At 39.9% G+C, this 72089-nt stretch overlaps 1 protein-coding gene across 2 annotated transcripts; it reads right to left on the reverse strand.

Moving 5' to 3' along the window:
- Positions 1-7912: 7912 nt before the first annotated feature.
- On the reverse strand, positions 7913-48607 carry ankrd50 (ankyrin repeat domain 50). 2 transcript variants are annotated; one of them, XM_084352258.1, is made up of 5 exons: positions 48361-48607; positions 45731-46850; positions 29330-29562; positions 9968-13512; positions 7913-9673 (listed from the first exon to the last, which is right to left on the reverse strand). In XM_084352258.1, exons 2-4 carry the CDS (start codon positions 46234-46236, stop codon positions 9971-9973), a joined length of 4281 nt encoding a protein of 1426 aa, XP_084208384.1. In that variant the 5' UTR covers positions 46237-46850; positions 48361-48607; the 3' UTR covers positions 7913-9673; positions 9968-9970. The 2 variants fall into 2 exon arrangements, with proteins under 2 accessions (XP_084208384.1, XP_084208383.1); XM_084352257.1 differs by having other exon boundaries at positions 7913-13512.
- Positions 48608-72089: the final 23482 nt, after the last annotated feature.

The raw sequence follows: 72089 nt of genomic DNA on the forward strand, positions 1-72089 counted from the left end.
GTAAAACTGTGAAGATAGTCCACAATGATCATTCCAGCTTAGATAAAAATGAACATTGTGGTACATTTTTTATTGATCTGTCTGGGTGTTTGATCCTGAAGGACACAACATGTTGTCCAAATGCTTTACAGAATCTGGCTTTGATAACTCAACCTGTAGGTGGCTCAGAAATGACCTGTAGAACAGGTTTCAGTAAATTGTGGATGAAGTTGTTAGCTCTGAGTTTTTAAACATCATTAGAGGAGTTCATCAGGATTCTTACCTTGTCCTTTGCAGAATTTACATTAGTAATTATGGCTAATAAAGTTCTATGCAGATGACACTTTTCATTTTAAATGCTTACACAGATCAATGTAAAAAGGATTGATACTTCACAGGGCTCTCTATTTATAGTGGTGGTTTTACATTTGAAGTCTCTGAGGAAAAATGTCTTAAAATGAAGAAGCTTTTGTCAGATTAATGAAATGACGAAAATATTTTTACTCTGAACTTATATAAAAATGGAGGAGAACGTGGAAAAACAGGTGCTCCAGTTTACACTTTTCATTTATACTCACACTTTGGTTGGTAGAGCATGCGCCCCATGTAGAGAGGCTGTTTCCTGTTTCTTGTTACAGCGGCTCAGGGTTTTTAAATCTATCTGGTGGCACTTTGCTGCATGTCATCCCCCCTCTCATATTTTTAAAATGGATTGAGCTTTTATCCTGACAAAAAACTTTTTTTCACCAGTTCTCAAGTCATAAACACAGGACTCAGACATAGAAAATGGATCACCAGAAAAATATTTTTTTTTACTTCCTCGCTTGCCCCTCAGGGCCTCGGTAGCTCCATTATATGTGAGTTGACAAAAATGTTGTTTTACCTCACTGAAAGAAGGTGGTTGAGGTCTAAATTGTTCCTCTGTTCCTCTGCTCTCACTACATGATCTAAGGAAAGAGGTGTCATCCACAGCTCTGCATTGTTGTGAGTTTTTAGATTCACATTCTCTGACCTATGTCTACTTTTGAGTGCTCGAATCAACCAATTTAATCAAACTCCTCTTAAAATGTAACCTTGCCCTCATATTCTCTTTCACTAAGAAATATGTGACATTATTGAAGCTAAAGAAGAAATATAAAGACATAAAGACATCTCTCTTTCATTGGTGCAAGTAACACTGCTAACCTTTAAAGAAAAGCAACATTGCCAGACTCCTTCAGTTCTAAATTGAATTGTGACTCACCCTGCTCTGCACATTTAGATCCTAGGATTAAGACAAACCTTGGACAATCAGCTTTTAGTAAGTTTGTACTTTAGCATCAGAATAACAATTAGAATACTATTGGACCTGACATGCTTTGTTACTCACAATTTTCCTGTCATTGAAAGCTGAGTGTGACTTAATTTGTAGTTCTCTGCTTCACTTTTCACTTTTTATACTGCGTACAGTATTTTGCTTGCAATGTTGTTTTCTATCTCGTAACTGTTTCTTGTTTTACAGATCATTATTTTGTACAACCTAGTAAACAGGACACAGCTTGCTCTCTGAGCTTCCCTTGTGGATATTTAAAGCTTTCAATTCCCAGCTGCTTCTTCCAGATTCCACTTTCCCACATATCATCACTGTTGGTTGCAAACCTCGTAACTCCAGTAGGGGTGAATTAGAGGATTACATGCTCCATGGGTTGGGAGTGTTCTCTCACCTATTGAGGTTATAGAACCTTTACAAAAACACTAATTGGCTTCAAAACTGGACAAAGCTGTTTCTCAAAAGCTGACATTTTGGAGATACGAGGTTTGCATCTGAACTTGACAGTGATAGAAATACTGATATCTCAGCCTGTGGAGCCCTTTCATCGCGTAGAGCTCCACTCCATTCATTGTCTTTGGCTTCAGCTGTGATGATTAATGATGCGTAGTATGACGCTGCACTACAGCCAACTCCCCCACGCTCAAAGAGCGATGTTTCAGCGATTTGTCTCCCCAGGGACCCACATTTTGACTTACTGTCAGGTGTTTCACTCGTCCTGTTCAGTGAAAGTGGAACACCTGTGTGCATGTTGGACCGCTGTGTTGAGCTTCAAAGAAGAAAACAGGCTTTCCACAGAGAGTTGATGAAAGCTTTTCATCCACACTCCTTGATGAGAGACTGTAGGGATTATGTAAACAGGCAACAAAGAGGAATACAGTATGCTTAATCTCTCATTCTCCAGCTTTGTTGGCCATGAGTTGCTTCATTGTTGTGGAGCGGATGGCTGCTTTCATAGCTGGCTCTTTTTAAGCACAGGCTTTTTTTTTCTCCACCAAATTTTGAATTCAACTTCTGCAGCACTGCAAAATAGAAGAGGAGGGAGGGTAGAGTTTGAAAAAAGAATAATATCCCTTTTGTCAAATTTGTATTCATAAAAGTGTATTCAGCCCTTTTGATAGATCTGAGAGCTGTTTATGAAAGCAGATGAGCTCAAGCAGGTCTCTGAGGCCGTGTTTTAAATGCTCGGTTCCTGAAGGCCTCATGTCCCCACCTGCTGCACTCCACTGACACACATCCAGACGAGAACAGCCTCGTTCAAGTCAAACACTCTGTGTTACTGTTGCCAGTAAAGAGCATAAAATTCACCCGGCTGGCTATCACAACAGCACCTCAAACCAACTTTGTGATTACTGCTTGTTGGCATTGTGAGAGTCCAAAAGTTTATAGGAGCAATAACTAAGATTTATACCGCCCCACAGCCCAAAGTGATCATAATGTATCTGCAGTGGGATGATGGGTTTTTTGATCAATACCAATGACTACTTCAGAGATTTCTGGCTTTAAACTTACTTTGGAGGTTGTTGGAACTAAAGCAAAAGTTACAAAGGCAACTGTGGTTCTCTGAATTATAGCTGATGTCAAGATCATCATCGATTGTTTATGGGAGGAAGGGGAAAACAGGCTTACACAGCCTCTCGAGGACAGAAAATTAAGGCACAAAGGGTTACAAGGCTAACAACCTTAAAGACATAAAATCATATCATGTAATACGATTATTACATGCTATGATTTTATGTCTTTATCTTAATGCAATACTCGTTGATAGCATAATTGGTCGCTGCAGTCATTTCTACTATCCATACTCCACCTTCATAAAGTTACTAAGGGTAAGAAATGGGGGGCAAAGACAACAGATCTCATCCCGTGCAAAAACGTTCAGCTGAGGCTATGCTGAGGCTCATTTAGCCGCCTGAGTTAGCCAAACCTAGTGGGTATTTTCCAAAGCTACATTCTTTAGGCAGAAAATGTGTGTATTTCTGGACTGTGCTTCCTCACCTGCAGGCTTGTCTCAGAGACAAAATGTGGACAATCAACCAACAACTGCCAGAACAAAGACACATACTAATTTTGGCTAACTCAGATACAAACTCTTAGTTTGACAACCTGGGAATTAAACTCAACAATCACCTACGATAATAAGGTACAGACAAGTAATTAAGTCAGTGAGCAGACTCAAGTTAAACAAGTTGAACACTTTTGTACAGTATGACTTAAGCCCCCAGTAGAGAGCAAGGTTTTGAAGCCAACTTTTGAAGTGGTCAGACCCCAAAAATACTTTTTCCCATAAGCTTACATTGGGAAAGAAGTGGCTGTAAAACAATGGATACATTATATTGAGTGTCACAACTGCTGTCAAATGACTAGCTTTTCTTTAACATAATTTGAGCCATTTGGTCTGATAGCATTTGGAAATTCCAGAGGAGCCACAGGATTAAATAATTTCGCTCCCATTAATGTTGGTCAGGCGCTAAAACCAAAGGTAGCTGGCTAGGTCAGCGGAAGTCTCTAGTGCACACGGTTTTCGGCTGGTAATCGTATACACGGGAAGTGGAGCTTTTTTGGCTTCATGCGTCATTGAGAAGCTTTCATAGAAATGAACAGGGCTCCTCCTCTGAAGCTGTATCCAGAATTTGAATTGTTAGATTGATGGTATGTCTAGCTGAAGTTTGCTAATGTTAGCTAAAATTAACCATCATAAGTTAAATTAGACCAATATTATTATTGCAGCATAGTGCAGAGTGTAATGAACTGAGAAAGAGTGTTATATTCAACTCCTTTGTTCTAAGAGAATCAATGTGCTATTCATTTCTTCAGAAGTTACATCAGCTCACTTCAAGAGCAGCTGCTGGGAACATATTGTGGAAGTGTAAAGCAGTGCTTTGCTGAGAACAAGAAACAGGTCAAAGTCATTCTTGGATATATTAAAATTGAAAAGAGCATGTTATCAATAAAGAGGAGAAACAACATAACATCCAGTCAATGTCGCTGTGAGTGTATTTAAAACCGCTCTCAAGGTCAGTGGACCTCCAACTACAACATGAAGTTCCATTCAAAATACCTAAATTGCAGTCATTTCCTCTTTTGAATTGTCAAGTAATTACTGTAAGTTTGGGAAGAAAATCACCTTCTTCAGCTCACAGTTTGAACAACACTCCCACGCTGGCAAATGCAGTCAATCTAATTTGAAACCCGGATGATGAAGGGCTCTGCATGGCTGCACTTGTGTCATTATAAAAATGGATGGACAGATTTAAATACCCCTTTGTAAAACTTCTCCATGAGTCTGACACTTGGCTGCCTCCTCACCAAATCACTGCTGGCATTGATCGCAGAAGTCGACTATTTATGCTTGTACGGATGCCAGTTTCCCAGAACAGCAATTAACATTTGGGGAATAAAAATGGTCTGACAAGATGTACTCTTAAACTGTCTCAATCATGCACTTACTGTATGTGGGAGCAGAAGAATAACAGTTTTGCATATGCATGCGTATATTCTACTGTTGCATCCACAGTTGATAGTTATGTCAAAAAACCTGCCAGATGTGTTCATCTAACCTAACTGATTAATACGCTACATGAAATTGAATGTGGTGATGTTGCCAGTGTGCAATTACTGTGCATAATCAGGGATATAATCAGAAAAGGAAAATGAGGAACAGTAATCTCTCCACAGAAACATGATTTATGGACAACATATGCTCTATCCAGCCCGCTCTCAGCCTTGAGGGGCAAGTGAAGATTTTTCTTCAGGTGATCCATTTTTTAAGTCTGATTTAAATGGTTTATGACTTGGGAACTGGTGGATTTTTTTTTCATTTGTGAAACCACATGAAAAAAAAGTTCTCAGGAGAATCTTTCTTTTTTAATGTGTGAATAAAAAGGTTTTCAGGAGAATTTTTTTTTCATGTGTGAAACTGAGTGAAAAAAAGTTTTCAGGAGACATTTTTTTGTGTGTGAACCCGGGAGAAGGAAAAGAATCAGAATTTTTTTTCATGTTTGAAACTGAATGGAAAAAAATGTCTCAGGAGAATTTTTTGGGATAGAAAGGGATGGACCAGATTTTTTTAAAAAAGTTTTTAAAATAGTTTTTTCATGTGTAGAAAAAAAGGTTTTTAGGTTTCAGGGTTTTTTTTTGCTTTTGTTTTTTTTTTTTTTAAAGGATTTTCAGAAGAATCTTTATCTTTCTTCATGTGTGAAACTGAATGAAAAAAAGGGATTTTCTTTCGAAAAAAACAAAATAAAGTTCTCGTGATTTTTTTTTTCATGTGTGAACTGAATGAAAAGAGGATTTCGAGAGGTTAAAAAAATAAATATAAATTCTCAGGAGAATCTTTTTCTTCATGTGTGAAACTGGGTGAAAAAAAAATTCATGGAATTTTTTTCAGGTTTTTCATTTACGAGTGAAAAAAAGGTTTCAAAAAAGAATTTCATTTGTGAAATTGAATGAAAAACAGTTCTTTTTTTTCAAAAATAAAAAGGTTCTCAGGCGATTTTTTTCATGCATGAAATCAGATAAAAATCGGATCAACCTTTTTTTCATTTTTGAAAAAAAAACTGTGAAACAGGGTGAAGAAAGAAAGTGAAAGAAAAAAAAAGTTTTCGGGAGATTTTTTATTTTTTTAAAAAAAAAAAGTTTTTAGGATATTTTTTTTCATGCATGAAACTGGATAAAAAAGTTCTCAGGAGAATGTTTTTTTTTCCATGTGTGAAACCAGGTGAAAAACCAGCTGTAGTTTTCACAGCCCTTGTCAGAGAGGCTATTGTATTACTGTCTTGTGACATCTGTGCTCTGTGATGATGAGCTGCAACATATGTGATCACAGAGAGAGTTGGAAACAAGACTCCAGACACACAGCCCTGCCAAACTGCGAAGATATCTTTTCAATGATTGCATTCTTGTAAAGTTCTTGGGAAAAATTTCCACACAAGGACACAAGAATCAGCAGCATGTTTGGATTTCATGATTACCTTGAGCCAGTTCGGAGCCACGTGTGTGCATGTTTTCAGCACAGCCAGACAAGAGCAGCTGATTTCACTTCAAAAAGTGCTAATCAGAAAAGTCCTTTGCTGAAGTGTTTTGCAGGAATGAAAACCTGCACACATATGGCTTTTGATGGCACATACATGAAGGCCAGTGGGATTAAAGTTGAGTCTGGAACGAGTCGGCCACAACTGTCGCCATGTTGTGTATATTGCGTAGGAGCTTGTTAGCACTGTATCCAAAACAAGGGCATGGGTGGAGAAGAACCAGATGTGGCCACTGGCAGATGGTTCACGAAGACATCCTCCAAGCTTGGACAGTGCATACTACATGACATCAGTACCAGATGGTTTACTCATTAACACCCACCCTCTGAAAACACTCTGAAAAGGCCGTGGTGAAAGTCCAAAAATCTTAAAACCACTTGAGCTGCTCTGGCACATTTTTTCATGAAATGTTGGGTGATGGTTATTAAATGTAATTAGTCAGAGTAACAACCTCGTCCAATCGTCAGTCTTTGGGCCAAAAGCTAAAATGCCCCTCATTCAGTTAAACGCGTTTGCAACACAGCTGAAATTACTTTCTGAAATGCTCTGCATCTATTTTGAATTTAAATGACACAAAATCAGATTTATGACAACTGAGGAATCCAGTTACAGTGGCTAATATATATAAAGAACATCATTTTGAGATTTTGTGAAATGTGTATTGAAACTAAACAAATGTTCAGACCATTCAGCCATCTCTGTATTTGATCTCTCTCGCAGCTCCTGTTTGTCTGACATGAACTGAGTGAACTGGAAAGGAGGACGGAGGGGGGGGGGGGGGGGGGACTTGGCACACTTATCTGTTCCACTTCAGCTTGATCCATGTGTTGTGATGCCTGCAGTGTCCTGGTTTGGCCCTCCACCATTAAATGACCAACAGTGAGGTAGGTATCAACAACATAGCCTGTGGTTTTGCAGCCCCAATTCCACTTGGGTGGATAAAAAAATGCCTCCGGATACAAAGGAAATAAACATTAACTGAGACAGAAATGGATATGTTTGGAAAAAATAGTCACTGCAGATTCGTCTATTCAAGGTTGTTGCCATTCCCTTCTACAGATCTTGCTTTTTGCTGTCTTTTATTAACTAGTCAATGTAACATCAGTGCTAACACAAGCTTTTTCTGCCCCAGGCATATCAACCAGTCAGCCTTGAATTTAGGAGTATTTGGCACATCGACTAGGAAGACAAAGCAGTGAAAAATTGCCTTCAGTATAACTTCAGACACCAGACATATTTATTTAAACGTCCTCCATAATGAAAAGTAGAGCCTGACCAATACTCAAGTTTTTTGGGCCAATTCCAATACCGATATTTGGAGGTAAAAAATACGTATCGATATATCGGCTGATAGACACGTTTTAAGCAATGATCCCTCAAATGTGGTTATCAAACACTAATGATAAAGATATGTAAAAGAAAATGTTCATATCAGCACATATTGGGCAATGTATAGGCCAATAATGATATATCTGTGATAGACCAATATCGGCCAACTGACCTCATGAAAACCCTTCCAGAACATTAATGTTCTGCACTCCTCATTTCTGTGCATTTTGTTGAAATTGTGTGAAAAAATGTGCAACAGATGTGTTTTTCAGCAGTAAAGCAAATATGTTTATTAAGCACTTTAATATACATCAGAAAATTCCACTTCATATAATACAGGAATTCTTTTTAAATGAAAGTTGAATGTACATGGGAAGCTATTTACAATCCAATCACTGACGGTCAAATCAAAGATGACAGACAAAACACAGTCAAGACAAACAAGATAACTGCTTAATAAGACTATACAGTATATTTTCCAACACTGCTTCTAGACCCGATCCTGCCTTGAATCCTTCTATTGACCCTTCATGGCATACCTTTGAGCTACTGTAGTACTGGAGAGTTGAGAGCTTTCACTAGGGCTTATAAGTGTTTGTGCATGCGATAGGTTTCTACTCCCCCCGATCCTGGTTGTTGGCGAAAAATAGCTCACTGTTGACAATATGAAAAGCCTGCAAAAATATGACACAGTCTGTAAACGCTAACGCAGCTCCATACAGTTCATGAGAAACAGATGTTTCAGTTCCCTCAGCGTCACAGTCGAGCACCTCCTCCCCTCCATCTCCTGCAGGGTTAAGTCCTGTTAAACTGATTTCAGCTTCTCACAGGAGAAGGCGGGACAGAGTTATGTTGTTTCAACTTTGGCTTTACAACTCTGCATTTCAAACAATATCATTCACAGCTATGAGTTGTCTTAATGGCTGAACCCTTTTGAGCCATTTTTTTGTGTCATGCCCCTGAAAAATCCAGCAAGAATAACTGGAAATTAACCACATGACAGGAAGGAAACAAAGCTTGGATTTTGTTTCTTGCATTGCAGTAGGTTATACATGTCACTCTGCAGACAAATGCATTTCTCTAAATCGCTGCTTTCACTTGAAATTGCTGCATTTAGCACCAAACTTCTGCTGACGGTACACACTGGGTTGTTTAAATATTTTTTACGCACACACAAAATAATAACACGCAAGCAACTGAAAAATCCCATAGGGACAAAATGATTTTTTTTTTTTTACATTTTCAATGAACCTCCCTCTTTCTCAGATATTTGTAGTAATACACAGACGCACAAAACCAACAAAACTGGGAGTCCAAAATAACTGCAGGCAACTTCTGAACACAGCACCATGGTAGAGCGTAATGCAACACAAAATGCAGCAAAAGTGGCTTTTTTCCAAAAATAAATATGCTTGTATATACTCATGAAGTAAATTGCCATAGCTATTAACATATTACACACAACAGAGGTTTAGCACACTGATCAAGGTTAACACAGATTATTTGGGGTCTCTAGAAAGGCAGACTATCAATGCGCTTAAATTCATACCATGGCATCAGTTACTGTTATGTCCTGTGATTTGTGACAATGTACTCAGTGGCACATTGCTGTCAGTGTGAAAAGGTAGACAGAACAAACATAATATAAAATAATAAAAAAGCATTGGTATGTTTCTCTCAAACAATTACTTTGATAAAACATGGATGGGATACAAAGTGAATAGAACAAATGCATGTCTGTCATTTTACTCTTTTAAAAGTGCATACACTGTTTATTAAATAGCATTACATTAAATTAAAATGATAGTTTGCATGAATACATGAAGAAGGCTGTAACAGATGTAGGCACATCGATGTATCAGTTCACATAAGCCTTAGGCAGCAATCAACAATCATCCCTAGGTATTATTTTGAGGTCTCCCACTGATGAAACAAAAAATCTATTGTTTTTTTTAATGCAGATGAAAACAGTTGCTTTGGCACATTCCCTCCAATGTCTGCAGACGAATGGCATTCAAGACATCTGAAACAGTACAGGAATGACTTGGGTTAATGTTTTGTCTGGGAGGAAAGAGTCTGCTTATCCAGATTGAGACATTCTTCATGCAAGTCTGATTAAATCCAACTAATGGTGGTTGTGTTGAGTGCAATCCAGTATCAACTAAAAGTCAGCTATTGGCCACTGTAAATGAACAGAATATCCAAAGTCTTGTCTACGTGCTGTCACTCTGACCTTGATTTCAACTTTGAGACAAATGCTTGATGTATTTCAACAAGAGCACATATTGGAGGATTTTTTTTTTTAAGTATCTCTTACCAGCTATAATGGAGTCTCCTTTTTGTAGTTAAACCCAGGGTCTGATCCTTCAATCTGCAGTTTGAGGGCTTGTTTAAGGCTTAGCTCGGTTTCCCCTATGGGATAGTTCTCTAGAACATCCTGGTGGCCTCTGTTCTGTACAGTCCGAGGAACGGATACTCTACTCAGGAAAACCTGATTACCCTGTAGATGATAGTTGGGGTTGGTCATGATGCCATTCCTCTTCTTCTCAGAACAGCTCTGCTGCTGGATAAAGAATTGATCTTGGCCTTGCCCCCTTTCTGACCGAATTGAACCACCAATCATGATCTTGCAATGGGGATCCTTCACTGCAATGTTCGCTACTGATTTGTTGAGAGCAATCCTCTTATCAAACTGAGTCATCTCGTACTCCAGAACCTGACCTTGGGTTGATCCGCTGTTCTTGCCTTTTTTCTTGTCTCCCAGTGCTCCTTTACTATTTGATGTCCCATTTCCGGTCTTACTTCCCTTTGTTGACTTGAGACTGGGTTTCAACTGAGACCAGTCAAAGTCATTGGATGGAGATGATGGCTGCTGACCAATGGACTTGTTCGTAGAGGAAGGGGAAACAATCGACTGCCTGCTCCGGCTGCGAGGCAGTGAGTGCTGTTGGATTTGTTCTGTGAATGTCAGTCCATGAAAACTGTCGATTGGCACAGTCTGTGCTGTGGCTGTCGATGATGTGGTTCTCAAGGAGGAGTTCTTTGAACTCTTGAGGGAATTATTTGATAGGGAGGATTTCTGTCTATCTACTGTGGAATCAGGAGATTCTGATGGCGAACTGAAAGCATGGACAGGTCCGTTGGGTAGACCACGTCCAGACGACTGCATGTCTCCTGCCCCTGTGCTGCCAGAACTACTTGATTTAATGGTGAGGGATTGCATTTTACCAGTCACAGTCAACGGGGTTTTTTCTTCCATGGTGTGTACTGGGGAGGGATTGCAGCCATTTAGAGTTGTGGCCCCATATTTTTCCAGAAGTTTTATGATCATTGAATGGCCACCTTTTGCTGCCACCCTCATTGCTGTGCGTCCAAACTGATCAGCGTGGTTGGGGTCAGCGCCGTTTTCAAGAAGTATTTGCACAACATCAATGTGACCCTCTTGTGCAGCGATGCCTAGCGCTGTTGCTCCCTGGTTGCATGTATGATCCACATGTGTGCCATTTTCTATCAAAAACTGCACGACTTTTGTGTGTCCTTGCCATGCAGCAGACTGGAGGGCAGATCGCTTCTCATTGTCACAGGCGTTCACATCAGCATGATAGTTAATCAGCAGCCGCACCATTTCAACATGCCCTTGCCAGCAGGACACGTGGAGGGCCGTTCTGCCCTCAGTGTCACAAGCTTCCACATTTGCGCCATTTTCGAGGAAATACTCTGTCATGGCCAGCTGATTTTCAAGTGCCAATATGTAGAGTGTTGGGCGTCCATCTGCGTCTTTGTGATCTATATCAGCACAGTGGCTCAGCAGCAGTTCAACAATGTCCCTGTGGCCTTCTAGTGCAGCCACCCTGAGAGCATTCCTCCCATCATATCCCCTCTCATCAATGCATGACTTGTTTTCCAGAAGAATGTGCACACAGTCATAGTGTCCCTCTTGTGCAGCTAATATCAGCGGTATTCTACCATCATTGTCAACCTCTGTACAACGAGCACCTTGCTCAATAAGGGCATCGCACACTTGGCGGTGGCCCTCGAATGAAGCCATGTGTAGCGGGGTCCAGCCTGCATCGTCCCTGTGATTCTCGTCCAGACCTCTGTCCAGCAGAGTTCTGACCACCTCCACGTTACCCTGAGCAGATGCAATGCTCAGCACGGTCCTTCCCTCACTGTCGATGCTATCAACAGCAGCCCCCCAGAAAAGTAATGTGTTGACAACTGAGGCATGGCCCATTGATGCAGCAGCAAGAAGAGGAGTGCGGCCATTGTTGTCCGTGTGATCCACATCAGCTCCGCCTTCCAAAAGCAGATCGACAACATCGACATGTCCTTCATAGCCAGCCACAAGGAGGGGAGTCATGCAGTCTTTATCACAGTGGTCAACCTCTGCTCCTCTGTCAATCAGAAGGCTCACAACAGAAGCATGGCCTTTACTTGCAGGAACACAGAGAGCAGCCACTGAGAGGGCAGTCCTTCCATCCACATCTTCATGATTAACTTCGGCTCCGTGGTCCAAGAGGTGCTCAACAATCTCTCTGTGTCCCATGTATGCTGCAGCAATGAGAGCTGTTCTTCCTTCATTGTCTGCCTTGTTGACCTCAGCCCCATGCTGAAGAAGGTTCAACACGATGTCTTCATGGCCTCCCCAAGCAGCAGCTCTCAAAGCAGTTCTACCATCAGCATCGGCACAGTCCACTTTGGCACCAGCATAAAGCAGAGCAGACACAACCTCTGAATGTCCACCCCATGCTGCAGAGCGCAGGGCTGTCCATCCATCATGGTCTGTGTGGTTAATGTTGGCCTCACAACCAATTAGACAGTTGACCACTTTGGTATGGCCCTGCCTCGCAGCAAGAGTAAGTGCGGTTTGTCCATGGTTGTCTTCTAGCTCCATGTTTGCCCCTCTAGATATAAGCAGGTTGACCACATCAAGGTTTCCACTGTAAGCTGCGTTGGCCAGCAGAGTTCTCCCACTGGAGTCACACTGGTTGACAGATGCCCCGTTGTCAAGTAGTGTCCGTATTGAGTCCTCTCTTTCAAGGGCCTGTTGTACAATACATGATGCATGGTCGTCCTCATTGTTTACATGAGCTCCGGCCTTGACCAGAAGTTGCAGGACCTCCTGTTCTCTTGGTATAGAGGTGGTCAGAGAGTCTTTCGCAGGAGTTCCATTCCAAACCATCCAAAGAGCCAGATTAAATGGCTCAATCTGCAGATTGGAATTGACAAGGTGCAGTGCAAATTCCTGCACTTCGAGTGGTTTGAGCTGCTTTGCTCGGCAAGTATAACTCATTGCCAACATCCGGTGTCCCTCTGCTCCATTGCACAAGTACTTCTGGGTGCAATGCTTAACATCCAGTAGCCACTCTGCAAAACTGTAGTGAAAAAGGATTTTAGTACTCCCAAGGCCATCAACCAACAACTTGGAGAGAATGTCCATCTTTTTCTGAAATTCTTCCATGGTAAGTGTCATGTTTTTGGTCCAGACTGCATGGTACAGTTCCTTGACCGTGAGTGGCCTACAAGTGGCCAGGATTACATTAAGGATGGGCTGGACTTTGGCAAACTGTTTTCTGACAAAAAGTCTCTGGCAGAGCCACAGGTAGAGGCCGTTGAGAGTTCCAGGGATGTCACGGATCTCGCGAAGCATGATGAAGTTCTCCACCACGCCGTCCAGCACGCGCTCCAGGTAGAGGAAGCAGCCACTGCTTTTGATGTGGAGTTGGTTGAGCATTTCTGCTGTCTCCTTGGTCAGGTGCTGCCTCAAGGCCTCCTCCTGGTCCAGCCTGTGGAGGATGTACTGTTGCACATCCTTGACGATATAGGCCTTGCGCAGATCATCAAGGCTGATTTTGCGGAATCCTGAAAGAAAAGAAATTGACATTAGTGGAGTCTGATGACAAATGGACAAGGAAATCTAGAGGAAAAAAAGGCGTATTAAAACTAACTTTGTCAGTATATGAAGAAATGAAAATATGCAAAGGATAAATGTAACAATAAATTGCAGTGGTTGTAGAAAATATAGCTGTTGATGATGAGTAGTGTTACTTTCCCTACAGTACAACTTGAGTCATTATCTTAAGCCTGACCTTGAGATCATACCCAGTATTTATCCACTGATCTTGTACCTTTGGATAATTAGGTTAAGCCAACCTTTAATTTCCTAAGGAATAGGGTAATTAACAGTAAAGCCATGTTGTTAAAGAAAAACCTTTCAGAGGAATTGAGAGCACAACCCCTCTGGCTGCTGGAAGCAGACACGAGCAGCAGGAGTTCACAATCAGTTTATCCCATAAAGAACTAAGGAAAACAAAATCATGGCAATTAGTGTAGTATATTGTGTGTGATGCAGAGGCAATTTTGGCTTTAATAATTTAGAGTGTGCCTGTGAGGATAAAAACTGAAATGATTTAAGTCAACTAAAATAATGAATGTATTATATTAAAATATACCTGTGCTGTTGCTTATTCATGTACTGCAACATACAAAGGATAAAAATACCCGTCTTAAAAGAAAGCTTTACAAAAGAAATGCATATAATATTAACTATGCTTAAAAACAGAATTTCTTTCAACCCTGAAACATGGTTGATTGGTCATTCGGCCCATCCATTGACTGGGGAGGTTATTAGCCCTTAATCAGCAGGAGCAAATCTATGTTAGGGGCTGAACATGTACAAGAATCAAAATGGAGGAGACCAAGGGAGGCATAATTTCCATGCCTGTAGCACATCAGTGGTCTGTAAAACATCTCTCCAGTGCCTCACTCATTATCATGCTACATGCTCCCAGCACAGCCCTTTAGAAATCCTTCTGAAAAAGAAATTATCACAGTGGGTCTTAATGAATGATCTTTAATGGGAATTCCTCTCAGAGACGTGTGAAAATGGCTCCATAATGGCATGGGCTAATGGGCATTAAGTGAACTTTTCTCCATGTTAAAACAATCTGTTTGTGGTCTCCGCCGGAGGGCAAGAAGAGCATTTTTGCATACTTGTATTTACAGTTCCCATGGTTCTCGAGGTTACTGGGGCAAGAAAAGAAATGTCACTCAGTGTTATTGAAATACTGTATTTTACAATGACTAACAGACCTTCGACTACGGGAAAAACAGCTGCATTCTTTCTTTTAAAAGGTCCACTTGTGTGCCGTGGACTCATTAACATCGACCTTTTTAAAGAAAGGAAATTAACGTTTTAATTTTAGGCATCTCATTATCAACTGTACATTTTATGTACTGACAGGAAGCTGCTCTTTAATGTTACATAGAAAAGAATCAACGACAACATTTAGCACCAGTACCTTAATCTTTAACAGTTAAGTGTGATTGCTTTCATTATATAACACAACTTTTCCCCGTACATAATATGAATCAGACTCTGTCACCAAGCCTGAGGCAGTGCTCTGTTCATCTGACTGCTATTGTGTGGGTAGAAAAGCCTGTGAAATCTTACTCCACACAGACCCGCTGCTCACCACACCTGGAAGCCAGATAACAAACCTGATGAGTTTAACAAGAGTTCCCATGCAGGTACTGACAGTTTGGACAACAGATCCTGGTAAACAGAAGGAGCGGTTTTCTTTATCATCTGCTTCTGGGTTTGTTTAAGATAAGCACACCTCCACCAACTGTGCCTCACAATAATCTTCTTTTACTTTGTCCTTGAGGCCGTCGTTATGCTTCCAACTGATAAAACGGATGACAGTCAGGCATTCACGTCTCAGATACTGACTATGTTTAATTACACCCTTTGATACATGGAGTAAGAGCAGAAGGACCAATTTTGATTCTAATAAATCATTTTCAGGTTGGACTTTGTTAAGGGCACAAATTATCTACCATAAAATATTTCATGACAGAGTTTCTAACCCCCGGCAAGTAGTGGGTAAGTTTGGCCTTGTCTGGCATAATCCACGTCTCGGGAAGTCCCCAAGTTCCCAAATTGATTTGAAAAGTTAATTTAATGAGCTTGTGCACCCACTTCAGATAGGGTGTGTGCTACTGCTTTTAGCTTGGCAGCTCCAGGGAAGATTTTGGCTTTAAAAAGGGTGTATATAACGTCTTTTCAAAACAATTTTGGATCTTGGGGCATCCGATGGTGAACCGTTGCTTTAATAAAAACTCCACATGTTTATTCTGAATATTCATGTCTGCAAATGGAATTGAATGTATGACAAGGATGCAGCTGTGCAAACGGTTTAAATTAATTAAACTGTAAAGGATCACTCCCCAGCATTATAACATATAATTGGCCAGCCATTACAAAAACTCAATGACCCTAACCCACTTTCAGTCTGCTATTGTTTTCAGTGACTGCGAGCACGTTCCACCCTCCCTTCAGCCTCTTTTCTCCTCCTGTACCAGCTCCCACTGTAGTCCTGGAGAAGTCACTGACATTCCAAGAGACAGATACATGGTAAGCATGCAGGGTACCTATAGGTAAGTAAAGAAAACTCTAGCACTTCTACCTTTAGAGCCTAAAAACCATTAAAGTTTTTGTGTGTATTCTGAATCTGACTGATCACCCATTTCAACTGGACCATGGGAAGAACTGTAACGTAATCATCCATCTTTCAAGTGTATATCAAAAGACACTGAAATACTTGAAGGTGCCTAATGATCCTAACATTCATCCCCGCTCTCAGTGTACTCACTGGTCCTCTGGTTCAAATGTCAAACGTTAAAGATCAAGTTTCAGCCTCATTCAATCAGAGGATTTCTCACTCCCCTCCAATTATTTTCTCTAGCCTTGTGTTTCATGTCAACTTCTTAATGTTCTTTTGTTTAGATTGAAGGCCGGACTAGCTTGTGTACATGCTTCCTTCCACTTTTATTGATGTTTCTGAACTCTGCTTTTTAGGCTAATGCACTATCACAAGGGCCTGAGTCTATACAGGCACACTGTATCAGATTTTACAACTTATGTTTAAAGACAAAAATCTGATGCTGGTGTGATCTCCTGCCTATGTGTTAGACTCTCTGATGCTGTGATGTCACGGACCAGTCCTCCTACTCCTACTGGACCCGATCCTTCTTTGGACATTCTGGGTTTGCTCCAGATGGGACAGGAAACCCACTAGCTGAGAGAGGGGAAGAGGCCACTGAAGAGGGAAAACAGGGACAAAAAAGACTTGAGGGGACCAAAAAGGAAACACTGTTTTTCACCCAGCTAGTCACTTCAGCAAAATGTGACATTTAATATTTTGTCTTGATGTAAATTTGCTCTATACACAGAGGGACTAAGAAAAACATTGAGTGTGCATTACAGCCCTATTCTGGAGATGTTGCCCTATCATGAATATTTTCTCAAGGGAACAAAAGACAAATGCTTCTGTGCTGTAGTTTATGATAAACAGTTTCTTCTACATTCCATGGTCACTGACACGCCAATTATGAAGATACAGTGAGTAGGAAAGCTGGAGGAGGGAGGAGGAGACACACATTTGACTGAAATAAAGCACTTGTCTGGTTGAAAAGGTTTTTTACAAAAACTCTTCCATGTGCAAGAAGTCAGAAGGCACCAAAAAAAGATCTCTTCTTTCAGTAGGAAGAAGATGAGCAACAATTTCCACTTTAGTCATCAGCAGACATCACTTCATAAGGCTTGGATGTCAACTGTGAAGTCATGGCATTATTACTGCCCTGCTCCTGCAGATAAAGCACTAAAAACAACCACAGGAGGAAAGTGGTCCAACCTGTATTTGATGACTGTGGTGTAACAGGAACTACTATTAAGTACTACACAAGAATGCAAGAACTTTCATTGGCTACAAATGTTCAAATGTCGTCCAAGAACCATTTTCTTTCTTTCCAAAACTGAACAGTCATGAAGGCCTATGCTTTGTTAATAAGTGGGCTACACAAACTGTAGTTGAGTATTGTGTGTGTTCAGGCTTGTTATGTGTGTGTGTGAGAGAGGATGGTTCAGAGTCTGAACAAAAGCGAGTGCTAAACAAGCAACAAATGACACATTCATCAGGGTGAGGGATGCAGCTCCCGAGTACAGGCCTCTGAGCCAGCTGCTGCTCGTTACAGAACTGGATACCAGCCACAGGAGACAGAGCCCCGCGTACAAAAGAGGGACTGTTTGCCTTCTAGATTAATTTTTCAGATGACAAACGAGGCAGCGTGTGTGCATGCGTGTTGAGAAATAAGAAGTCCAAGCTCATCAAGCGGGATTTCAGAGTGGCAGTGTCTCAGATCCGGCACGTTCTCTTGCGAGACACCATCTTAGGTCATCTGATCCATAAAAGAAAACTGAAACCCAAGCCTCGCTGCCCTCTCCTCAGGCTCTCCAGTAAACCCGCGCTCGACAAACGTCTGTTCGACAGCTGTAGCGTTCCCGGCTCCAAAAAACACGAGAGCGCCAACCTCCTAAACACAAGTATGTGGATGAGAGTCAGCTCCAACGGACTGCAAACAACAGTCCTTTGAAAAGAGTGCTATTTAATCTTTGAAAAACACTGTTGCCTCTCTCGTTTGATTATATACACTCTCTAATTTCTACTCCAACAGACGAATGCAAGATAACACTTTCTACTTTATCTTGGATAAATGTGGCTTATTCACAAGTGAGAAAAGACAAAGCCAGGCACTGAGAAGCTTCGACTCTAATGGGGCACTAATTCAACTGTGCAAAGATAACTGTTGCAGGAGAAAATCATTTCAGATTAGCAGCTACATTTCATGTGCACTGTATATTTCCTTGCCACACTAAGCGACCACCAGGCGAGACAGTGAAATGATTACACTTTAACAATTAATTCATGTAACGCTGGAGGCAAAGCACATGAAAACACTCCTGCCCAAACACGCCTCTTGCTGAATTTCAAACGGGATGTCAAAGGGTTTCCAGTCAGACCTGTTGTGGCTGACGAGGTGAGGGGAGGGGCAAACAGGAATACGTTTAACACACTGAAGCCTTCCTCAAACAAGGCACATGTAACGCTGTCTGCTGGCTTCATCTCTCTGTTAAAGCTGCAGTATTTGTCCATTCAGACATAGTTGATTTTTATAGTAATGTTTGTCCTCATGGCTTCGTACAGACTTGACAGGAGAGACAGAACAGCTGTGAGTAAAAACAGTTATGATATCCAGGGAGAGAAGCGTTTAATGCTCTCTCACCAGCTGCATCACTGATGGATTTTAAAACTTATTTTGCCGTTGAGGCCTTAATTAATGACCACCGTGAGCGTGAGGGGCTGCTCGCCCACGCTGCTAACAGTGAAACTACTGACACATTTTCACCTCACTTTAATCACATAATGTTACTGATAGCGAGTTCTGCTGCTCGTTTTGTGATATCTGAAAGCACACAAGCTCTTAATGACAGGACGATAAGTTGGGACTCTTGTTCATTCATGCAGATAGCAAATACATGAAGAGACTGTTGGCTTGACTATTATCGTAAGAGGGTTGTTTTAACCTCTTTTGCCCCGGTCGCACAGCAATAGGAAAATATAGTTTTTCTAACACCTTTTTGGAGGGCACACATATTTACCACTATCTAGTATCTTATTAGGATGCATATTAATGGCATATTGGCTGTTTATTAGTCATAATAAAGCCCTTATCCATGCCTTATTCTGCATAACCATATTCTACAACTACTAGGCCATCACTACACAGCACTTTGCCTCAATAACCTCCTAATTATTGGTCATTAAGTGAGGAAGTTTTTGTACATGAATTGCTATCACAGCTCAGCTTTAGGTGCATTCAGATAAAGCTATCAAACCACCTGCACAATGAATAATACATCAGTCATACGAGCGTCTCTGCAGAACACACCAGAAACAGGTTTCTTTTCTTAAAACCAGAGGATAAAGTAGCTGTACACATGATTTTGAATGGCAGGAGCTCATTAAGACGCTAACAACAGACCGAGTGTGCACCTGGTCACATGCGTATGCCTTCACTCACTGCATACCATAATGGATATCTACCCTCAGAGAGTTGTCACTATATATCCTAAAGCTTCTTGCAGCTGCACAGATGACTGGAAATTTCATCCAAGTGAAGAAATTCCAAAAGAGAAATGAAATAACAGATTGTTGGGCCAGAAATATACAGATCAAACAGGACCAAAAGTATTTAAATACTATGAACTTCATTCAAACTGTCCATTTACCAATTTCTGTAATCAGGGAATAAGTAGAGCTTCTACGGCCAATAATTCCTTCTTTCATGCCACATGATAGTTTCTCTCTTTGCCCTAGTTTTTGTATCTTAATAGGTTTAATGATCTCATGTTGCATAAAACCACAGAAATTCCTAATATAACTCATTTCTTTCTGAAGATACTAGTTCTCAGTCTTCATGGTGGCAGTAAGCTCTCTGCTGGGAGTTCTCTGCCCCACATGGGATCATATTTCCTCAAATCACTGCCCGTGTTTTGTTCTTCATTATCCCAGCTGACCTCCCGGTGACCTCATTTACACCTACCAGCACATGTTTCCATTCACCTGCGCAAGAAACCACTCAGCCTAGCATGTCAGTCGTGTTTTATTGGCCATCAAGTCAAACAAGCCATTATCTGCTATCAACATGCACTGCCAGGAAGGTCTGGAACCATTTTAGAAAGATTTCTCAGGGAAGTGTCCAGAGAACAGTTCAAGCATGAGGAAAGTTGTGGCAGCTTGCTGTGTGTGGAAACAGGTACTTGCAAAGTCATCCTTGGCATGCAGGTCAAGAGGCAGTGTGGTATAAAAATCCCCCATCTTTACTTTAGAGGCTTTTATCCCTGCAGCAAAATCAGCCAGAAACATGCCAGGAATTCTTCTGCATTTATTCCAACTAAAGCTACATTAAGACTTCATTTAAATACCCTTCAATTAAAGCAAAAGCTGACAAGTCGAGCTCTGTACTAAAGCCTTGAAAAGATAAAAAATCTCACGTCTATAAAAATGTGGCAGGGGCATGCCACATACCAAAGGGCATCACCTCAGGAGGAAAGAGGGCAGTCAGTTCGTCCGCCATGTTCAGAATCGTGTTACTGCAGTGCAGCACCCAAGGTGTTATAGATACAGACACGGTAGACCTGTAATTTGCCCGGCTGTCAGACTGCATGGTGGTAAATTACAGTATTCAGCAAGGATTATGGTCTTCAGCTCATCCAAAGTGAGGCTCAACATGCAGCCTCACAGACGACAACTCATACATGAATATGGACATAAATCAGCTTGTCTGTGTAAGCCAATTCCAAGAGAGGGGGAGGTAAGCTAATTAAATATGTCGTGCTTGCTCTTTAAGCCAGGCAACAAGGCTCAGAGACGATCAATACTGAAAACTCTAAGAAGAGAGGACAGAGAGGGTTTTCATTATGTTTTGGTAGCATGAGGCATTTGCCGAATGTGCTCTTTGGTTTAATGTTGGGCAATTTAGTCTCAAGCCAAATGCGTGTTAGAATCGGTCTTAAACTTCTTTCAAGTATCAAATAAAGACTTTTTAATTTCCAGCTCAAAGAGTGCCTTAAAGCTTCAGTACTGAAGATATTCTTGGCATCTAATCTCTCATAAAACTTTTATTTCATAGTTAAGATTCAAATTCATCTGTCGCATTCGCACTAACGCACATCCAAACGTCTAAATGATGCCGCAAAATGTCATTTACTGGGGAGTCAGTAAGCAGAGCCATCTTTGTCTCTCTTCAGGGAGCATTCCACAGCCCAGAAGAAATAAACCATCCTCGCTGCTTTACGACTGTGTTTGTGTTGTCAGGCGGCCAGAAGATCTCGTGGTGAGGTCTCACATTCGACCAAATAGAAAGTATACAAAAAAACACACATTCAGGGAAATGTTAAGGGTTTTGTTGACCTTTGGTTTTTTTTGCAGAGGAACGACCATAACCTGTGTCAGATTCACGCACAAGCCTCCGGACAAAGAGCCGCTCATAGAGGTGGAGGAGGGCGCATACTTTACACAGGGCTGCTCTTTTCATTTGTGATCACTGGTGGTAAATCAGGTCTGTCTCTTGGCGGGGTGGGTAAAGAAAGCTCCTTTCACTGCGGGGCAGAGTGGAGGTGGAAGATGTGGTTCGAGTCCTTGCCAGGGTGGGCTACCCTCTCTCCAAATACAGGAAACAAAAACACAGACCCACCCCAGAGTCACATAATCTCCTGAAAGGAGCTGTGGAATTTATAATGACTTATCTATATACTGTGGGCTAAGGAAGAAGATCTGCTCGTTAATTTTGGGCTAAAAAAAACTTAGGCAAATGTGTCACTCTAGGAAGGAAATGAGTAAAGCCTCCATCAAATGCCTCACAGGATGAGTGTCTTCTTAAAGTGGCCACATGCTCCTGTAACATTCCTCAGACTGAGCCAGGAATATAACCGTCTTAATTACAGCTGTGATTCATAACTAACGGGGGCTTTTATGTGTGGTTTTTGTGTGTGGCTATTTTCCAAGTTCCTTGCTGGCACAACCCCGCACCGCCTGCCAAGTGCCCCCTGTGACCAACTGGAAGAACTAAGAGTAAAATCGGGAAAAGAATGAAAATAATCATGTATTTTATGATGGTGGAAATCAATCTAATTGAAGTTGCTGTAACAGTGCAGAGCAGGAATGTGGTTGTTTAAGGGGAGCTATTATCTTTCACGGCTCCAGTGGCACACTGATACTATATTATTATAACTACTGGCACTGCAGTTGACAAATACATGCCTTCTCCATCTTTCCTCATCCCTCGCTCATGTTGGCTTTTTCTCTCAAAATCCTAAGTATAGCCTGCACGAGGGCTTGCTTTGTGTTTCCTTTAAACTGGGCTGTATCATTGTCATCTACTTCCTCCTTCATTCGCAGATTATTCATGACATGCTGCCACACAGGAGGAGAGAGTTGAGTGGCAATATCTCAGATCTTGTTACATGTGAATTTTACCTCTATGTGTTTCTGTTCCGATAGCTTCTAAAGTAAGAGAGATCAGGGAGATTTGTTACGAGATTAAGAATCTCATCAAGTCTTTTAACTCTGCTTTTAGGTATTTATGTAGCTAACTGTGCGTGAGCTATCTGACAAATGTTGTTTTTGATTTTAATAAATAATCATTAGGAAATGAGAGAGGGAGAGGGAGAGATGAGGAAAAATGTCCCCTGCCAGAGATTTGGTTCCGTCAATGTCGATCTTTGAGGTCTAGTTAAAGTTAAACACTTTTAACTTTGACAAATTAATTAAAAGCAAAATCAGTTCAGTGAGAGAATCTAAATGGTTCTGATTTGCTAAGGGGATTTAAAGCTGAATTCAGATTCAATAAAACAATGTCAATCCAAACCCCTACATCTCTATATCGACATATTTCGGGCACTTCTGCCACAGTGATGTAATCAGAGTGCAGTAGCTGTGGCCTTACATGACTTATTAGATGAATGAGGTTGAGTTTGTATCTGTATCTGCACGTATTCGAAGCTGCTCTGGGTAAAAGCATCAGTTAAAAGGTGTGAAATATCAAATACACAGACGTGCTTACTGAAGCATAAGGAATACCCTTTTGCTAATAATAATAATATCACAGAAATATTCATGAATATCTGCTGAAGCTCATAGCCGTACTCCATGCAGAACTCCCTGGTAGGCTCAGAGAACGCCTTCACATACTTACTACTTGAGTAACAGTGACTTTGACAAGCGTGCACCATAAACAATATTGGGCAGATGGTAGCCATTACAGTTCAGTGATGCCTCCACACGATAAAAAGATCACACACTAGGCTGGATCAAACGCCACGAGGGGATTAGGAGAAAAAATTATTCTGTAATTATTTTAATGAGGCCATGAGTGAAGTGAATTTTTGGAGAAACAATGCAAAAAACAATAAGGAGCGTCTTCAAAACAACCACAAATACATACAATTTCATTTTTCTAATATATCAAAGTTGCATTTTCGTGTCAGCACAAAAAGTTCAGCGCAATTTTGAGAAATCATCACATTTATCACTTTGCCTGAGTGAGAAAATGATGAGAGTCTGGGGTATGAAGAAAAAAAAAAACATGTCTGAGAGGCTGTTTCTATTTAAAAGCCCAACCCCCTGTCTCCCACCTCCACCCCGCCCTCTCGTTCCCCTTTCCCTTGCTCTCTCCCTTCTGCCGGAGGCCTTGTTAAATTGGCACAGATTCTGCCCGACTCCCAACCAAAATCGCTGCCTAAGTGTTTCCACTCCGCTACCCCTATCATGGCCTTACAGTAGCACAGCACACAGCAGAGGCAAGCTTCTCTCCATAGGGCTGCTGTCACTTGGGACATAAAGAAACGGCGCTGACTTCAGTTTTAAGTACGACTGTGCGCTTCAGACTGATTTTTCTAGTCCATTTCAAAGATAATACACGTAGACCGAGGCTTAATCAAAACCGAGTGATCGTATAATGTGAGTCAGCCAGAGGGATACTGGATACTGGATAGAAAAAAATCTTGTACTCCTCCTCACACAAACAGAACAGTCTTTGTTTGCTAGGCTTTAGCCGAGCGGATGTGAGTGAGGCATTCTGCTGCACTAGTCAGAATGCCTCCTTCTTCCTGCTCGGTCTCAGAGGTGTTGAAAACTTCCCAAAGCACATTCCTCTCTGAGACAGACACAAGGAATAACAGTTGAGCAAGTAAAGAGGAATTCAGAGTTTTGCTCCTGGGGAAAAAGTCATCTCTTTTTAGGAAAAAAAACATTCCAGCTGATGCAGATAGTATGTGTCAGACTCCAGTGGATTAAACACAAATCAAAGAAAACTGAAAGTCTTTGGTTTATACTTCAAAAGGCTCTTATATTCTGTCAGAAATCTTAAAAGGCATCGGTGCAGACTACTGGTGCACCAACTTTTCTGCAAAATGACCTTCTGGTTAAAGGTCAGTCCTCAAACTTTATCGACACTATACTCACACAACCACAAAGTTCCCATCACCGCAGACCAGAGTATACTGGGAAACCCACACAACCTCCACCGCAGACGAAATAGGCCGCTCGTATAAAATAGGAGTTGGCTTTGCACTGAGCATGAAAGTGGAGTCTTTTGGCAGGTCACTGCCATCCCTGACTTGTAAACAATATGGAGGGTATTTTTAGGGGACACTTGGCCTCAATTTGATACTCTAAAGTCCTTTGGTCTATTTTAGGTCCAGTGCTGCATGAATAAGAAGTATTCGCACTGCTGTATTCATAATAAGGCGCACAAGCTAATGGAGGACGAGGTAAGTGGGTGAATGTGTTTGTGACTACATCCGTGTATGTGTGAGGAAAAGAAAAGCCAGTCTAGCAGAAGAATTTCCAGTGTTGAACTAAAAGTGGAAGACTGAATCTAGACAAAACAAAGAAGCTGCTAAAAGCAGAGGAGAAAGGCCAAGGCTCACTGTAGGTCTGTGGGAGCATCTCCATGCACAAACTCAATAGGATCCAATGAAACGCTGACATAATGAAAGCTTTAAATCTGGAACAGCATGTTCTAGGAAAAAAAAAAGGAAAAACAAAATCACATATGCCCTTCACTCCTCTTGGACGGGGGGCATCACATCTGATGTGTCAGTTTGCTCTGTTCCTCTGTTCAAAAGAAGTCTCGTTTTTCAAAACCGATCATTGGGCAATTGGAATAAAAGCTTTACAAAAGCTTGGCCACCCTCAAAGAAGCAGTAAAAAGGCAAAGAGATGAGAGCCTGTCCAAAAAAGAAAAGAACGAAAAGAAGGAAGATAACTGCTGTTTATCAGATTGTTCCAAGATGAAATTCTCTTCAAACCGTATCAAAAACAAAGAGAACAGACAGCTCATCAGCCAGCAACATAAGAGGAGAGAAGGCAAGTCGGCAATCACACAACTCCCTGAGATACTCTGAAGGAAGTTACAGATAAAAAATTCCCATTAGCGTTTACATCCGTGGTATATACGGCTATATATTCCCCTGGTGATTCACTGTCAACTTTATGTGCAACTGCAAATAAAATCAGACGATTTAAATCTATCGAGCAGAGACAGACACACACACTTATGCAGGGTAAACCAGAAAATACGATTTAATGCAAATTGCTGCTGAAAGGAAATCAAATAGAAAACTTCCTCTCCATCTGTGGGCTCAAAGTTTTGGAAAATGCTGTGTGGAAGCTTTCTACTACACTGTGATACCAATCCACAATCTAATCTACCACGGGCACCTACACAGAAGCTTTGATGTTAGAGGAAAGTGTGGGTGGACATGTCTTTGTGATTATGAAGTGGGCAGCTTGCATCACAGTTGGTTTGTTGAATTAGATGCACGACGCCCACAAAAGACTCAAAGTGAGTTCTGGTGTCCTAAAACCAGACTCCCCTTCCTCTCTCGCTGCCACTGTCAACACCGATCAGATCTACACGCTAAACTACACTTACAACAGTCTGACGCCTACACTTAAGATTTCACTTAATCCCCAACACTGCACCCAATCATTTACAACCTACTTTCAAACTACATTGTTGAGTTAAGGTGTAAATAACACATGGCAATCATTCTAATGAAAGGGGCTCTGATAACGGTCACACTGAGCTGCATCATGAAATTACACCAAATCAATACAAAAATGACATTTTAAAAGAAAACTTGAGTCTCCAAAGCCCTGTTGGTGACCTCTTCGATCCACGTGGCTTTTTACGACTAAAGTAGTTTGAATTGACTGACTGACGCTGACTTCCTTACAGCTGCATTTACTTCAAGCTATAAATATTGTTGAGTGTCTAACTATTTAAGCCCAGACGTAGGAAACTGTGTAAAAATACAGCATAAGATTAAACTCAAACCATATTTTGGAATAATTTATGCCATTCTGCTGTTACATTAGGGCTGACAGGATAAATTCACCGACATATTAAAATTCAGGCATTATCTACTCACCCCCATGCTGATGGAGCTCCACAGCAAAACAGCGTTGCAGCATTCTCCTAAACAACTGAAGTAGCCAGGGACTTTAAAGGCTCCATATGCCTTGCCTAGCATAACCTAATCTCTGGCAGCACCGATATCCTAAACTGATTAGAAAAGATGTTATTTACACCCTTTTTTAAGCCAAAATCTTCAATGTGGCTGCTACGCTAAAAGAAATGGCACGCAGCCCGTCTGAAGCTGTTGCATGAGTTCAACCGTGCGTCAAGGGTGTAAATAACGTCTTTTCAATTTGGGATGTCGGGGCTTCTTTTTTCAGGTGTTTTTTAATGTTTTTTAAAAAAGTCCCCAGTCACTTCAGTTTTTTAGGAGAGTGCTGCTGTTTTGCTGTGAAACTCCGGAAATGTTTTGTTTTGTTGTTTTGTTCCATCAGCATGGGGGTGGGTAGATAGTGACTAATAATGAATTTTCATTTCTGGATGCACTTATCCTTTCATATTATAAAACAATTCTGTAAATTCTGTTCTCTAAATTGTTACATTTTGATGGTTTGAAAACATGTTTATGAGAAAAGGAAATCACAGCATTGCAAACAATATTCATAATTGTAATAAGATGTAAGAATTCATATAAGTGGATAAGTTTACGTATTCATCATCCAACTATTAATCAATAGATGTGTATCGTTTCGAATCATTCATATTATACATTTTAGTGCTGCAACAAATGATTATCGATTCATAAGGTGATGCTTTTCTTGATTAATTGTTCTGTCAATAAAGTTGTGAAAAAGGCCCAAAATAGTAGTTTCCCAGAATCTAAGAAGGTGTCTTCAAATTCCTTGTTATGATCTGACAGATCAAATGATTCTCAGGTTACAATGACTGAAAATGAAGAAAATCACAAATCCTGATTTTGGAGAACCTGACACCACAGAATGTTTGACATGTTGTATCAAAAAAAATGCTGGAATTATGAACTGATTATCAAAATACTTGCTGATTATATGTGTATTATATTCTCAACATGTTTTGTGAGAGTTCAACAGACAATAGAGAGTCACAGACAAATGTTAATTGTAGAAAACACAGTTATGCATAGGCACTATGAATCATGCTATGCTTGGACATAGTATGAGTGTCAGCAGGTGCATTATTGGCTTTTTTTCCCCTTTAAACTAACACTTGTTTAAAGCCAGCTTCTCTAAAACAAGCCTACGCACCTTACCATCTCACTTGTAGCATACCTGCAGAACATCATGGATTTCTTCTGAATATACGGGAGAGACTCAATTCACCACCCACTTAAGGTTAAATGCTGTCAAACATGTTGTCGGTGCTGAATATCTGCAGGTTTTGCCTGTCAAAATGTCCGTGAGTGTTTAAAGATGATGCCATTTGAATTTTGTACATTACACATCATCTTAAAATATCCCTACTGTCTATAATCCACTGCATGACAGAGACAAATCACAACAAGGTCATACCTGTATCAAAAAGGTTTCTGATTGGCTGCCTGTTGAGCTACTTTACACAACATAGCAGTTTCCTTACTTCTATAAACTTTGCATCATCCCTACATGATGACACACAAGAAGAGCAACGCCACTGAGAAATCAAAACAAAGACCTGTCACGATGACACATACTTATTAGTTATCTGTAAAGTAACACTGGAAATGTTTAAAATTACAATTTACGCCCCAGAATTGAATATGATATTACAAACCTTTGGGACATTGTACTACACTGATATGGACAGTGCATATTATGCATTGAAAGAAGGACAAACAACATGTAGCTCATTCAGCCTTGAACCTGCCTGCGTCTCCTGAGTTTGGAGCAGCTCAGAAACGATCGCTTAGACTGCTGGGATATTACGTAATGGCTTAAGAGGCGAGCCGAGGGCTTGAGAAGCTCCCACACTCAGTGGTTTTGGAAAGGTAGAGAGGGTACACACAGCAGCGCGAGTCTGCGGAGGAAGCTTCCTCCCACACAGTCAGGTTCTTGATTAATGTTTGCCAGCTCATCACCACAGAGCAGGCTGCTAGGCTGACAGGGAGATAATAGCAGCTGGTATGGTACCGTGTCATAGGAAATCAAGGAAGCGCTGCAACTCATACAGAGGTCTGCCATGGTGACCTTAATCTCTTTGGGCATGCAGTGATGTTAGAAAGCCCTTTGCATCTGTACTATTCAAAAAGCCGTGGCAGAAAAGGAAGCGCTGCAGGCTTTGTTTGTATCTGCAATTTCAGGTGAAATGTATCACATTTACACAGACAAACAGCTGACACTGAGCGGAATCAAGCATGAAGCAGCACTGACAGGTGCAGAGACTGTCTCATCTATCAAACTGTCTCTTAATATCAGCTCATTCAAGTCATGATTAAGGTATCATGATTATTTTGACAGTGATGCCTCATAGGCAACCTTAAAGTTTCAACAAAGTCACACATGTCTTACTCTGTATCTCACCTACACACCAGTACCAGGTACAAGAATGGCAAGAAAAGTGTTTTTGTAGGTATTCTTAATGGTATTTTAGAGTTTGTAATTTCCTGGAAAATTATTAAAAAGAAATGTTGCCAACTCATCCTCAGCACTCGGGGGCGTGTAGTAAGTTTTCATCCGGTAAATGTCTCTTAATTATTATGACACTGCCATTGATGTATAAAAGAAGGATGCCGCCAGAGTGGCGTGTTTCTGGGAGCCGGATCTCAAGGATTATTGTACAAAAACACTTATTTATGACATGAAACTGAATCATATTTTATGGAGAGAATATTCTGCAGTTTTCCCTCTAATGTCTGATGAATTTGAACAATGTAATTCAATAGAAGAGCTGGACTGTTTACCTGTGAACAGTTTGGTGATGGCCTTGTTCTGTCGTCGAGCAGAGCAGATGAGGAGCAGCCAGGGAGGCAGGAACTCGTGATGACTGGCCAGGAGTTCAGCGATGGTCCTGGGGGAGCCGGGGGAGGACCTCTGCTCCCCCTCGCCCAGCTGACAGCCTTCATCAATGGAGTCCACCAGCAGGAAGAGAGACTGCTGAGGAGGCTTAACACTCAGCAGAGGCAATAGGACACATCTGGGGACAGAAGGAAGAGAGAAAGAAAATGTTATCATGTTTTCAGTGGTTGACTATAAAGATTTTAGTTTTTGATATACAAACATTTCTGAAACACAGCACGTCTGTCTGAAAGCTGAATATAAATCGGTCTGGTTGGGATAATTCCCAAATGGACAGTAAAGGATCATTTTTTCAGAGTAGAACTTTCATGGCGAGCAGTAAACTGCAGTCAGAGTACAGTATAATTTCTCATCAAAATTGGCAAATAATCATTTTCCTTGTAGGAAGTGCACTTAGGAGAAAGTATTAGTCTGCCTGAGTTACTGTGTTTTTGAGGAAATGTTTGCTGCTATTACATTGTCATGTTATTTTGTATACAAACACAAACTGCAATCTGAGTGCATTACATATTCAACAAATTTTACTTGGACTATCTGTCCAAACCATTAGTCGCACCAACTAACAGTTTTTCTTTCTCCAAGCTGATCTACAGAAAACCTGCATGACTGCAAACAGTCTTCGCCAGCTTCAGGTGGGAATGACAGGCAAGAGACATTGATGAAAGTTTGAATGAATGTTTTGAGTTTGTGCCACAATAAACTATGAATAAAATGGGTTTGTTGTCCTCTTTTAGCCCCATTAAAATCAATTCTAAGATAATTACATTTAGCTTTGGTTTTTTGTCCTTTCTGACACTAAATTGAATATCTTTGAGTTGTGGACAACAGACATTTGAGGACTCCATGTTTGGACTTTGTGAGACACTGATTTTCTGATATTTTATGAACCAATCAAATAATCAACAGGTTATTGACAATGAAAATAATTATTAGTTGCAGCCCTAATAAGTTGACACCTTCAAAGTGACGTTTCAGTTATCTCAATGATGACCTGTGTGTGGACCATCAAACAATGGAACAGTGTTTTCTGACTGTTTGAATAAACTGCCAGGTATTTAAAATGTAAAAAACAAAACAAACGAGCGCATACTTATGCCACAGCCCAACAGTCCCCTTAAATTCAATCAAGCTTAATCCAAAAATCAAATAAAACATATTTATTCACATTTTATCATGTTGTAAACCATTTCACACTGTGAAATGGTCTTGTTAATTTGTTTGATTTAATATATCAAAATCAATTAAAATTCAATCTGAGGCCCGTTTTTAATAGAATAGTAGTGAATTAGTGTTGATTCGGTATCAGACATGACTGTAAATGTGAGTCAGACATCAATGCAGATTCAATACTTCTGCTTGAAAACAGTTCACTGTAAATTCAAACATATTTTTCTATCTAGCAACACAACACACATATAGTCACCATGAACAAGACAGTGACTTTCTTGGGGCGTTTCATCCTCAGTTTATCGGTCTCAATTGGTCGAAAGCGTAGGCGTTTAAATATGTCTTCATCCAACCCCAGTTGCATCCATTAACGGGCCCAGCGCGGATGATTTGAGCTCACGGAAACGTCTCAAGCTGATCGAGTCATTTATAATTCACTGGGCTTTTTTGTTCCGGCAAAAAAACTTTCCCTGGGGCTAAATGTTCAGCCTTGAGATGATAATAAAGACGTGGAGGGAAATGTTTTCAGCAGCTATCATGACATATAAACATGCAAGTCAAACTTATCTTCCTGCAAAATAGATACTCATGTTGAATATGAACACCCATTAAAATCAGCCCCGTGGCATCCACTGACGTGGCAAGTTCATTTGGTTAGCATTTTGTGAGTTAGCATCATATTAACACAAAAACATTTTTAATGCTACATTAACGTTTTGTCAATGCCAAATTGCAAGCCAGACATGGAATCTACTTGCTCCAGTTCAGCTTCAACTATAAACACTCGCTGAAGTGAGATAGCCAACAAATGCATTTTTCCCTCTGTGGAGTTGTGTTTGTGCTGGCATGATATCGGTTCCACTGTGACTGCCACCAACAGCATGAAGCAGCCATAAGACCTCCGTTTGGGAAAATGTCATTTCCCAAGACTCATAAAATTACTTCCAGCTCAACCGGCTGCGATAAAGGATCTGAGGATTTCATATTAGTGGCATTTTAATCTGGGTCTAGGTTAATTAAACATTTAAAAAGGGGGTGAACGAATCAATTAATTGACATGAAAACTTGATTCACGAGTGGAGACGGCTTCAGGGTGTCTGAGGGTAGCTGTTGTGTAGATAAAAATCGGTCACCTTCCACATGATGGGACTAACACTATTCCATAATGTAACTGACATTGGTTGTAAGCTTCGTCATAAAACACTAAAATTCTGTTTTAATGAGACTTCCTCTGGATGCTCAACAGCCTGTCACTAAGCCCGTGGCTCCAAAGCCATTCCCTTAAAGCATCTACAATTTTAGCCCAAGTTCATTATCCTTAAACACATGGGAGCAGAGATGGCTGGGGTGAAGGTCTGTGAGTATTCAGCCCAACGTAGGCCATTTTTTACAATGACTTCTCCTTGGATACTGTGCAAGTGTACGTATTGACACAGATTTCATGTTTGACAAAACTTCACAAAATAAGGTCATGTAATATCAGACAGGTCTGATGACATTTAATGCCATTTATTAGTTGCAATTTGTTTGAAATATTTAAAATGTTCGTAATGAGGACAGAGTAAAAATATGTGTAAATGTCTTGCAAAACTACACTGGAATGTTAAGGTTTGTACTGACCATCTGTACTTCATAACACTGCTTTACTTAACACTTATTACAAGTCCATTTTCAAGTCACACTACAGGCAGCACTGCAAATTAAAACCATCAACTATCTGAAACAAATTTCCAAAATAGTTGCCATTCTGGGTTGCCATTAGAGCTGCAGCCAGAGATTATTTTCATTTATTAGGCTGTTGGTTATGTTTTGTATTAACTGTCATTATTTTTAGTGTAGAGAAAATGTCTTATCACAAGTTTCCATAGCCCAAAGCAATGTCTGTAATTTGCAAGGTTTTGTCCAACTGAACAGTCCAAAACCCTGAAAATAATCACTTTGTATTGAGACTAGCAACATATCCTCACATATTAGAAACTGGATTTTTCAAGCAAAAATTCATAAACATTTGCTGGTTCCAGCTTCATACATTTAAGGGTTTTACCGCTTTTCTTTGTTATTTATGACAGTGAATGAAGAATCTGTGGGTTTTGGACTGCTAGTAGGACAAAAACAGCAATTTAAAGATTTCACTTTGGGCTCTAGGAAATTGTGATGAGCCTTTTACTAGGGCTACAATGATTATTTTCATTATCGATTAATCTGCCCATTATTTTAACGGAATTTTAATCAATAAAATGTCAAAGATTTTGGAAAAATGCTCCCAATAATTTCCCAGTGCCCAAAGGGATGTCTTCAAATTGCATTTTTTGTCCAACCAAAAGCCCAAAACCCAAAGACTCTTCATTTAAGATCATGAATAAATCACATTTAAGAAGCTGGAAGCAGCAAATGTTTGACATATCTGCTTGAAAAATGACTTAAATGATTAATCGATTATCAAACTTGTTGGCAAGTAAGCTTCTTTTGATCAACTCATCGATTAATCAACTTATCATTGCAGCAATACATTTTACACAATTTTTTTGACACTTTATAGACTCAACAGTTATTTGATTAATCATTAAAATGTTGTTGTCCAAGATTAAATCCCCCAAAATGTAGCTTCCCCTCAAGTGACCACTGAACAGTTAGAAATGTTTTGGCAAAGCTTCAACAAACTTAAGCTTCTATTCAGAACTTTTTACATGCAGTTTGAACCCTCAACAGGACAGAAATCGGTACAAACGGTCTCCAACCTGTCCGCTTTGTCGTGATGTTGCTCAGCCTTTCAGAAACACAGTCAATCACCCCTTCTGATGACTGCAGCTCACAGAGAACCTGCAGCGCCATCTGGGAGCCTTGCCAAAAGGAATGTCCATCCACAGGGGTGACTGTGTGTGAATGGTTGTGTCTGAGGCCATGTTGCCTACTGAGACAATCAAATCCACAGTGACAGCAAGTGGGCAAAACAAAGAGTCATTCTTCTCTCACAATCCAGCTACTTTCGGCCTGTCAAAGAGTCAAAAGACGAGGACTGCAGACAAAGAAAACTCCATGGGACGCTGGAGAGAAATAAGCTCAGGAAAAGCTGATTTAGTTTGCCACACAAACCTGATGCATACCTGAGCCAGAAAATTAAAAGTATTTCAGCCCACACACCGCGGTCTTCGACATTTGTAGCAACGATTTTGGTTCTCGCTCAAGTCCTCAACATATGCCCAAGTTGATGCCAATTGCTGTTTAAGACTGAAAACAAGGGAGAAGAAGGGGGATGTGAAATGCATCTAATGCACCCACCATCTGTCGTGTTGTGTTCGCGACAGCAGCGGCCATCGCCCCCACCACAATGTGCAAAGTGAAGCTTTCAGTGTGACGTTTAGTGAAGATGTCTGTGCCGACAGGGCAGCACCGGGCACCCAGCCAACGCCTTACAAATTTACACAGCTCATTTTATAGAGCGGGCGTAGAGCCTGAAATACATGCCACATACCCAAACACTCACACACATAAACACTGACCAGGATTCAGGCAAAAGCTTAAGAAAACAGAGGGTGAAATAAACTATCCATGTCCGGCCTTGACACTGCTCTATTAATGGAAAAAAAAGGCCAACTGGTGAGTCTAGCCCTCAGCTTCAGACAGATCACCACGCAGAGCAATACTGACAAAGCTTTCTGCCATGATCAGTGCAAAACCAGAGAGGCCTTTTCATTAGAAGAACCCCCATCTCTTCATTTAGTATCGAGTCAATTTGGAGGAAGCCTGCTCAGCGTCTTTGCAAAGTCAGGAGAGCTTAGTGCCACAGAGCTGAACGACAACAGCTGACTCATGCACAGGCTCATCCAAAGTGCAATAGACAACTATATTGCAGATTCTCCTCTCGCACTTTCTTATACGATTCGTACATTATGCATTACGTTAGTGCAATCATGTTGTTCAAAGCAATCACACTGATGAGGACAATAAGAGCGAATGGCGGTGAGAGCAAAGAACAGAACAGCTGAACAGCTAGGCTCAGACACTAACTGTATTCTTACTGTTTCGTTGGCCATATGCTCCAATTTCCTCCTCAATCTGTTATCATTTCACTCCAGTTTTATCTGATTGGACATAAACTCCAAATCTAAGCCTTCATTACAGGTTTTGTTCACTGGGAATGCGTTGAATAAAGCTTGTTTTTGAAAGCTTTTAACAAATCAAAGGTTCGATGCAGAGTGGTTACAGTGGAGCAGAACAGCAGTTATATAAGCTGCGGACAGACGTATTTACATTAATTTGCACTGAGAGCCTTTCATTAGATAGATAACTCTCTGAGGATGTCAACCTTGCAGCAGTAAATTAGTTATTTTTCCAAAATACAGAAATGGCCATTAAAGTAATTTCTTCAAAACGACTGAGTAGAGAATTGGGCGACGTTTTTATAAAATCCTCATTAAGCTTAAATAACCGCATCGTGTCTCAGCACAAATTGTCTTAAACCATGACATTTTTGTTTATTAAAAGCACATTCCTCCTGATGTGAAGCCAATCTGGCCACATTTCATTCAGCGAGTGAGTTGTTGGTTCCAGCTTGGAATGTGAAGCCCCAATTCTGGTGAATTTCTCTTGAACATTTCATCTCTTCTGTTTTCAGCACGACTATGAGGAATGAATCCAGGGATGGCCATGTCAGCCTCTCGGTCAGTTCAATATCTCAACAAGTAAATTCAATTTCAAAAGGATGGGTTGCCACGGAATTGTGTACAGACTTTCAGGGTTCATAAATTCAAGAACTTTTCAATCACTTTCAAGTTAATTAAAGAGGCCTTTATCATCAGATCCAAATTGTTATTCTAAATGCATTTGAGAAAAATATAGTTTACAGAATTCATTCATACCCACAGCAATGAATTCATATTGTCACTTTTGTCATTTTAACCAGCTGTTCATCTTTACTTCGATTGTATGTTTTAATCATGATTATCTAAGGTTCGCTACTGTCAACGCCAAGAGACAAAAAAATATACATCATGACAGGATTGTTTCATTTCAAATATTAATATTAACTTTTGGTTTACATCAGTGATTGTGTAGATGAAACACCAGATGATATTGAAAATCAATCACTTTTCCATGTGTTCATTCAAATTCATAATCACATTTATGATCCCTAGAGGAAAAACTGTGGTGATCCCCTGACTGTTAACCTAGCGCCATGATCAGGTCAAAAATTGGATTTGTCCAATACTTTGGTTTATGACTAAAAACCTGCATACCCATGAGCCTCAGCTGTACCTACACGTCTCAAAAGCACCTCATAAATATTAGGATGCAACATACTAACACAATGAGATTTCTGAACATTAACCATCAGTAATGTGGATATAATGACTAAGTGGTTAAAGGTCAGTATTACAACAAGTAGAGCAGTCTGCTAAGTTTAGAAAATGACATCACTTTACTGTAATGCAGACTTTAAAACCATGAAAATACAACACTTATGACATCACAATATAATGATATCCAAAATCTAAGATGATATAAAGTCTCATACCATGATAACGATGCCCAGCCCTACTTCATAAAAATATGACTTCCTTAAAAAAAAGAAAAACCCTAGTATCATTTTGGCACCAGTAGACGCCCAGCCTTACTCTCTCAAAGCTGAAACTCTATAGCACGTTCCATGCAAGGCCACACCTCATCAGCCATGTCAAAGCAGGTGTTTTCCACAAACTGCCAAAGGATGACCTCATGTAATAAAGTTACACATCAGCAAAAAACTCCAATCACTTAGGAATGGTCCTGTAAGTGTTTAAAAAGTGCTTGTTTCTGCCGTTCTTTAAACATGCTGGACAATGTGAGAATCTGATCTCAGCTTAATGGATTTGCACAATCAATTCTGTGCTGGATCCTAAGCAGACAAATGCCTCCAGCTGTCTGAGAAACAATGTCCTGCAGACTGCTCGGTTGGGGGGGATGAGGAGCGCGTGAGAGCCAAATCTGGGTGACTTGCACACCAAAACAACTGTTTTCTTTTATAAACAAGGCAACAATGGTTCCCCATAATCAACCCATGCTAATTTTGTTAAAATGATAAAGTGATATCTACTGATCTTTGTGATGAAGTCTTGTGACAGTTTTGATTCCAAAAAGCTCTGTCATGGGACCGATCACACACAATGATCACATTGTTTTTGTGAATGTGAGGTCTGCATCTGATCCACCCTTTAATTACGTCACACCAGACTGTTGTTGTTAAGAGGTATGACTCTCTCTTGACTATTTTGTTAACAGGTTGTAAAAATTTAAAGACTTAAAATACTAAATACTAATTAAAAACATTCAAATTCAGTCCCTTCTGTCATCTAACAAACTTCTTTAACCCGATAATGAAGCCTATTAATGATTTGCAAAAGTGTAAACATACTCCACACTTCTTTTCGGCCCAGCACACATACCTCAGATAACTATTCCAAATCCCCCAAGCGCTTCCCAACCCAGACGAGGTGTGCATTCCTGGCCAGCTATCCAATACTGTCAAAGGAATCTGAAATTTCATCCTTCTCATCCCCTCCCTCTTCTCCCCGTTGACACTCCTGCCTCAGTTTGCCTCCAAAACACTCTCCGCTCTCCTCCTGCTGCTTATCCTCACACAAGGAAACACAAGTATCTGTCCACATGTGCAAAAGCCTCAATAAGTGAATACAAACGGTTCACATGGATTTCAACACTGAACGAATGCCAGCCGAGACAGGTATGCAGCTTTACCTCGATTCAACAGATCTGTGGTTACAAACAGCAGCGGTGTGAGCCATCTGGCACAGTTAAGATGAACATCTAGTGCTGAAATGACAAGTCGATCATCAGAAAACAATCTTTGATATTTGACTAAAAGCCCAGAAAACATATTTGCTTCATCAGCTTCTTACTATGAGCGACAAGATCCAACATACACAAAGATTCTGCCAAAGTTTGGATATTTCACAGCAGAGATTTATGCATTTCTGTGTCTGTCCTTGTATTTTCTCACTGGTTTAGAAGTGGGCGGATTCAGTTGGAAGAAGGGGGTTGTCACATAGTTACGCCCGCCAATCAGAGTGTAGCAACATTTGAATCAAAATATGATGACAGCTGTGGGGTTGTTTGCTTATGTTGCCAAACCACTTGTCACTCGGCTGTGATCAAACCACACCTACACAGTCTTTATGAGGCGGATTAGCTGGATTTTAAGGTATTGAACTCTTCATAAACAACATCTAAAGATGTTTTTCAGAGCTTCAGCTTAAACTGTTGTTTATTTAGTAATGAATATTCAATGTTATAGAGAAGTTGTTAAAGTTATATAGTTACAGATATGTATTATTTCCAGGGTCTTTAGCCTGAAATTTGGAAATGTATCAAGCAAAATTGCCAAACAAATATGGGTTCTAGTTTCTCGAAAGTTTTAATTTGCTGCCTTCTTTGGTTTTGCATCATTGTGAATTGAATACTTTCCAGTTTTGGACTATAGATCAGAGCAGATAAGGAACAAGACTTAACCTTGGGATCTAGAAACATATGAGAGATATTTTTCACAATAATTATGTTATCGACCAATCGTACATTACATTACGACTGATCAATTAATATATACAGTATGACCTCGATTATTTTTGCTGACCATGACACTGCCGTTGTGTTTACACGCATGTTAACAAAGGTATTAGAGCTTCGACAGTTAACTGATTAATCAATTGGTTTGCAACTATCAAATTAATCACCAACTATTTTGATAATGACAGCTACTTGAGCATTTCTCTAATTCCAGCTTAAAATATGAATAATTTCTGGTTTACCCATATGGAAAGTTGAATATCATTGGATTGTGGACAAAATAAGATGTTTGTAGTCATCATCTTAGGCTTTGAGAAACACTGACCGACATTTTTCCTCTTTTGCTGAAATTTTGTAGACCAAACAACTTACAGTTACTCGAGAAAATGATAGACAGATTTTTATCAGCGTTAGTCACCAACATTTCAGCGAAAATTATGAAAAAAAGACTTCAGCTCAAACTCAAACTCATCTTATTGTTTTGGCTGTGTGGTTTCATTTATGTTTTATTTATATGGGATTTATAAATATTTTCCTCACATTCCAGTTTCAGTGTCTGAATATTAAGAATAACAGAATTAATGCTCTCTGAAAGGATATCCCTGGAATATGGTGTAATATGACTTAAAATGACAGTGATATCATTGATCACAATTATTTCTACAATAAGAGACAATACATTGTCCAACAAAAAGTAGTTTTGTTGAATGATATACTGTCTACCACTGTATATACAAGTCTACGACAGATTAACTGTTCAATCAGAAAGCTCCAAATTCAAGTTAAAGCCCTCCTTTTCCTTCATGAATGAGTTTAAACTTGCTTCAACTCTTCCTCTACAAACCCATTATACAAGTTTGAGCACCATCATATATGAGCTTTATTTGAGTGGGATGATAATATGAATGAGTTATGTGTGCCCACACAAGCACGTAGGCACATCCACAGACACACAAACACAAAGAAACCCACGCACAAACACACACACACACACACACACACACACACACACACACACACACACACACGCACACCATCCGCCAGTGGTGTGGAGACAGAGGCTGGCCTCAAATTGCTGAGTCATCATTGCAGCCGCACCAGTGCTGCTGTTTCTCCTCATCTGCTCGACTGGAGTTGATGCGTCACACTGGGAGCCTTTTTTTTGGTTTAAAACGTGGCCCTAATCTGCAGCGAGTTTTCCACAGCCGTGCACCACATGAAAGGCAGGGGGCCGCTTTCATTTAGCATCCCTTAACCCCAATAAGCGGGGCCGCCCAATGTGCAACAGTCAAAAAGTCAACACAAAAGGAAAAAAAAGCCACAAAGCTCCCTCTTCGACTTCATAAAAAATGTCTCGGTTGGTTTTACTTGAATTCGAAATGTGCCACAAGTTGAGATGTGTTCAAATCAGACAGAGCGAGGCTACAGACACGTTATTTGAGGAAATTTAGGTAACCATTTAATCACAAGACATCTTTACAAACATCTTCACATTTATTTAAATCTCTCGGTTTGCACCTCACAATTTCCTACATTTCCGGGAGGCAATAACAGGGATTCACTTGTCATAATCTACTAAAAACAGTTTGCCTTGAGCCGGTAATACCATGCTGTCTTGTAAAATAACAACTTAAAAAAGCCAAACAATATGTTAACTGGAGGCCACCAGACTAGATCCAATCATGCCTCTTTTTTGATTCATTTCACTAGTTATATGAACAGCTCTTTGGATCAAACAAAGAGGCGCAACGATTTACAAAGAAATGTTTGAAGAAGCTGCCAGAAAATCATCATTTTTAACAGTCTAACAGAAAAATCTCTAAACTGCTGCATCAATTGCTTCCGTGGACACGCTGTGAGAATGAAACACTGCCAAGAAACTTCAAGTCTTGTTCAGAAATTTAAGCCACGGTCATACATCATTTCTGAAGTCGGTGCCCTTTACAAAGAAATAGAAACTCGTCTGGCTACTATTCAAGCCGAACTCGTGCTCGATGGAGAGCAGCCCAACAACAGATCCACATAAGGTCACACCTAAACTAAAAGGCAGCTTTGTCCCATCAGCAGAAAAAAAACCTGTTGCCTTTAGTTTGACCCACATGGCTGGGTTAACTCCACCTATTTGAAGCCTGCTCTTTTGTCTAGAAAGTGAGGCATGTTGGATGGCAGCAAGCTGACTGGTTGTTTAAAACTCACAAATTCATTCAAACCGGAGGACTCCAGTCAAAACATGGCAGTGGCCTTTGATAAGGCTAAGACAGACACCGAAGAGACAGAGGAATGTGCTTTGGCTCCACTACAAATAAAACCCTTGATGACACACTGCAGCTCAAGTGTCAAACCCTTCAGATACTAATGGAAATGAATTTGACCCAACCAGGCAGTCCATGTGCCACAAGTCTCAAGTTTATTGTCTAAACAAGGCAGGAAGTTGTACTGGTAAACTTGAAGCAGAGGAAAATCAAACTGAAAAGGTGAAGCTGCCTTTTATCTGGAGGACTGTGGATCACGACCTTAGCTGGCAGGCTCCTGTTCTGCTAGCGCATAACATTACATTTAGTAATACACAAGATAAAAATGCATTCTAGCAAAGCTGGGTGATATGGTTTAAATTAATCTAACACTGTTAAATCTGACAAGTTGATCTTACTTAAAAAAAACTGGCTGACTTGAAAAAGGTAGGTAAATAAGAATATCAATCTTAGGTTTCCTTTATATCTTCTTTTTAGTTTAATTCAAATGTATTTAGTTAATTTTGTGAAGTTGTTACAACATGGCAAGTGAAAGCAACTGTGTGTATTAAGGATAGTTTTATCTAACATATTAAAAGGTGCAACTAACGATTATTGTCATTGAGTCATTGATAAATATGTTTTTCATTTAACCAATTAAAAAACAAAATGTGCATCACAGGTTCCTTTTGGCCACATCTTCATGTGTCACGTTTAATCAAAGAAACAGTCAACAACCATTGTGTAACACAACAACATCAATCACTAAGTATGTTTTAAACCATACTCATATTCACTTGGACAATAGAAATGTATAAAGCACTAAAATATGATTACAGTACTACAACTACTACTACTACAACCAGTGAGTATCTAACTGCATAATAAACCATATTTACAGTCTTCAGGTCATTGTGCTTTGTGCCTAAGCTGCCAGTAAGGACTCAGAGCTCAGTAATATTTCTAGGAATTGGAATCTAGGAAAAGGTGGTTGGATGACATGAAGAGGAGCTTAGGTCCCACAATAACTCCCAGACTACACATGTTAGGTTTGTCTAAGGTTGATTTTGATCGTTTTAGACTAAACTTATGAATTTTAAAAGGGGAGTTTAGTATTCTGAACCAGAATTGTATGCCTATAAAGGAGCGTGGACATTTTGAGAGAATATAGGTCAACAGAAAGCAGTTAAGAAACTGTTTTGCTGGTGACTAATCAACAATTTCTCTGGTGGGCGATGCTGCGCTTGAGAAAATTTTGACTCATGACCTCAGTATTTCTGAGATTCTACCTCCAGCCCTGCTTGTGCCTCACTTGAGTTTTTCCATTTTATACATTATTTTATTTCTGCTTCACTACACTTCAGAGAGATATATCATACATTTTACTCCAACACATTCATCTGACAGCTACTTTGCAGATTCTGATTTCTGGAGACAAATTGTATAATACGATTCAATGTGACAGATATAGATTTAACTAAACAACAGCATATAACATACTAACAACCAGCTCTACTTTTACCTGCTACAACATTGCAGTGAAAACACATTCATTTTAAAGAGTACTTTTACTTTCAATACTTCATTACATTTTGATGATAATACTTCTGTGCTGGTAGAAGAAGTACTCAGATCTTTAAGTTGATAAAAGTAGAAATACTATAGTCTCAAAATGCTCTGCTACAACTAAAAGTATAGTAGAAATACCAGCAAAATGTACTTGGAGTATCAAAATACTCATTATGCAGAATGGCTCCTTTCAAAGTGTAATATTAGACAGTAAATGTAACAACATTTTTTCATGTTGTAGATTGTCAATGTGGAGCCAATGTCAGATACTTTATATACTACTGGGTTAGATCAGTAGTACAGTACTGCATTATATCATAGAAGTATTTCAAGAGATTTTAAGTTAAAAGTAATAGTAACAACAAGTGTCAAACATAGTAAAGTAAAAAGTACAACATTTCCATCTGTATCGTAGTGTAGCAGAAGTATAAAGTAGCAGACAATGGAAGTACTCCAGTAAAGTACAAGTATGTCAAAAATGTACTTGGGAATACCTGAATATATTTACTTAATCACTCGCTTTAGCTCAAAAAATTATGAAAGTAGAGACTTCACTTCAGCGGTATTTCAGCTTTTACTTAAGTGAAGAATCTTAACACTTTTTTCACTATTGAATACGACAACTACTTCTATTACTCAACTCTAGATTATATAGTTGTACATGTGACAAAGAGATTAAAACAAACAACTGAGGTAGTAAAAAATGATAAAATGTGGTAAAAAAAAAGTACATAAAATATGTGATGCAGATTTACTGATAGAAAACGACAAAACACAACTTTAAATAGCTGGTTGTCTGGTTGTCGGTGGTTGCAGATGTACAGATGGGAGAGCAGCGATCAGGCTGCACACAGTGGACGTAAACCCGTGTCTGAACCAGTTTCAATGTATTAACACAAGACTGGTGATTACTATCAACAAACAGACCTGTTTGTCTTTGACCAGGCTAAAGAATTTGACAGGGCCTCTTGCATTCACTCACTAGCTAACATTTGAAATCACAGCTGGAGGGGAATTGTGGAGGGTGGGGGTCAAAAGCTCCCCAAAAATCTGTGTTAAACAAGACGCTTAACCAACAGAAACTTGTATAACTTTAATTGAGTAAAGTCAAGGCCTAAATCTGTTCAATCAAAGCAAAGTATGCTCCCCTCTGTGAATTTTTATCCCCGATGTAAATTAGTGGTCATAATGTTGGACTAATAGTAAAGTTTTACACCCTCCCATTTCTCTCTGTTTTTATTATTTCTTTACATCACTGCCAGACACAGCCGACAGTCTCGGCTTGCTGAAACCAGATAGCATCTCGAACAGCAGGGGAGCCGCTCAGATTATTTGTGTACAACGGTGTTTGAAACACTTCTACACCCGAGATGACGATAAGGCATTCACCGAAGTGCTTATTTGGCTCACAAACAAAGACAGGCGGCGGTGATAAGCCTTGTGTCTTTGTCGTCCGCAAATTTAGGGCCTGAGGTTTCAAGCGCCGCACGATATTTGCTTCATGAGGCGAGGCTGAGTAAATGTGACTGTCTGCAAAAAAAAGGCCTTAAACATCCAACGTGACACAGAGCAGAGCTGAAGCGAGAAGTCCGCTCCTGCTGAGTTCAGTCTCTGTTTATGTCCTTACGATAACCTGCCTTTTATCTGAGAGGGTCAAACTGAAGTCAGAGTCGCCGACAGAGGCCGCATGATCACGAGCAGATGACAAGAGCAGCGCTCACTTCCTTGGGAACGTGAATGTTAAAAAAAAGAAGGCGTGGGTTGAGCTGTTGACTCGGGTGAGCGTTTAAAAAATGATTTACCTTGCTGAACGTTTGACCTACTTTTTCCCCCTGGTGTGTGATGTTGAGATGGTGCAATAAGCATCACCAGATGGCCAGACAAGAAGCGTGAGTGTGTGTGTTCAGTGCTGCATTCCAGCCTGTGTTGCATAGACTGCCTGACCTATACTGTGTAGACAAGTTGTGCAAGTAACCCACATACACACACACTCACGCGCAGCTCCTTTTAAAGCCACTGCCTACAATAACAGTCCATCTTGATCGTGTTACATGCCCGGGCAGGACGCTGGAAGTGCACAAACCTACTGTACTTCAGTTTCACATGTGCACTTCATCTTTCTGCGGCGCAGTCACTCAGGTCAGTCATTCAGTGAGTCAGTCGCAGTTCAAAGCTTCTTCCTCACGAGTCTCCGGCCACCTGAGCTCGGCTGCGACTTAAAAATATCTGACCTTTCTTGAGTCAGAAGCCAAGCGGGGACAGTCCCACCCAGCATGCCACACCAGGGGGGAAAACCAACAAAACCATGACATCAAATAAGTGGAGAGGCTGCTGAGGCGGAGCTATGCTCTGAGTGTGAGCAGTCAGGGAAAGAGGGGGGGAGGGGTGCAGCGGGGTCAGGAGGTGGAGAGGAAAGGGAGGGGGAGGGGGCAGCTTTTGCATTTTACATTTCCAGGCAAGCCAAATTCCTAGATTTCAGACATCACCTGGAACCACCAGAGGAGTTTTAGGGTTTGAAATTGATTGCACTTATTCTGGATGTGACCAAAATTAATCCTCTACAAAAAGAATGATTCCTGGAAAGCAACAAATATGCAGGTTTTTATTCCTGACAAAATAAAAGATTATTAACCAGTTTTTAACGGTTATTAACAGTCACATTTTCAAAAAATCCTTCCGTCAACAAAATGTTAGAAAATTGTGAAAACTGCTCAAGGTAGTCTGCAAAAGGCTTGTTTTGTCCAACCAAAATTCAAAGATATTCAGTTAATGATGATACAAAACAGCAGCAAATCCTATTTTTTCTGGCTGTGAGAACAAATATTACTCAGCTTGATTATAATTTGTCAATGAATAAATATCAACCAGCTGATTACTGAGGCTTAGGAGTATTTCGGTGTCAGTACTTCTATAACCAGTGAGTATCTAACTACAACAACATTACTTACAATTTTCAGGTCTTTGTGCTCGGGGCTAAAGCTGCCATCAGGACACAGAGGTCATGTCCTCAGCAATAATTCTGAGAATTTGGGGGGTTGAATGACATAAAGAGGAGTTTAAATCCTGCAATAACACATACTGCAGCTGTGGGTTTGTCTGATGTTGATTTTGATCATAAAATAGTGTCAAATTTGACAGTTTTTAGATAAAAAATATGAAATTAATAAAGAGAATTCTATATCTGTAAATGAGTGTGGACATTTAAAGGGAATTTAGGGTGATACAAATGTAACTGAACAGTTAAAAAAAAAGTTTTGTTGGTGACTGGTCAGCAGTTTCTAAGGTGGGCGGGGCTCTGCTGGGAGAATATCGACAAATAAACACATGTTAGAGCATTTTAATGTTGGTGTTTGTCAATACAGAGCCAATTTAAGACACTACTGGGTTAGATTAGTAGTACTGCACTGCACCATTTTGTGTCAGATAAATGCAGTGGAGTAAATAAATACAATATTTGCCTCTGAATTGTGGAGCGGAAGCATGAAGCAGCAGAGAATGGAAATACTGAAGTAAAGTACATTAAAATTGGACATTTGGGACACAATCTTCTGTCAGCTTTGCTTGATAACTGCCTTAAACAATGGATTGCTAAACATGTTGCCAATTAATTATCCATCAATCGTCTATTCATCAGCAATGACTTGATGGATTAGTTCCTCCTCGTCTGAAGGTGATAATCTGTGAATCGTCTGGCATCTACACGGACAGTGAGAGCAAGAAAAAAAAAGGCAGAGGGCTGTATTTCTGTGTGTTCGTCCTTACCTCTTGAATGCCTCTGTGGGGTTCCTCTCACACTCTCCAGGCTGCAAAGTGCTCTGCACAGCTGGGTCGCGCACCTTCTCTTCGTATCCCGGCACCAGCCCGCTGCGGCAGATCTGAGCCACCAGACCTCGGATGAACCCGCCGACGCACAGCGTGTCCGAGTCGTCCGCCCGGCAGAAGTGGAAAGCCAAACTCTGCTGGTGCAGACCCCGGTGTGTTCCCTGGGCCGACGTGGGCCACAACAGCTCAGTGCACACTGCGGTTTTCCCGCTTCCTGGACCCCCCACGAGCAACACCCCCCAGGAGGTACCTGACTTGGCGGATCCTGATGTCAAGGTGCCGGGGTTGGATGCACCCCCGCCGGGTGCCAGCAGGGGCTGCTTACTGGGCGTGCTGGTCACTCCATTGAGGTTGTTGGTTTTCTCCTGGAGGCAATGCTGGATCTTATGGAAGACCCACTCCCGGCAGTAAAAGCGCTTCCCCTGCAGCAAACTGGTTTGGGCCATTTTGATATAGTGCTGCTGTTCCACCTATTCCTCCTCTTCATAGGGGTCCCGTCATTCTGCCCCTCACATTGTCAACTCCAACAAAAGCCGACAGTAAATTCGAACATCCATTCTGTCGGCTGAAAATGTGCCTCTCAGAAAAGCAGGTCGCAGTCCAGCCGTCCTTAGTGTTGATGTTAGGAAGAAGCCAGAGTGAATGCAACTTGAGGGAGAAGCAGACGGCAGGAAAAGCAGCCGAGCTACGGCGCGTTACAGAATATCTAGGTCAAAAATAAAAAAAAGGAAATCAAAATTGAGGCTCAAACCATAGATTTTCCACCAACTTTTTCCACAGCTTTCCCACTGGTTGAACTGAGTGCTCCTTGTTATTATGAGTGTGTTGCTTTAGCATGGCGCTGGGCATGGCAGGGCACCCGGCTCTTGAGTGCATCCACTGGCAAACTCAAGCCACCGCCGCTTGATACAATTAGCCATGGGAGTTGCTGATATATTTCCGCTGATGCATTTCAGATGCTACCGGGGGTGACCAAGGCGCGTTTCCATTACATTAACATGGAAGAGGCTGCCAGTGCACAGTCAGTTTCTCCAATAACATACCAAGCCTGGCTCCTTCCCTGGAAAACAGACACAGAAATAAAGGCTAAATTAAGACACGTTTCAAGTACAACTTCATGCTCATGCACAATTAACTATCTTACTAAAGGGGATGTTTGTTCAGACAGCCTTGGAGGGAGTTCAAAAGTGGGTTAAATACCTCGGATTTGATGCACAATGTTGTCATGAAGGGTTAACTGTACTCCTGCAGCTACAAAAGGTGGGTATGTCGGGTTTTTCGCTGCTTTCATCCTCCACAAGCCACATCACTGCCTGCCTGCCTGCCCTGCAACTAAATTCTTGGCAGGGGTTCGTCCAGTTTCTCTAGTCTATCCACTGATCCCCCCCTTCCTTCCTATGTGGCTTTAAATCCCAAACAGTCCACATCCGTCCTGAGCTGTGAGGGGGGAAGGTTAGGTCCGAACACGAGGAGGAGGACCCCCTTTTCCTGCACTTACAGGGGTTGTTTACATGGGTGGAAAGGGAAGGTACCCTCACCTTAGGGAAGGGGTTTAATAGCCTTTGAAGGTGACAGAAATGTTAGTTTAATCAGGAGCTGCGCCGATTTATAGATGATTAATCTCCAACTATTTTGCTAATCGATTATTAAGTTTGAGTCATTTTTTCAGAAACAAAGGAAAGATTATCTGATTCAAGCATCTTAAATGTGAATATTTCCACACACATGAGAGTAAACTGGATATCTTTGAGCTTTTGAGCCATTTTCTGACATCTTATAGACCAAACAACTAATTGATTAATCAAGAAAATAATCAACTGATTGATCGACAATGAAAATGATCATTAGCTGCAGCCCTAGTGATAGGAAAACGATCTTCGGTGCCATAAAAACTTGGTTAAGAGAATACAATCTGAGCTTTTACTGATTTCTTTACGACTAACTGCAGTTTAACCACCTTTTATCCATCCCCTCCATCACTGCCTTATACACCTCTTCTATACTGGAGCAAATGCAAATATTACCCAGCCTCAACTGCCATGAAAACACACACACACACACACACACACACACACACACACACACAGTCTTGCTGGTTACTTTTGTACCGCTGCCAAATAACAAGGTTTAACACAGGCTGCGATACATTTGCACCTCTCTGGTGTGTCTTTGTCTCAATGTGAAATATATCTGTGCTCTGTTGTGTTTTGAGGCGATGAGGCGACAAATAATCTCTGAGAGCAAAACGACACGAATTCACTCCGGTGTCTGAGAAAAAAGGCAGCACAAGTCTTTTGTATAGCCAGACAAACCTCACCCTTTTCAGATGGGATACAATCTACACCTATGGGGGGGCTTTTTAAAAAAAAAACGGAAAAAAAAAAAAAAAAAAGAGCAGCTAACAGTTGCATGCTTTGGGGAGAACCCCCTGCAGGAGATACACGTTGAATGAAGCCTTTCTTGTTATTGCAGTCCAGAAAAACTGTCCCTTAAACTTCATTTGAGCCCATTGTGGAGCGTTTCAGCTTCACCCGTCTCTCTCATCCCCAGTCGGTCTCCCCCCTCCTCACCTCTTGCCGATTCCTCTTGGTGTTTTTTCGGAGGGGTCTGCTGTGTCCGCGGAGTCCACACACCCTTCGTGTCCACGTTAAAAGCCTCCAGTTGAACCAGTCGACCGTTTCCTCCGCTGGGATTCAAAGCTTCAGTTCGTGCATTTGAGCGACGTTCACGTCTTTCTTTGAGTCGGTGTGTTGTGTCGGTTGTCGGCTCCTCCTGCTGCCCGACAGACACAGCTCCACAGTGAGAGAGCCGACTGACTCTCCGCCTCCAAACACTCTACATCTCTCCCCACTGCATGCAGAACACACGCCAATCAATGAGCGGCGCAAGGCATTGTGGGACATTGAGTTTTACCCTCTGGTCGCCATTAGAATAACTATAATGACTTGTCCCAGTTAGAAAGTGTGAAAATAATTGCCAATTACTTGTTATTTTCCAATAAAATCACACATACAAACATAGCACAGCTTTTCAGGGTAGAATATTGTCTATATATTGTCAGATAGTATGATAAAGATACATCTATAGCTTATATTTTTGACCCTTGACTTGGTGAAAATCACTTGGCCTTAAACTTGTTTCTGCAATTTAAAATCATTTAGACAGGGTGCACACTAACACTTTTAGCTTAGCAGCTACAGTAAAGATTGTGGCTTAAAAAGGGTGTAAGTAATTTTTTTTTCAATTCAGTTTGGGATCTCAGGGGTTCCATCTCTTGTTGTACTGTCTGATATGACAGATATATGATACTGGCTAAGATGATATTTAAAGGCAAGATGATCAAGAAGGAAAACAAGTGCAACTACACTTACAATCGTTTTTAATTTAGTTGTCTTTTTAACACAAAGTGCAAAAAACTAATTATTATCAAAGTTATTTACCAAAGACTAAATGTTTCCTGCAAAGCTTTTCTAAAAAAAAAAAAAAGACCAGTTTTATAGATTTTTCTCTTGAGAGCACAATAAAAAACATGATATAGGAAAATAAATCAAAACAGAGATATCTATTATTGCCAATGAACCCTTCATAGCCCAACCCTGTCCTTGTCCCTGCACAAATCCTGCCATAAAATAATGTCGTAACGCAGCATCAAAACAGAAATTTGAACACTAGATGACTGAGAAGAACAAGGTAAGGACCTAACATCTGGTTATTGAGATTGTGTGTTTATGTGTCACAGTTGTAACACACATGTTGTTACTCCCTGCATTAAAGTATTGGTTGCAAATGTTGGATTAATGCTTAGAAAACCTGTACTACAAGCTTCTCCATCTGTGATTGAATGATGCTTTTCATATACTCGTTTGGAGTTGGCATGCGATGCACTAGTTTCATCTTTAAAAACATTTGGTTGAAGTTATTGGCTCCCTGATTTCATTCTGCCTGAGGCTTTTAATTTTTTAGGAGATCCTGTGAATTTCCAACATCTGTCAGAGGTTGTTGATGACTGAGTTCAGACAGCACTGGGAAGTGATAATACAACACTGGACAGTTGAGCAAAAACCTACTCGTCAATGATATCTTGTACTCAACAGAACTTCTTACAGAAAGTTAGCATTTAAGCCCTGGCTATTAATACATCCCCTAATACTGTATGCATACTGTGTTATTTATGTTTATGGATCTGCTGGAAAATAATGAATATAGCATTAATTGGAAATAACAATCCCAGGTAGGTTCCATGCTCCAACTGTTATCTCTGATGTGTTTCCTAACAGGTGACACTCCAGATGTCATTGTTAGCGAGCAGCAGGCAGGTGTATGTTTTGGAATTAGATTTTACTTTTGACGATCATCTGAGGAGGCTTTCCACTGTCTTGCAGCCTGAATATGAAAGCTGATCATCCGTGTTTTTATTTGGCAGTCACTGAATAATGTCGACAGGTTGCTGCTGATTTAAATGGAAACACTTTGACTAGTCTGTGTTTCAGCTGCAGAAAAAAATTACATTTGTTAAATAAGTCACTTTAAAATCAAATGTGCAGGGGAGCAAGTTGAAGCAGCGATGTGAGATTTCTAAAAAAGTTTTTTTCCTCCTTCCAGCAGGGATGCACATGGGGCTTGCAGGTTGGAGTGTTTTGATCTAACTTGAAGCTGCTGATGTTACAACTTATTTATCACTCCCTGAAGATTTCCTACAGGGACTTTTTCTTTGAGGTGTACCTGCAGTAGGATGTAATAACTCAGTGTTTCCGTCCGATTCTGTCAGTGCTCACTTGGAGATAACGCAGTCTTGTGCTGGAGTCAATTTCCACTTCAGATTGTGTTTCCTATAGTGCTGCCCTATGGGTATGGATTTTTAAAGATGGAGTTAGGGTTGAGATTTGGTTAAGGTTAATGTCAGGGCATACACAAATCGATGCGGAGACATTTTTGAGACTGACACAATACCTGATTTAAAACGACAAAAGAAGTCATCTGAGACAAAAAAAAAGAGAGAGAAAACGTGTATCAGTCCACCCTGTCTCCTGGAAATGATCATTTTCAACAGCAGAAACCTTTAAAAGGAAACATTACACCACCTGGATTCGATGTTCTATGTTCATCTTATTGAAGACATGCTGTGCATTAACATATCTGGTAAGCTGCAAACGAAACAGTAAAATGTTTCCATCCAAAATATTTGATCCGGTAATATAAGTTTGCACAACAGTATTGTTACACTGTATATAGTAATGTTAAGGCACTCACAACACTTAGTTAAGGTTAGGGAAAGATCGTGAACCTGTATGCAGAGACACAACCTGTTTACTGACATTTAACACAGCAAAACCAAAATCTTTCCTTCACAGTAAGGTGACCGTCTGGACCGTCTGGAGTTGACACTCCTCTTTTATTTTGTTGCATGTTATGATTCAGTCTGGCTGATCTTGCTTAGAAAAGTCAATTTTTGGTTCTCCGTTGGCAAAAATTGTGGATCGTACCTTGTACATTTTTTGGTCCCACCTCGGTTGAAGTTCTAAGAGTGCTGAGCTGAAAGTAAACAGTTGATTTCAATGAAATAAACTCTTCAGTTCAGATATAACTGATACTAACTGTGCATTCACGTCAAAAACGCTTTTCCAACTAGGCAAATTTCCCTCTCATTGCAACTCAAAAAGTTGGAGAATTTTGGTGCACGAGTTGCCCAGTTGATGTCATATGGCACTGAAACATGGGGGACGAAAGTGAACATTGGGTTGATGGTGAGGAACTTTTACCTAAGTCGTTATTGTATAGTCATTGTGTCATTTCCTTAGCTCTTCTTTGTCACTCAAAGCTGTCAACATGTTGTTTAAACCCTCTGAGTGATAAAATGCAAAACTACTTGTCTTTGGCATCCATGTTGCTCGACCTTCCAACATAATGCGCATGAACACACCAAAGTCGGAAGAATGACTTCCCAACTCTGGAAATGGGACCATCAGAGGTGCACTTGAATGCAGCATACAGTATAACAGCATATACATACACTGACCTCTTGAGGAGTTGCCATTGTTCTTTTCAAACAAGCAGCCGCTTCATTCACTCTAAGCTGTAGTGTCAGTAGTTTCTCAAAGGATCCTGATTGGTTCAACGCCTCTGTGTCCAGCCACAGAAGTACAGTATGGGTTTAAACCTGGCAAGATGGATTTAGAAGATCACATCTCGCAAATCCAGCTGCCTCACAAGGTAACAGGTTCACTGCTTGTCAATTACTCATCCATAAATCATTCAAAATGTATATAAGAATTTGCAACATTAAAGTGTATGAATGGTGCTGCATTGTTACCCTACTGTACTTCGTGCCCTGTCTTATAGAGACTTGGTTTATAATCTAATTTCATTGTGCTTACAAGGTGGATGTTTGTAAATAATGGGCCCCAAACAGATCAATCTGGCCATGATATGTAGTATATGAGTATGTCAGTACAGCAGAGTACATGTTGTCACTAAAACAAGCATTTCATCATTTCCATGTTTGAAAGATGTGAACAACAATTTAAAAGTTATAATAGCAAAGAGAAACTTTAAGCCAAACACTATATGTGTGAAAACTCTGCAGTAATGAGCCTAACTTTGATAAAGTCCCTATAAACCGTCATTAAGTTGTTACTGAGTTCCGCAGACATATTAGAAGTCCCTATTGTAATATTGTAGGAAAGTTCTAATGATCTTTTTGTTAGGTTTATCGAAGAGCAAAATAAGCACTCCATGGAGATAATAACAGAGTTGGAAAAAGAGCACTATTACAACAGTAGGAAGCCGGCTAATTGGGGAAAACAAAACAGTCTCTCTACTTCCCAGCTGTCCGCCATCAGTTCTGCAACAAATCAAGCCTGAGTCCCTGCAGAGCTTTTAAAACGGTAAATATTACATCAAGGACTCGCATTATTGAGCACTTTTTGAACTTCCTTCAAGTCCTTCACTGGTGTTGGGCTTTCTGTCTGATGTGTAACCTGTTGTGTTAGTGTTACCCTGCAGAGCGTGGTGCGTGGATGCAGAGAGGAGATAAACAAATCCATATATTGAACTGCCCTCCAGGGTAATCACAAACACTCATCGACCTTACATGATACTTGTACTTGTAGCTAATGCCTGCTCCTCAGCAAATAAACCAGAGAAGGACATGAAGAAGATGAACTGTCCAGGTCTTAAATTTCACCTCTGACTCCGGGTTATAGGGATGCAACTGATCATTATTTTCAATATTTTTGATCTATAAATGACCTTTCAGTTGAAGGTTAGCAGCTTTGATGCTTTTCACCTAAGAAACAGTTTGAGATCCAAACATCTCAATCATACAGTCGGGGGTCTATTTTCTGAGACAGTACAGCAGTTGCTGCTCTCAACATCTCATGTCTGGTAGTAATTTCTTGGGAGAAATCCATTAGTGCGCTCATGAGTGATGCTCAATACATCTCTTGTTTGTGTCCATGTGGAGTTCAGGATTTCCAGTTTCTGACCAACCAATTAAACTGGCCCTGAAGAGGCAGTTCTCCTCCAGAAAAACAGTTCCTCCATGGTTTCAAATGCGATTTCAAAAGAATTTGGTGATCATTTTTATGTTAACTTCTTCTTTATGACAGGTATGACAGGTATTTATGCATTCGTTCTACCTTTATTTAAATCTTGAAAAAAATCAAGTGCTGAAAATGATAAGAAACTGCAAGCAAATGAACATGACGAAACACAAAAAAAACCCCAAAGTAAATAAAAGATAAACAACCCTACAGGACAGCAAGTAATTATAAACAGTTACATTCAAATGCAGAGTAGTTTGTAATCATAGTCTTAAATTGACCTATAGGTATAACTGTATCAAGTTTAAGTGTACGTTGAAAATGTGTATGGAGCACTGAAACTGAAAGCAGTTTCCCCAAATTTAGTGTTTACCCTGGGGACTTTAAGCATTAAATAATCACTATGTTTCTCACTATTTGACTTCCCACCTCCATTTGGAAATAAAGTGGCCACAACGGCCACCATGTTGATCTGAGTCTCACCTACAGAAGCTCAAACTTTATCAGCAATGTCACAGTATTGCCTACAATGACAAAATGTAACATTTGTCATGATGGATTCTGCTTTGGTACCACCGGCAAGGAGGTCCATTTGTTTGTTGGTTGGTTTGTCAGCTGGATTATACAAAAACTACGGAACACATTTCCATGAAACTTGGGAATTGTAGTATTTAAAGACATACTGCCATGATAACATTTTGGTCAGTGGGCAATTCTTAGCCATTCTAGGCTAAGACATCCCAAGACTGCATGGCTCTAGACATGGCAGTGTTGCTTGGTCAGTGCACCGCTTTGGTCTCAACAATTGTTGGAGGGACAGCAAGGAAGTTTGTTGCAGACATTCATGGCTGCCAAATAATGAATCCTGCCAACATTGGTGACCTACGCCATGTTACATTATCCAGTAATTGACCAAATACCTGCAAAACTAATGACATTCCCATCAGACTTAGAATGTACTATGTGTTTGGTGCTAATTGGCAATTATTAGCATGCTTAACTAAGAAGGTAAGCATGACATGCTTAACATCAACATTTAGCACTGTCATTGTGAGCATGTTAGCATTCTGATTCTTAGCCTTTAGCTCAACGCACAGCTGTATATGGCTGCAATCAACAAATACTTTTAAAGTCAATTTTCTCAATTAATGGATTAGCTTTGGTCTAAAAAAATGACTAGAAAATTGTGAAAAAATGTTGATCAGTCGCCCAAGATGATGTCCTCAAATATCATATTTTGTTTATAACTTCACTAAATTGTCATAAATGAGTAAAGGAAAAAGAAAATATTCACATTTAAGAAGCTGGAATCAGAGAATTTTGACATTTTTTCCTCAAAGAAATTATCAAAATAATTGACAATGATTTTAATTGTTGACATATCGATGAATTGTTGCAGCTCTGTTCAGAGCTTCTAACAAGTTTGCAGACTTTAGTCTTGTTTAAGTATTGGAAATGTTTAAGTATATCAAGAAGCGCTAGAACAACTGCCTTTATTACAATTTAGTCTCAAAGATAGTACAGGCATTTTCTCATACCGAATTGAACACAGACACACACAGTATGTGGCCGGTGCTTGGAGGGCTCAAACACGAGTACCCTCCAGTCGGCTGCCATTCCAGCATCAGAGCCAAGTTACACAGTCACTTCTCTCCACAGGAAAACTGTGAACCGACATGCTGCTGTTTATTCCATTTTTTTTCACACCGAGATCGACGTGTACATCCTATTCCACCACACAAATTCACATAATTACAGTCTTTTTTTTTTTTTGTCCTTTTGCTGAATAAATAGCAACTGGTGCAAGTCACAGTCCTCAGGAGGCTGGATCAGCAGGAGTCGCCATTATTGTTCTCTACTTTGTGGATGTTCAGAGATATTCTCCACGTTGTTATAAACAGTGTGATGACGCACATTTGGTGATTGGGGTTTGGCTGGAAACACTAGGTTTGCTTTAGAAAATTGAGTCGGAGTGGTCCGCGTCTTCTCTGTTTAGTGTCTCTTCTTTCCTCTGACTTGGCTGCTGCTTCACAGTGCTGTGGTCTATGGTCGGCAGTTTTTGTTGTTAAGCATGTTTGGCTCAAACTATGTTTTTATTTTTTTGGTTTTGTTGTTTTTTTGCTTTGATTGTCCCTCATTAGTTGGTTAATTAGCATAAAGGGCACCGTTCTATGTTTGTGTTATTATTAACTTGTGTCCTTGTAATGTGCAACAGCTTTGGGGAAGATATCTGCTTATGCTCTTCACACAGTATTTTTGCTCACGCTTTGAAAATCATGTTGCATCAGACATCTTCAAGCTCATATTTGCTCAGCACAAAAGGCTAATTGTTGACTGTGGTTAGCCAAGGTTAATGTTTCTTTATAAATAAAAGTTTGTATTGGCTGGTGCACATTGTTTACAGTGGCAGTGCCCAATAAATAAAGGCTACAGGTGCACAAAGGCAGAAACGACCATGGGGGGCAGGTAAAGGAAGCTTTAAAGCTGACAGCTGAATAATGATGACTGAAACCTACAGATCTTATATATGACCTCCAAAAGTATGTTTGTTTCTGTATGTTTTGTTATAGGTGTAAGTAACCCAGTGCTTATGGAACATTCACTCTGTTATGGTCTACTTTATAGCACGTTTTGGGTGTGTTTTTAACATATAAATGTGGACACTTCTCTTATGTGCTCATGATAAAGTCTGTCACACTTGGTGCTTCATCCAATCGTTTTTCATCCAGGTAGTTAAAATGAGGACAGGTTGCTGTTTGCACATCCAGATCTATATTCAACATGTCCTCATGCCAATAAGACCATAAAAAGGTCGATTGCAGATGGAGCCCAAAACAACAACAGAACGGTTAAAATTTGGTTAGGTTTAGCTAACAAACCCACTTCGGTATAAGATCATGGTTTGGGCAAAATTAAGTAAGCTACCTTAGTAACATAAAACATACATGACTTTGCTCAAGTAAGTTAACTCACTGATGACTTTTGGTTTTGCACAAGACACGAACAACATTGTTGCTCTTACTGTTTATAACTTTACCTGATTTCCTCCTTTGCTCCCCTCATGATTACTATGGCCAGTGGAGGTCGCTGCCTGACAATGAACATAAAAATGGGTCGTAATAAGCTGCTCACATAGTCGACCCTAGACCCCAGGAAGAGCTGAGGGATTTTATGCCAACTTTTGTCTTGGCCAAAATGGCGCAATTACAACATCATGTGATGTTAGCTTACATTGTGAAAGAAGCGGCTGTAAAATGATGGATCTTTTTTTTTTTGCATCACAACCCCTGTGAAATGGCTCATTTGACTGTCATGATTTGAGCCATTTGGTATGTTAAATAATTTTATTCCCATTCAAGTTAGTCGGGCACTAAGCCAGATGTTAGTCGGTTCGGTCAGTGGAAGTCTCGGTCCGACACCTTTTTGGCTTCATGCACCACTGAGCAGCTTTCAAAGGAATGAATGGAGCTCTGCCTCTAATGGTGTATACAGATTTAAATTGTTGGATCCATGAGTCGACCTATATGGTCATTTTGAGGATGGGCTGCTAGATTAATGCCTGGTATTGTTTCAGATTGTACACTAACACTAAACATCCCTTCTTTTCATCTAACAAAATAAGTCAAAGCTGATTTAAGCAGCCATGCTTCGCCCAAATAAAATACGTTTTATCTAAAATTGTTAAAATCATGGTTTAATTCAGAAACAATTTGATCAAAGAATTTAAGCAACTGTTAATTTCCATCGTTTTGGGATTAGAACTTTTTTGTTATGTGTGATCGACACATAGTCGTAAAGTTCCAAACCCAACTATATGCAGGATAGAATATACAGTACAGTAAAGTAAAAGCTTAATGAATCTGAACACTGGATTATAACTCCCTAACTTTATTGGACTAGAAAAAGCGTGGCCTCAGTGCTACCAGGTCTTAATGGCTAAAATGAGAAAAGTGGAGATGAAACACTTTCAATAAAAAAAAATACACTTATTATAGAAGGTACAAAAAAATACAAAGAAAAAATATTCAAATACGTATATATTTCAAAAATATCTATTCTATATCTATTATATCTAAATATCTATTTTATTTATGGGGGATGATATGAAAATGATGTAAGAGTTTCCACAGATCCTCCTGATTGGAAAATAACATTTAAAGGGAGGAAATTTACCCCCAAAATGGAGAAGTTACAGGATCACCAGGTACATCACCGGACTGAAAAATAACAGACCTTTCTCAGAGCAGACATTTTGACTTATCATAGCAGTAAAAACACAGGTGACATAAATTTCCTTAACGATGGCTCAGCTCCATTAAATGTCCCAGTAATCCATAACTGTGAGCCAGCATGCACAAAAGGAAGGAATGCACTCGGTGTTAATCTTATTAATTACACCTATTAATTAAATCTTCAGTTCAACAAACCAAAATATCCAAAATCCAGTGAATAACGAACCATGTAGGACACACGGGAGATAGGAATGTGTGTGTGCATACATATGAGAGATGATCCCGACATGGCATTTCATTTGATGTAGTGCAGCTGACACAAGAATGAGGTGAGGTTTTTTTCAAATTCAGCCGCCACCTCTCAAAATGTCCACAAACGTCCCTGCAGAACAAACCCTGCGTCATATGATGGGAATGACTTCTAGCAAAATCAATATTGCACCACCCGGAATGATAATGTGCTAATAATGAACAATGGGGATGCTGACCGTGATAACTCATGCAACAGCACTTCACTCAGTCTCTGAATAGAGGCTGAGTAATATATAATTGGCAATCATGGAACCCGAAGCTACAGGCCTGTAAGCACTAATTTGCAATCACAGGACGGGGCAACGCTGCCTCTCCAACCGTTTTCTTTCTGCGTGTGTGCCCCAAGTGTGCATAAATATATATGTGAGAATTTGTGTGTGTGCTCATGAGCCACAAAGTGCAGAAATAATTCAGATGCATGATCAATTTCTCTTACTGTGGGCAATGATAAGCTGTGCTGAAACAGATGAAACCTGGCATGTACCTTAGTAGCATTCACAGCTGATTAGCGTGTCCATTTATTTATAGAGTAATATTTCATTGAAGTGATTTGTGGCGGCACACGCTCCATTCATAAACCACTGCTCTGATCTGCTTAGAGGCAATGCAATGCTTTGAACGTCACCCAGCCACCAAAAATGATCTCACCAAATTATTTTTTATCTATAATTGAGTCCTTAAAGTTTAATTATCTTAAAACAAGTGAAAAAAGCTACCAGTGCAAAACGTTTTAGCATCTTTCAGTATATTGTTTTGAGTTTATGGTCTGCAACTCCACTGGACTCTACTCTTACCTCTCTCATCAGCAAAAAAGGTAAAAAAATTACAGTGTACATGTACCATTGTTGAGCATGTAGCTGCTAAAGAGCCAATAATTTATCTGAGGAGTAGGTCAAGACCAAGACAGAGCTAAAAAGTGAGTGAATATTGGACTTAGATTCATCATGGGACCAAAAATGACTAAATGAATGAAGCTGAATGTGTTAATGGCGGGCAATTGTTTGCTAACAAGTTCACCATATTAACTTACCGTGTGTTTACAGCTTGATTCTGCTGCTCCGGAGTGGCCAAAAAAATCTGTTAAAGGAACTTGGGGCAGGATCAAGAAATAAGACTCAATAGTGACACGACGCTCTTAGGGTAACTGCAGCCATCAGCCAAGCCGGCGCGAGAGCGCGCATGAACTCTTCACAGCAGTGCAGCTGATGTCTTATCCCCTACACACATGAAGCAGCCAGGAAGCCGGCTCGCTGTGTGTAGCGACACACAAGCGCAGCGATTTTCCGTTACGGTTGATGCAGTCTGAAAGGCACAGGCGAAAGCAAAGACGGCATATTGGGGGACAGAAATATCGTCTCTGATACGGGATTGCTGTGTGTAAGCGGCTAATGTTACTACACAGACACAAACAAACTGTTAGCCTGTGGCTACATCCAGCTGCTAACGTCACCTCCCAGATAACAGGTTGGGCTTTGGGTCCCATATATAAAGGGACATATTTCTAACTATTCGGTTTCAGACTAAAGGACCATGGAAAATGTGCAGTCTGTAACTATTCAGTGTTACACAGCGGTGGACTAAGTTACATGTTTGCAGCTAACGCTACTTTGCACGTTTGGTCACTCCGAGTCCTCGTGATCTCATATGATTTTCAAATCAAGCTCTAAACATGACCTGTAGTGTTTTCTTACCTGGTTACTAGGAAATGAGCCATGTCAGCATCTGTTTTCAGTCCCAATTCAAGTCTAAGCTGCCTCCATGAGTCGAACGCGTATCTGATGTGTATTCGGGTGCCAGCCTGGCTTTGGTCGTAATTTCGTTTCGACTCACGACATGCGGCTCATAAAACCTTTGTTTTCTGCTTAGTATGACTTTTTAGTGGACTTTGTGTGGTGGTGGGTTGTTTGCGGGCCGTAGCAGAATCCATTACTACCCATTCACTAGTTTGGGTCCACCGCGCTTGTCTTCTTCGTGTATCCAAGTCGAAGAGGACACGCATTCAGCGTCATCTGACATCACGTCCGCAGGACTGCGTGGGAAATTCGGACACCTAATTGCAGTACATTATGCAGCACACAGCCTGTTCAAGGCAATGGAGAGATACTTGGGTGGGCTCATTCTTTTTGGTTTTGAACGCTTCATCACCCATTAGCATTAAAAAACTTAAAATGCATGTTTATTTTTTCACAAATCCTGCCCCAAGTTCCTTTAATGCAAGTTCAAGCCTGTTGAAATAAATAAAATCAGTTTTAGTTTTATCCTTCTTAATCTTTACTCCTTTTTGATTCAGGGTGCTCACACTCATCAGGAAAATTTGAGACACAAGTTCATTTCTACAGAACTCAAAAAAAGAGTTTGAAAAAAAAAAGTTTGCTTACACATTATTAACATCTTGTGCCGTTTAATGAATAACTTGTGTGCATGAATAGAATATTTTGCGCTCTCAAATTACTTAATTTGTGTGCAAAAATAAATGAGTTAGTATTTAGATTTTGGAATTTGTCCTGTTTAACACAGTTGTGTTATCTTTCACATAGATATCAAACTTATGCTAAGTTGTCAGTACTACAATTTATGTTCTGTGCATGATTAATTACCTTGACATTAATTATTTAATTCAATAGCACAAGTGATGAATTTCCTCATTTCACCTAAATATCTAAAGCCGAGTTCACAGAACAAGATTTTAGCCCTGGTTTCGACTTGTAGATGCTGTTTTTGGAGCCAACAAAAGCCCCAGATCAGAGGCAAACCAGTGCTCGCTCCATTGTGTGACGATCGCTGTCTGAACTGTTCAAAGACGCGTACGAGGAGCAGAACGCAGACGGGTCCGGAAGCCAGGAAGGAACTACAGCCAATGAAAGCAGACACTCGTCCCCTTCTCCCACTCTCCTCTGCTGTCATCCGCAGTATCTCTCTGAACAAAGTCTTATCATGCATCTATGTGTACGGAGCGAGCACAATAACAGCTTATCATTTCCATCACAATACACAGTCACAAACACACACACACACACACACACACACACACACACACACAAGCTTTTCAGCATTTGTAACTGTCTCGTTTTTTGCTGAATCACAATACAAGCAGGAAGCTAATCGTTTTTATTCCAAAAATATTTATTTACCTCCAATTCTATCTGAGAAAAAGAGTCCTTGCTGTCTGAGCATCCTAATACATCCTCTCACACATTCTTGTATTTTGCTGCAGCATCACAAGTCTGGCCATTCCAGTGTCATGTGTGACCCCGTTACTGATCAGTCATGCAGTGTGCAAACCACAAAGATTGCTCAAAAAGGATTACAAGACAGAAAGCTGTGCAGTGTGGCCGAGGCAGAAGGACCGTAACTTTGTTAATCAAGTACAAATGACAAACAGTTTCTTCAGCTATTAGAACTGAAATGTAGACAGAAATGACAATAGAATTGAGTTTTTTACAGTGTAGAGAAAATCAATGATTTGCGTTTAAAAAGATTCTAACACAATTTGTCTTGTCCCAACATTTGTGTCTGATAACAGTCAGTATATGCAGCTTCTTTTGACAGACTTGAAATTAGGTAGTTATTTTCTATTTTGTTTTCAATGTAGGTGTTTTCATTTTACTGATTTCCCTGTCCTGAAATATCTCTCTCTTTTTTGTTTCCTTTTCTACTCGCTCATGTCAGTCTTCAGATTATGTTTTCTTTCTATGACGGCTGTAGAGCCCAAAGCCCTTTGAAGAAAATAGAGATTTTCCTTTTTTTTCCTCTGTCAGATTGGACAAGTCTTCCCTGCTCCGTATCCGCAGGCCTGTACACAAACAGTTGACAGGGAAACTGCGTGATTCAGATGAGTGACCCCTCGGAAAATGAGGGAGCAGGCCTGGCAGTTTCAAGGCTACTGAGCTGCATGACGTCTGAAAGCAGAAAATTATGTTGTGTTTCACAGCAGCACAGCTTTTCTCAGATCAGAGAGATATGGTTAGAAATATGTCAGGAGTTTGGAAGCATATTCACATATTTACTTTAGGGGGAGAACGTGATATGTCTGCTCAGAAGTGGTTCAGTGAAATTAAATCCTGAAATGAATAAGACTACATTGAAAAAAAAGCCAAAACATTTCATGGCAGAGCAGTTTGATTTAAGATTAATAAATCAAAGTTTTTCCTGCCTCAGTGACTCAGATGACACATTTTTTAATTCTTCTGTGAGCGCACAGTCGATAAAAACACCTTCAAGGATCAACATGTCGATATTTGGAAGTAAATCAATACCTTGAGCTGTTGTGATCGAACATCTGGCGCGCTTCATGAAGGTAAGGAGGCTAATTGATTTGATGGGAGTCAAAGGTCAAACTGGAGCCAGTCTGAAGTGAAAGAGGATGTTCAGCGTACAAAGTGTTTGACTTGAACAACAGACACCACAATTAGCTGTCTCCTATCAACAGTCAGCAATGAGTTCTCTGCCACCAACTTTTTCTGAAACGAGTATTTTTAGTTCCCTAAACTTAAGGAAGCAATAACAAGAAGCAGCTGTAAACACAGCATTGACATATTATCAATTAAATGTTGTCTGTTTGCTGTTTGGTGCTGAACAGGTAATGTAGAGTTTAAAGCTTTTTTTGCTTAAAATAGAAATGTAACTATTAAGAGCAGGGAGAGTGAAGTTCCAGCCAAAACAATGAGAACTGCAGAGTCAAGAGTGATCAGTCTTTGTGGGTTCATCACAGGGAGTGCTTTCAAATTTGATCATTTTTCAAAACAGATTGCTTCAGCTGTAAACAGAGATAATGAGGCTGTCGATCAGAAATGTAACCCAATCACTAGAATAGACATCGGCAATGTACGTCTCTGCAAACCACAGATCAAAATTATATGTTGAAGCTTTACATTTATTTATGTTTGATTTGATGTTGTGACAACACTGTGGTTGCCTGGTTAGGTTTAGGCACAAAAACCACCTGGTTAGGGTTAGGAAAAGATCATGTTTTGGATTAAAATACCCTGTTAAAAATATCCAGTGGTGTCACACTTACAAATGTGAAACAGCCATTTCACCTTGCGCTCAAGTAACCAAAATCAGCTCATATACATGCAATTTTAACGTGTTACGTAATGTAGTGTAGAATCTTGATATGATATGAAATGTACAGATTTAACATATTAGTGGTGGCTTTTGGAAAATGAAGAGAATCATTCAGTTGAAATGTTTTAAGTATCAGGATATAACACTGTAACACTGTAACATCTTTTTCCAAAGGAATCATCCCAACCCACTGGCACAGTTACAGTTTGAAGAATAATAAATAGGATTTTAAGGCCAACTGTTTTTCTGCTTATTTGGTGCTGGCAGAGACTGAGTCTAACATTTGGTAAACAGCTTCAGGGGATCATGTTTTGATATCTTTAAAGTAAATCACCACCTTAAGCAGCTGTGATCAAACATCTGCTGTCTTTGATTGATTTGATGGGAGTCAAAGGTCAACCTGAGGCCAATCTGAGGCTATCCACGTTCATCTTAGATTAAGGAAATAAGAAAAGAATAACCAAAAGAGAGAAACCAACCTATATTACTGAGTTGAAAGCTTCTATTTATCTTCTAAATTTTAACTTCTTCCCAAAAGACTTCCTCTAGATGCTACAAACTATAAAATCATTAAGCCAGATGTCTTTTATTGACTTTATTTCCTCTCTATGGGTCATGAACTCGTGTCCCTCTTCTCTAGAAACCGGTGTTAGCTCCTTCGCTACGGGCACGTCCAGCCCGGCAGACTGGAACTAACAACAACTCTCTGAAATATTTATGTCCCTGGAGAGAGAGAGGGTGTGTGTGTGTGTGGAAAAGGGGCAAAGCATAACATCCAAGCTAATGTGTGCACTACATTAAAGCAAAGATTCCTCTCTGTGTGGTTGCAGGCTGTTTCTTTCTCTGTCACTGTCAACACTATCCTGACCTTTCGTAAATACTGAGTTTGTCATGTGCACAAATTAGGATTTCTTGCTGACTTGCTCACCGATATCCAAAAAGCAACATAGCACTTTAGTTTAGTGGATTCTGAGATTTCTTTTTTCCCCCAACTTTTATAAGTCACAGTTGCAGTTAAAGAAATGTAATTAAACGATCCAAATAAAATACAGTAATAAAATGTTATGTTACGGTAATGTCACCACTGCAAAGTCAGACGAGGGGAGAAATACAAGCGGATAGATGATCAGACAGGTTGCAAATAAGCCAACAAGTTTAGCCAGATTATAGAGTAAACCACTTTGTTTGATGGCAAAACAGAAAGTGAGCGAATGTGAAATGCCAGCGAGAATACCTCATGCATTCAGACCTACGACATGCACGTGTCAAAGTTAAACCAGGGAATCTGCTTGTGATGGATGTTTATGAACGGTTTGGGTGATAACTTTATTGTTTGCCTGCTTCAGTTTGTTTACAAGCTGTCTAATTGTCTGACTGCTTGTTATTGTGCCATGTCTGACTTATTTTTAGCGATGTCACTGCATTCTTAAATCCCAGCAATAAGCTGATGAGTATAGGCTGTGTTTTTGCTACTGAACAATGGCCAAAAATAACCCCCAGACTGCAATAAAACAGTGATGTCCTAGTCATGAAAGGACACTTTATTACAACAATAAAACAAGGACATGTTTCCTTTATTCTTTTCATTTTTGGCTGCACAGAATGGTCAGTCAGCTTGTTGGTCTACCACTTTGGTTGAGACTGAAATATCATGACAAATATTGCAAAGATTGTCATGGCCCCAGAGGATGAATCCTAACAACTCTCTGACTTTTTATCTAGCACCACCATGAGGTTGCAGTTTGAAATTAACTACTACATTACTTTCCCTCAGGATGAATTGTAATCACATCTGGCACCATCATTAAATGAAAATTAAATTGACTTTACTCAGTTTATGAGCAAATACCTGCAAAAAACATGCTAACGCCTAGCTCAACAAGCTAACCTAAAAGATAAAAAGCAACAAAACTTAAAACATGGCAAAACGTATGACAATCCCATTAGCTTCAGCTACACTTTTGTAATTAGCGAATGTTAGCATGCTAACATGTGAAACAAATAAAGTGAACCTAAATATTATACCTGCCAAATGTCAGCATGTTTGCATTGTCACAACAAATGTGTTCGCATGCTGCTGTTAGCTCAAAGCACCATTTAGCCCAGAGCTCCATCATTTCTAATGATGCTTTCATCAATAACGTTGCAAGTTGAAACACCAATTCAAAAACAAACCAACACAATTAATGTTTCGATAAATTAACAAATAAAAGAGTTAATGAGCTGAATAAACTCTTCATCAACACATAAGTCCAGAACCTCGGCTGCTCTGAGCCGATGGTCTCACTAGGCCTCGGCTACTGTTTAAAATTCAACACAAAAATTCTCATTGTCAATTCATAACCCCTTCTGAATAATTGATTCTAAAACAACACAAAAAGACGTCTTACAGCGACATGTCATCTCCAGAAATCTAGGACATGGAGATCGACTCGTTAACCCTGTAAAACATTTCATTCAGGTTGTGCATCATTAATGACAAATTTGCTGAAGGAGATTATTGAGGTGAGAGAGGTATGTGATGTTTGTTCCTTCACGTCTGCACAGGAAGGTTTAAAAATATCATCCTGTTGTGTTTCTGTTACATAACCACCACAGACGAGTTACAGGCGTCACTCTGTTCTCCTCTTTCCTGAATTCCTGGAGTTTCAGTGTTTTTACTTCAAATGCATTCAACTCTGCAGCCCAAAGGTTTGACCCACTGAGAACTGAGTGACATGAAAATGGCAGTTTCTTTGTGTGAGCAGGGCAATGACACCACACAGATACAACATCGGCTTTTAGCAGGTACATCATGTTTTTTTTCTTTGCTTCTTAGTTCTTACTTCAGATGGTACATCTCTAGTTTTTCCATTCTTTCATTCATTTAATGCTGGAGCTTTTTGCATATCAGGAGTCTCAATCTCTAATTACTGAAAATGTATAGTTATAAGTAATCTTATTATGTATTCTGATCTTTCTCATACGTAGAATACTGTGCTGCATGTTTAGAGTGATGCCACTTAAGACTGCATTAACTGAAAATGAGAAAAATAATCAATGTCCACGTCTCTCGAAGCATGGTGAAAGCAGTGGAGCACTGAGCTGCTAAAGAGACAGATATTTTTCTTAGGAGGTGGTGGAGACCAAAAACAGAGCTAAAAAGAGTGAACACTGGACTTACATTCACCAGGTTCCCAGAAAGATGACTCCAAATGAATGAAATGTTGTATCTGCCAAATCTGTCAACTGTTTGCAAAACAAATTCGCCACATAAACTCAGTGTTGTGTTTCTTCAGGTTGCTGAAAAACGCGCCAAAAAGAAAATCTGCTTCCACAGTTATTTGTCCAATAGAAAACAATGTGTTTTTTATAATTGTACATGTGAAATATTAACAATGCAGTGTACCACAAGTAAGCTGTTTTGTATTATTCTCTATCTTCGCCAAAGATCTTCCACTTAAGTCAAGCAAGATCAGTTATGTATGTGGATAACACGACATTATATTTTCCAGCAGCATCAATTGAAGAATTGTTTGGAGTTTTGAAAAGAGAATGACAATTAGTTGCAATGTGGGAATGAAGCAACAAGTTTGTTCTTAATCTATTAAAAGCAAGTATTTGGATCAAATTTCAGATTTAAACATAAGCCACAGTTAAATGTGTCCTGTAGAGGGAACAGGTAGAGGAAACCAAACTTCTTGGAGTAAAATTAGAAAGCAGATTGAAATAAACTGTTGCAGCCACAGGAGTCATTGACACTGGGAACATATTTTGTCCCCATCACTTTTTAAAAGCATATTTACTTTAAAATTCAAACATTAGTTCTTACTTATCTGGATTAGTGTTAGTATTGTGGGCAAGTGCATCAAATAAATGCTTGGAAAATTACAGTTAGTCCCTGGTGAGAGCCGCATGACTCACTCTGAAGTGTAACAGAAGAAGTAACATCATCATTATGCACATAATCTTATGGTGAGAGGAACAGGACGGATATTTCTCTGCTTCTCCGGTTATTTCACTGTTCAAAATCCCTAATGTTCTGTACCATCAATTTTCATATAGTAAGAAAGGCCATAACTTTAATACTTGGTGTGCATCAAGAGGTTGTTTTTCAGGAAAGAAAGAAACAAAGAATACAATATGAAATAAAAAGCAGTTTTTCAGCCTTGCTAAAGAATTAAAAAGAACAACAAAACCAAAATAGGCCAGACTGATGTCGTGAGATCCTTGTTCTAAAGCATCTATCTTATTTAATCTAACTAAGAGCAGACTGGTCATAAATATATTTAAAAGTGACATTTATATGTAACAAAAAATGACATTCACATTAGCCAACTGTTGACATGTAATTTATAAAAACACAAACTTCCAGCAGCAGATCCAGTTTTGGACTTTCTGCTTCGTGACCTCACAGACACCAAAAATATAAAGTTAAATAAATAGAATAAACATGATAGTAAAAAAACAATGGTATTCTTTAATAAATGCCTTGTTTTGTTTTCCACTACAATAAAAAACAAAAATTGAGCGTCACAATCCCAGAATCGGTTGGTTTATGTGTAATTGCAAACAGACAGCAGTCTGTATGACACTGATTTGCTATGAAAGACTCTGTGTTCTGCCCTTAAAACATTGTTGCACCAAAACTGGCTGCTTATGACGCTTGCTGGAAAGAATTCTTCATTAAGTGGGATTCTGTGAAATTAAACAAAAGAAAGTGTCTTATTGTTGTCTGTTTCTAACATGTGTTGACCTCCACTTAACATTTCTTCCCGTGTTTAGAGAGGAGCTCGTCTGGGTGATTTTATGACTATAATACTGGCTGTTAAACGGACACACACTCTCAGCTGAGGCTGCAGTTTGTGTTTGCGGGGGCCATAAAGTCAATTAGAGCAAGGTTTCACCGAGTTTTCCTGTTTATAGTACTTCCTTCTTTTGAAAAGGAGACTTACTTGATGCACTGATGCAAAGACATATGAATCAGGTGGTGTTTGTCTGTCATCATGTTAATGACTTTGCAACTTTACAGGATGAGCGGTCAGGGCATTCTGATTATTAGGTTGTTAATATTAGATTTTTTTCCACTGCAGAAAAAAGATTCATGATCAGAAGTCATATACAGTAGAAATTCTCATAAATGTGAGCTCAAGTGTATCAAAGCCATAAAATGCACCATAAAGAATGGGTGCAGTTAAAAAAGTTGGATTAAACAAGAACTTGACTTGTTTGAGGGAACTGAGTGTCAGTATCTTGAATCAGCAAAAAAAGCAGATGCACTAATATTATAGTGAGAAAGTGACAAAAAGTTATCTTGAAATTGGCTGAATGAGAACAGAAACTGTTGAAAAATTTTTTTATTTTTTTTTATTTTTTGAGATTGACCGCTTCATCTAAAATGGGTTAAAGATCTACTGCCTATTCATTGTATTCACACTCTCATTTAAACAATGTAACTGCAAAATATACACTGTAAAACAAAAAAAAACATTTGTTTAAACTCTAATTAGTTAGTGCCCTAAAAAAGTTTTTAGTTGACTGATTTGAGATGGCAAATTGAGGTAATTTTGTAATTATTCAAAACAAATCAACTTTTCTCATCATATAAACTTTGTGTTAATTCAGTTGTAGCCTCAAGACACTCGGTGAGTTTTCCTCATGTTTTCTTCAAACTATGAAAAAAGGAGGGTCTCAGGAGAGTTCTCTCAAACTCAAACTCTCAAACAATGCATGCTGGGAACTAATACGCTGATTATGTGTCTTTATTAAGTTGATATAATTTTGTACAGTACAGACATCCCACTCATCATTTCATGTATAAAAGACTTCAAGTTAAAAGAAGTCTTGTTCATAAGAAATAGAAATGTATATTTATGTTAAATCAATTTGAAAAGATCCGTAGTTTCAACTTAATTCCTGTACCATTTTTTACAGTGTAGTTTGTGGCAACCTTAAGGATGATCAGTCATTCAGTAAAATACATAAAAGCATGTGCTGTGTTAAATTAATATTTCCCGACATTTTTTTCACCAATAAAACATCTGGGTTTCCACTCTGTGTTGCCATTAGTTGCAACAGAGAAGTGATTTGCTGTATACCCAGCAAAATAGATCAGAAAATGAAACAGAAATAAGCCAAAGAAATCCATACACACACATTTGCTGATGTTACAAAAGCCCCACTCTGTTCTGGTCAAGGCTGTTGATAACACGAGGTTTGGAAGGGGGGGAGGTTGCTCTGCAGTGACCTTGCAACAAATGGCTCAATTATCCAAGGTACCAGCAGACTTCATGCATTCTTTGGTTAACCCCTTGCTGTCACACACAGTCACACACACACTCAGTCAAGTGTGCACTGGCCAAAGAGTTCAGAGGTCACCGCACTCTGAGCAGAGGCTCTTAACTTTTCTTCTCTCTCTTCTACTTGGACAAATTTGGTGATTTAATGACCAGTGCCTTGCAGGAGGAGGCGCTGACTTACACAGGGTTATAAGAGGGGTAGTTGAAGTCATATGCAGTATAATTTCTCATAAATGGCAGGTAAAGTGTGTTGAAGCTGTAAAATGCATCATAAAGAATCTGTGCAGTTAAAAAAAAGTTGGATTAAACAAGGACTTCTTTATTCTCGAAGTTGGTTTAGGTTCTGTGACAGTCAGGGACGGTGAAAACCATCGTTTCAGTGTGTGAAAATCGAAATCTGTTTCATTAGCCTTAAAGTCTTAAAATAAAACCTCAGCCACATTTTTCAAGTCTAACATGCCGCACGAAAAGTATGTGAGATGGAATGTGAAATGAAAATCAATCACAAATGCTTCTGCTGTTAAAAATCCCTCCCAGTCTCCCTCCTCAGCCTTTTATTTTGTTCACAGCTCTTCAACAAGAGATCATTCTAAGATTTGCTGCCACACATATAGCTCTAAATCCTGCAGTTTACCATAGAATGTTTACTGTAATGTTGGTAATACGCCTTTAAGTTGCTTATTCATTAGTTGCATAAAGGGATCAACTAAAAGCTTAAATGCAAATGCATGTTTAAAAAAGGCAAGAGTGTTTAATGGGTTAGCTAAACCAGGTTGCACCATTTATGCAACTGAGAATAATCTCACTCCTTCCCCCACTTGAGTTGAACGTGATGCTAAAATTAGAAGATGTTTTTCAAAATCTGTGTTGCGACCCACCCTTGAGCTGTGGGAGTTTTGAAAGGGTTGCCAGGAGGTTGCCAAGAAAAAAAATTAAATAATTAACCAAATGCAATCTACAAAGGGTCTCTCTTTACCCCACAGCTCCATTCTTCATCATCATTTTGACTGGATTCATTTCTCTAGGGGAGCTGGGGTGATTACCTCCACTTGTCAGTGATTTTAATCCCAAGTGAATATGTGGGTATTTTTTCAGCCTTGCCACAGCACTGGTTACAGTCTCAATTACCTTTTGGTTATCTGTGAACTGGCTGGTCCTGCTGTGCTGGAGGAGAGTGGGACCCGGTTAGAGCTAATCAAACAGGCTGTTGCAATGTCAGTTGTTGCCTATAAACAGTATGTTTACATTTTGGCAAATTGGCACCATTAAAACTATTCCGAATCATATATTAGCCGTTCCTGTTTGCATTGTATCCATGCATGTACAAACAACTACCAATGGATTAGTTTGATATTGAAAAAAACTCAAAATTGTGATCATTTTCTGAAGTTCTGAAGCGTGTTTTTCTATCGTTTCTAATCAGATTTATGGACGTCTATTTGTGATGGCCATCCAAGATGATGATATTCTGTGGAAGTGAAATTCACACTAAACTAAAATGGCACATAGTAGAACACATACCTGTGCCGAGGCTCAACAGTCGCAGTTTGTACTCACTCATAGACACAACCCAGCTAAAGGCGCCTGATTTTTTTCAGCCAAATCCATGCTCTATTCCCTGAGAAATCAACAAAAGTGTCAACAAAAACAACAACAAAAATGTCAACAAAAACAACAACAAAAAACCGCCCTAACTCGTAATGTTAAAGGAAGTGAGAACCTGAAAAACATGAAAGGTCCTCTCTAGAGCCAGTATTTTGTTTGTTCATTCAGGGCTACTAGAAACATGGCGGTTTAAGATGCTGACTCTGGGGAAGAGGACCTGCTTCCTTTGTGGATATAAAAGGCTCATTCTAAGGTAGCAAAAATTCCAATTAGTTTCTATTGTATTTACATTAATAAAAACATAATTATGAATATTATCTTCCATTTTTGCCAATGCATCCCCCTGAATCCTCCACATTACACCTTTAAAATGCCCCTAAAGAGCTTTTGACTGGGCACCAGAACTTGTTTTTGGAACCTCTTGCGACTTTACATTTGAGGGAATGGACTGCTTTTCTCTGCTGCAGCCCCATGTTGTCATTTAAATTGGCATATTTTGACGGAAATTCTTGCTTGGTGCAGCTTTAAGTCCCAAGATTAATCAGTGAAATGAATTTAATTTCTGTAAATCCTGCATGCAGCATAGTTCCTCTGTTCAAGTATTAGGAAAGCATTAGGAACTGCTCCACAAAACGTAACCTGGAAGCACAATAGAAAGACAACAGGGACTTAATGCCTTGAGAAATACACAAATGATCTGCAACATTCACAGGCTGTTGTCCTCTCTTCTTTCCATCTCTCTCCATTACTCCTCCCTTCTCTCCCTCTGAGCGTGCTTCAGCGATCCTCCGATGCATTTCAGAGAAGATTGCTCTGTCAACCTCCTTAAAGGTGGCGATTCACAGCGTGCCACTTCCTTCCCCTCCACAACCAATATGCAATTATCGCCTAAAGTGGGCCCTATGCCGTACCAGGTGCTGGAAATTGTGTGTTTTGTAGGAATGCTATCCATTCAGGCAATACTGACATTAACATTTTCCACCCTTCTGTGGTAACGCACTGTCATTCCTAAACAGGTCTGTTAGAAAGGACACATTTTGAAACGCATGTGGATTGACATTGTTGGTAACTTTTGGGAAAAATTCTCTTTTTTTTCCTTTCAAGAATGTAGCCTGTCTTCCTCCCATTGTTGTTCCTGCGCTGGAGAAATAACAAATGGGGAAGCTGCCGAATACACACAAAAGACAGTGTTTTGGTACAACACAGGCCCACAACCGCCTACACCAAGCTTTTGAATTTTTTATTCAAAGTTGAACTTATTTAT

Source organism: Pagrus pagrus (genome assembly GCF_965226575.1).
Source record: "Pagrus pagrus genome assembly, chromosome: 5".
NCBI lineage: Eukaryota > Metazoa > Chordata > Actinopteri > Spariformes > Sparidae > Pagrus > Pagrus pagrus.

What these genes read in the sequence shown, in the direction of transcription:
- ankrd50 (XM_084352258.1), bottom strand. Translation starts at nt 46,236, where the DNA reads ATGGCCCAAACCAGTTTGCTGCAGGGGAAGCGCTTTTACTGCCGGGAG. An exon ending in CCCACAGAGGCATTCAAGAG is followed by an intron (nt 29,563 to 45,730) that starts GTAAGGACGAAC and finishes TTCTGTCCCCAG; the next exon opens with ATGTGTCCTATTGCCTCTGC. An exon ending in CATCACCAAACTGTTCACAG is followed by an intron (nt 13,513 to 29,329) that starts GTAAACAGTCCA and finishes CTTTTCTTTCAG; the next exon opens with GATTCCGCAAAATCAGCCTT.